The 72,089-nt window shown below is 44.2% G+C and overlaps 1 protein-coding gene across 1 annotated transcript; it reads right to left on the reverse strand.

The window, feature by feature from the left end:
• Nucleotides 1–6,571: 6,571 nt before the first annotated feature.
• Nucleotides 6,572–39,079, reverse strand: EIF4E3 (eukaryotic translation initiation factor 4E family member 3). Its single transcript, XM_060239548.1, has 7 exons — nucleotides 38,803–39,079; nucleotides 21,142–21,214; nucleotides 19,854–19,948; nucleotides 13,915–13,975; nucleotides 10,660–10,726; nucleotides 8,507–8,662; nucleotides 6,572–8,416 (listed from the first exon to the last, which is right to left on the reverse strand). The coding sequence occupies exons 1-7, from the start codon at nucleotides 38,991–38,993 to the stop codon at nucleotides 8,370–8,372; spliced, it is 690 nt and encodes a 229-aa protein (XP_060095531.1). The 5' UTR covers nucleotides 38,994–39,079; the 3' UTR covers nucleotides 6,572–8,369.
• Between the last annotated feature and the right edge of the window lie 33,010 nt (nucleotides 39,080–72,089).

Raw genomic sequence — 72,089 nt, forward strand, 5'->3', positions numbered from 1 at the left:
GAAGAAAGGCGGGCGAGCGAAGGAGCCCAGTCGGGGCACCGTCGCCACTTCCTTGGCGATTGACGAGGATATTACCACCATAGAAGAATCCAGCGAGGAGTCCTGGGATCAGGAGTCGGCGGGAAACAACAGCGACCTGCTTTAACCAGTGCCGCGAGGCAGGTCGATAAAACGCCGGCACTACTAACGGTGAGAGTTACCGGGGGGCTATTGTTCATGGCGGTCACCCTTTTGAACCCCAACTTGAAAAGATTTATGCACGCCCGGGCCCTAATTGACTCTGGGTGCACGAGGGACATCATCACCCCACGCTTAGTGGAAGCGCTAGGGTTAGCCACATCTCCCCTTCCTCACCCCATCCAGTTTGAACAAATGGACGGGTCACCCATGAGGGGGGAACCGTGCACCCAAGAGACCCAGGCCACACCTGTGGGGACCGAAGAACACTGGGGGGTAGAGACTTTTGTCATAGCCCCTTCCTGCTCCTTCGATGTGGTGGTGGGATCGGGATGGCTAGCAAGACACCAACCGGACATTCGATGGGCAGAGCAGATCGTGCGGTTCCCGGACTGGCGGTGTGAACACCACCACTGGAGACCCGAGTGGGGCCCGAAAGCACCCCCGCAGAACGAGAGACTTTGCCTCACCCTCGAGGAGATAGGATCGATCCCCAAAGAATACAGGGACTTAAAGAAAGCCTTTAGCGAGCGGGAGGCGGACGAACTCCCCCCACACCGCCCCACAGACTGTGCCATCGAACTCATCCCAGGGCAGACTCTACCAAAGGCAAAGTTGTATTCCATGGGTTGGGCAGAGAAAGCCGAGCTAAGAAAATTCATTGACAAAAATTTGAAACGGGGCTTTATTCGACTGGCCACGGCCCCCCATGCAGCCCCTGTACTATTCCGCAAGAAAAAGGACGGGGGGCTTAGACTTTGCACAGATTTTCGCGGGATAAACGGGATTTCTATGTCCAATGCTTACCCGATCCCGCTGATAAGGGACCTTTTGAACACAGTGGCCGAGGGCAAGATCTTCACTAAGCTCGATCTCAGAGACGCGTACTTTCACGTGCGGATTAAGGAAGGAGACGAGTGGAAGACTGCGTTCAACACCCCTATGGGACAGTTTGAGTATCTCGTGATGCCGTTCGGGCTCCAGGGAGCGCCGGGGGTTTTCATGAACTTTATAAATGAAGTGTTGAGATAGTTTCTGTTTAAGGGGGTGGTGGTGTACCTTGATGACATCATTATCTATTCAAAAGATCTTGAATCCCATGTGCCGCTCGTGCGAAAAGTATTGACTACCCTGTGTGAGACCAAATTGTATGCCAAACTGTCTAAATGCGAATTCCACAAGACGGAACTAGACTATCTGGGGTTCCGAGTGTCGGGGGAGGGACTTGCTATGGATCCGGCAAAAATCCAAGCCGTTCTAGATTGGGAACCACCCCGAACCCGACGGCAGTTACACTCTTTTCTCGGGTTCGCAAATTTCTACCGCGGATTCATTAAGGGGTTCGCCCGGGTGATGCTTCCCCTCACGGAGCTCCTAAAAACGAAGGGGAGGGGGGAAGCGGCAAAAAAACCCGGGGCGCGCTTGGTCTGGACACCGGAATGCCACCAGGCTTTCCAAGAGCTTAAGCAACTCTTCACCTCTGAACCGATACTGGCTCACCCCAATGAATTAAAACCCTTTGTGGTGCAATGCGACGCCTCCGACGTCGCCGTAGGAGCCATATTGATGCAGAGGAACGAAGAAGGGGAACTACGTCCCTGCGCCTATATCTCCCACAAATTCTCAAACGAACAAAGAAACTGGTCGGTGTGGGACAAAGAGGCTTTTGCTGTAATGTTTGCCTTGAAAACTTGGAGATCCTGGTTAGAAGGAGCCCGAGTCCCCTTTGAAATTTGGACCGACCACAAAAATTTGGAAGCACTCATGGGCCGCCGTAAACTAACGGCCAAACAAATCCGGTGGGCGGGATTCTTTGCAAAATTTGACTTCGTGCTGAAACACATCCCAGGCACTAAGAACTTCTTAGCTGACGCGCTATCGCGCATGCCCCAGCACGAGAGCCAACGGGAGGAAGTAATCGACTCGCTCATCCCCCCTTCAGCAGTCGTGGGAGGGGTCACTACCCGTTCAGGGAAAAAGACCGGGGCCCCAGAATTGCCACAAAAGGAACACTTTGCATCAGAGGCAGACTTAGAAGGAGCAGAGCGCCCCGAAGGGCTCGAGCAGGGGGAGGGTGGACTTTGGCTCCATAAAGGAAAAGTCTATGTGCCTAAGTCTATGAGAAAGGAGGTATTAGAACAGAGCCACTCCAACCGCCTGGCCGGTCACTTTGGGTATGTGAAAACTCTCCACCTCATCACCCGACAATTTTGGTGGCCAAAACTAAAAAGGGACGTTTCTGAATTCGTGCTAGCATGCCCCACGTGCATCATGTCCAAACGCAGGGGAGGAAAGCCCCCCGGCCACCTCGTCCCTCTCCCCACAGCCAATCGACCATGGGCCGTTGTGTCGATGGATTTCATAGTGGAACTCCAAGGGAAAACCGTGATACTGGTGGTGGTGGACACTTTTTCAAAGCAAGCTCACTTCATCCCCTGCAAGAAATTACCCACCGCTAAAAAGTTAGCCCAACTGTTCTTTAATCACGTGGTCCGCCTACACTCATTCCCCGAGAAGGTCATTAGTGACCGCGGGCCACAGTTCGTTGCCAACTTCTGGCGGGAGTTTTGCAAACTAGCTGGCATCGAACAAGGTCTTAGCTCAGCCTACCACCCGCAAACGGACGGACAGACAGAGAGAGTAAACGGGCTTCTCGAGCAATACCTGAGGTGTTACGTTAATTACCAACAAACCAATTGGGTGGAGCTCCTACCATTCGCAGAGTATGGATATAATAACAGCCTCCATAGCTCCACCAAAACCTCCCCTTTCCAAATAGTCAACGGCTACGAAGGGAAGCCTTTCCCAAACCTTCCCCTTCCGGCCGGACCAAAAGAGCCCACTTCTTGCCTCCAGTGGTGGGAGGGGATAAGGGAGGGGTGGAAAGTGATCCAAGAAAACCTGGAAGAAGCAAAAAGGGAGTATAAGCGGTACTTTGACAAAAAGCACGCCCCGCAGTGGGAAATGAAAGAGGGAGAGACAGTGTTCCTATCCACCAAAAACTTGCCCCTTCCACAAGGGTGCCGCAAGCTTGCCTTAAAGTATCTGGGGCCATTCAAAATAAAGAAAGTTATCAACAAAGTGACTGTGGAACTGGAGTTACCTAAATCCCTAAGTAAGATCCACCCTGTTTTTCATTGCAGCCTTCTTCGCAAGGATCCTGGAGCTACGCAATTCCATCCTCGCCCCCCGGAGCCGCCTCCGACATTAGTGAAGGGTCAGAGTCACCATGAGGTGCTAGATATTCTAGACTCAAAGATCCGAAGGGGGGTGCTGTACTATCTGATAAGGTGGAAGTATTTTCCCCCTAGCTGTGATGAATGGGTAAAAGCTACTGATGTATCTGTGCCGCAATTACTCAGAAAGTTTCACCTACTGTACCCACACAAGCCCAAGCCGAAGAGCTTAGGGGGGGCAGTATGTCAGAACTTGTAACTTTGATTTCTTTGCTTTAGCCAGACTGACTCCATGTTGTAACTTAGAAAGCTTGACAGCGGTCATTGACCCGGGCCTCTCTGCTATGCCAAGTATTTAGGGCAGTAAGGCAGGCGGCAGAGAGTCTCTGCTTAACATCCACAGGTGCCCTTTGAAGCCAGGCCGTTTGGCCTTCACAATAGGGGGGCATCCTCCTTTGCTGATAACGAAGGCTGGGAAGAAGAGACGACCGTGTGAATTATTGTTTTATTATGCTTTGCTGTGGGCATAAAATGTAACCAACTGCCCAGAATCGCCATTACTGTTATTTCGTTACTATAGTACTGTAGTTCATCTAATAAAGATCCTAACTTGCAACAAGTATTGGACTCTTTTGAAGTTCATCCAAGTTCTGACAGGGAGCCCCTCCTAGAAGCATGAGACTTTTGGGCAGGAAAATGTACTCTGGCTCTGGGGAGGAAGGGCTGGGAAGGAATCTTCTGGTCGCTGGTGTGGGACTGCACAGAAGACTGAAGAGGAACAACTGTTCTCAGTAACATTTGGTGGGAAGAGTGAGAGGCCGTTTGGAGCAAGAACCAGTTTGGTGTAGTGGTTAAGAGCAGTGGACTCTAATCTGGAGAACTGGGTTCAATTCCCCACTCCTCAACTTGAAGCCAGCTGGGTGACCTAGGGTCAGTCACAGTTCTCAGCCCCAAAAATAACCCTGGCAAAAGAACAAAAACAGTGCTTAATAATGTAATCAAACAACTCTGAAAATGTTGAACACAGTTCTTATTTTGTTTATACTACAACACAGTTGCTTTCCCTTTTTAATATATTAAAGTTACAGGCAGTTGATACAACTATATTATAAATTCACAGACTCAGTTTCAATTTCAAAACAGTAAATACAAAATTGCCATTCACATGAAACAAGAGAAAATAAATACAAGGTTCCACTCTGCGGAACTGAGTCTGTGAATTTATGTTATAGTTGAATCACTTGCCTGTAACTTTTATTAGAAAGGAAAGCAACTGTGTTGTTGTATAAACAAAATAAGAACAGTATTGAACATTTGCAGTTGTTTGATTACATTATTAAGCACAGTGTTTGTTCTTTTGCCTTGCTTATCTGTGCTTCTCACTTTGTGTCCCAAAAATAAACCTAGCTTGCCACAAAAAGAGCTCGAGTTTCAGACTGCCAGACAATCTTCAGATCTCCTAGCTATACTACACCTACTGCCATATGACAGCTATTATTGATGGGAACAGTAAAATGTTCAAGTACTACAACAATCCAGTTCTTCTGCTGAAACAAAGCTAGACTACTAGTAAGGGAGGAATACCAAAGTATACACCTAGATACTACTGGTGTCTGTGAGAACAATAGCCACAAACAATGTCTCGTTAGGAAGACCTTGGGAATTCATATAACTAATTTTTTGAATGCCCCTGTGTATGTCACCTTGATGTTTTCCTAACAATGTTTAACCAGCTAACAGATGTTTTGTATTCACCTACAGCAGATTCATGGCTTGGAAAACCAGGACTGGGTCAAGAAAAGTCCCCACAAATTCAAAGACAAAAGCTGTCTAAAATACCCTATGAAATAATATTCAAACTGAGGAATGAGCAAAACCATAAACTGTCAGTGCAATCCTAAACGCTGCTAATTTTAAATAAGGAACAGAAAATAAAATGGAAGAAAAAAACTACACATTTGGGGGTGGGGGTGGGGACACACACACAGGTTATGAGAAATATGACCTTTCTCTATAGCCTAACTCAAATGTTTCTTCAGATGAACTGTGTGCTGCAAAATTATGCTTAATTACTGCTGCAGAAGCCTCTTAATTAGGATGCCCCAGTGGACAGAGCTTTCATCCTTATTAAAAGGAATTTACAATTAAAAGGCATTGTGTTAACCATAATGCTGTTGTCTGGGGACCTCCAGAACTCTCCATGTAACTGCAGAGGCCCATCTCATCTCATTGGGAAGAAGCAATGAGAGAAGCAAAAGCTCTCTGTGTGCCTAGGGCAAGGGCAACAGTTACTGGAATGAAAGCAGCATGGTGCAAAAGCCCGTTGTGTAGAGCGGAACAGTTAGATTTGAGTCCAATAGCACCTTAGAGACCAACAAGAGCTTCAGAGTTGTGCTGTGGAAGTGCTGAAGCAAAAGACTGAATTGTCAAGCACACTAACACTAACAATCCAAAGCACATTTATTTAGAAGTCATCCCACTGATTTCCATGAGAATCCCTTCTGAGCAAAGGAGGAGGCGGAAGGGCATCTCGAGAGCATCTGACCATAAATCAAGTATTTCTAAAAGTTGCTGTGACAAGTTTCCTGTGAATATTCTGACTCTTCCGGAGTGCAACTGAATTAAAGCAAGGATGAGAACGAAAGATAAAGGCATTAAAAGTTACTGATTTGTCTGCACTTCTCAGCTCTGGGAGTTACCAAGCTAGGAACTGGAAGATGTCTCTTACGGAGGAGCTTGTACTATGCTAAGTAGCTGTTACTAGCTTGAGAATTTGGACTTTCAACTAATCCCCCAAGAATCTCTTGCCAAAAATAAAAGTACTTACAGAGTTCAAAATTTTAATCCTTTCTCATGCAATTAAGGGTGTTTAATGTGGTGAAAATGGTCCAAGAGCATGGTTACTATCTTATCTGGAAAGATCTATAGACAACAAGATCCTGTGTCTGTATCTGCATTCAAAATATCAAATCAGATCACCATTCTTTTTCATTTGATTCTTTCTCTTATTTGCTTCTTCAACCCTGATTCTGGAAACAGCTGGAGATATGCTGTGCTTTTACAGTGTATTTGGGAGCAAAACACCCGTAATGCAGTAAATGTCTATTATGTAAATGGTTGGTAGGACTGGGACCTAGAGAATACCCTCCACTTGAGCATTAAATTTTTTGAAAACAAGACTCAATGATCAATGCAATGACTAAACATATATATATATATGAGTTTATAAAACAGTTGTTTAATAATGCTTGTTAAATGCACAAGTTTTAATTCATAAATACGGATGAACTAGTACAAAAATTAAAAAGGGGGAAACTGATTTCTTTAGAAATGTATTAAATTCCGATGGCCGCCTCTCATATGATCAGATGGGTTGATATCAGTGCAGTCAGAACAATTTCCAAACACTAATGCTGATCTACTAATGCTGCCTTAGAGGGATGTGCCTTCCCTCCTACTTGGCAGCAACTTCTTGAGAAACTAAATAAATCTTTGGTGCTGTAATAAAACATATTGAAAGCTCCAGTAATTAATATGGGAAAGAAGGGGAAGAAAACCACACACAAAAGCTAATGTTGAAACTTCCACATTCATGCTGCAAAGTGTAACTGACTTGTTTCTCTACAGTTGGGGGGGGGGGCACAAGGTGCCATTATAGCCTGTAACTAGATCCAGTTGAACTGGTTACGTTTACAACAAAATGACTATGGATTTGATACTGACCTTAAATTGGTGCAGAACACATCTGATATGAAAACTGGACAGGAGGGCAGGTGCGGGGGGAGGGGGGAATGAAGGTCTGTTTTGCAAACGTATGCTAAAATGCGACTGTGAAACTTCCTATTTCAACCGAGAACACAGTGGAGTGTTCTTTTAAAAAAGAAAGCTTACATAATGCAAAATTATCCACCTTTTCCTACAGAAAGTTTACTCATTTAGTTAAATAGGTGTGTTGAAAGAAACAGCTTAAATTAAACACTGAAGAACCAGTGTGCTGCAATGAAGACAATGGCAGTGAGTGAAAGAGGGCTGCCACCAGGGGTGGAATTCTGCAGAAGCTCATTTACATATTAGGCCACACCCCCTGATGTAGCCAATCCGTGTAAGTTCTTGGAGGATTGGCTACATCAGGGGTGTGTGGCCTAATATGCAAATGAGTTTCTGCTAGAATCCCACCACTGGCTGCCACATTTGTGGGGGAAGCAAATCACAGTCACTTGATTGAGTCTGCTGGTGATGCGAAGTGTTCCCGTGGAGCCTGCCATCGGGCTTTAACCAGCCCAAGGATTGTTCAAGGGTTCCTGCCCCCCACAGCATTTAAAATGAAGTACCAACAGAAACCTAGTATCTCTTTATAGGCTCTCTCTCTCTGCTGAGTGATTATTAAAACTTATTATTATTTTGCAGCATGGTTATCATCAGTGCATAACCAGATGACCCTGAAATCAGTGCACTCAGCACAGCTACTGTGCAACCTCCCATTCATATCCAGTGAACTCTTCTTGTTGGATTTCTCCCATTCTATATTAGAAGTTAACACAGTGCAAATTTCCAATATCTCTCAGGACAATCTATGAGTAGATTTTAACATGACAGGAATGTCTCATAATAAGGCTCACAAAAAACCCGCCAAATCCATGGTTCAGTAAATACACCACGGTATGGGTCTCTAAGTACAGCAAGTCTAAGAAAAGCAGCGTCTCATGCCTGTGCATATTTGCATTTAAACTAAGTACAGTAAAGCTAATTAAAAACAAGAAAATCTTCCACCTAAAAAAAAAAATGCAGTAAGGTAATTTGAACAGTGATTTTTCTTTTGTTGTGAAGTCCAAAGAAACATCCTGATCAGCAACTGAGGCAGCAATTCTCTTTCCTTTTGAGCACCAGCGATTGCATGTGAATAGAAAGAGACCTAAAATAACCAGGGGACTGTGGTGCTTTTGCAAAATGTACTGTCCATCTTCTCACTGTGATGATCTTCACAAAAATAATTATTACAACACGAGTTCAGTACTGTTAATGTCTTCCACGTCCACCTTCAAAAGCATGATGCTCTTTGTGAGCTGGAAGACAAAAGCAATCTCAGTATTAAACCGCTGGCAAAATTGTACGGACAGCAAACTCCATGTACTCTGCACGCCAATACCACTTACGTTTATAAAAAACAGCCTTAAAAGATGTATGTGGCAGAAGTTCATAGATCTTTTCTAGAACTGTTGCTTCGCTTGCTAATGAGGCATTTACATTCCACACTTGAACAACATCTTCCCGGTCACGAACGCTGACACTAACCCCTATTACTTCATCACCTGTCAAGAGAAAAGAGTATCATTATTTTTAAAAAGTATCCTTAAGTTAGAAACAAGATTGGATGGTTTTACCCTCAAATCAAAGGTGAAGCAAGAACACTAAGCTTGAACATGAGTTTTGTTGAAAGAAAGTTAATGTATGTATTTTAGACACCACTGTAAAACTTCTACCAAGAAGTTATACAGTCAGTCTTATTTCTGCCAGAATTATTTTTGACAGGAATGTCAACCATTCATATGGAGATCTTAGAAATATATATTTCCAGTATGTTATAACAGTGGGATTTTATGTTTGCTTGCTCAAAACCAGCATGGTGTTTGAGATCTGGGAGACCAGAGCTCTTTAGTTTCACAAGCCTTTCCTAAGTGAAAACAACAGCAGCATGAATGTGATTTTTTACTATGGATGCCAGAAGTATTTTTTTTTTGCCACTGTGAAGGCTCTATAACTACATATATGTGCAAAGTGCAAAGGACACTGATTACTGTTTGATACAAAACTGGCCTTTGACTTACTATATGTGCAGAATTTAACACAAGGAGCATTTAGGAAGCATCTAGATTATTCTTTCTAATGGTAGCAAATAATAAATAGTCAGATCCCTGGTCTATAGAGATCAGTACTGTCTACTTTGTGTGACAGTGGCTCTGTAGGGTTTCGTATCACCTACTACCTGATCTGTTTAACTGAAGATACCATGGATTGAACCTGGGACCTTCTAAAGGCAAAGCTGGTGCTCGACCAATGCTCTCTCCCCAAGGGCTTGCTACTCAAGGAATCAATATGTCAAAGATGCATTAAGGACTGGTTGCCAAATCTGGCTTGGAAGATTTAGGGATGATGCCTAGGGAAGGCAGTTTGGGGAGGAGAGGAAGCTAATGTGATACCACAGACTCCACCCTACAAAGCTGCCATTTTCTCTAGAGGAACTAATCGCTGGACAAAATCTGAAAGAATGGACTATAGCTGAAGAGACATCTCAGTTGGACATAAGGGTGCCTAATTATTTTGATTTGCATTTGATGATGGTATTTGGCAAAACTTTTTTGTCACAGTGTTGTTTTTACAGTTAAGTACAACTGTTCTTTGGAGGCTCCGGTTATGAAGGCTGCCAAGCTGGCGTTTTTCCAACTGTACCAGGTTAGGCAATTGACTCCCTGCCTGTCTTGCCCTGACCTTGCCACAGTAATCCATGTAACGATCACTTCCAGGATAGATCTGTAATTTGCTCTATGCGAGCCTACCCTTGCACTTCCATGCAGAAGTTTCAACTGATCTAGAACACGGCTGCATGGGTCCTTACGGGGACCCCTTGTACGGCACATTTGCAACTTGTGCTGTGTGAGCTGCAATGGCTTCCAGTGGAGCACTGTATTATGTAAAATGTACTGTTTTTGACCTTTAAGGCCCTTAGCAGTCAGGGACCTCTTACCTTTGGAACTGCCTCTCTCAATATGTCCCTGAAAGAGCTTTAGGCTCTCAGACTACGAACCTTCTGGTTGTCCCTGGCCAAGAGAGATCTGGCTGTCCTCAACTGAGGCCAGGGCTTTTTCAACCATGGTCCCTGCCTAGTGGAACTCTCTGCCAGAGGACATCTGTACTCTGTGGGAATTACTGTCTTTTCCCAGAGCATGTAAGGCAGAGATATTCCACTAAACGTTTGATTGAAGGCAACAATCGAACAGTATATGACCTAATACTCCTACCTTCCCCCCATCCCCAACAGCCCCCTCCCCAGGTAGCTTCTGGGTATTATTTTTTTCTGCCATCTTGGAACATGCATTGTGCTTTTTTTTTTGGTATATTATTGTTATTTGAATTGCTGGTTTTAACTTGTATTAGTTTATTGTTCTAGTTTTGTTGTTCACCACCCTGAGCCCTGCATTCAGGGAAGGGTTGCCTATGAAATCCAATTTATAAATACATGCATAAATAAATGGTGCACGGTGCAGAACAAAAACAAACGGGGGCGGGGGGGGGGAAAGCAATTTCTTACCTCCGGCACAGCGGTCTGCAAACTGTTCCCCAATAGTTGCTAACAATAACTCTTTCCAAACTGCGGACTAACAAAACAGAACGTGTTTAGATTAGGTATGCAGCCTGCACTGTAGTACACTAACTGTGTTAACAAACACTGTGTTATTATAGTATGTGTCTTATTATAAACTTCACATTAATTGCAATTTGAACATCAAATCAACTGTGTATTTTTAATCTGAATATATCCAATGTTTGTTAAAAGCACACTATTATAAAATAGGCAAAGGTAATCTCCTCTGCCCTAGTCAACCCTTTCCTCCACAATTCTCCCAAAAAGGAAAGACTACAGAGCTCCTTTCTGCTTTATTTCTGTAGACAACTATTACAAGTCAAATTCCGAAAAGCATAAACTCACTACACTGGAAACAAAATAGATTTCAGGAGCAGCTCTAAACCCTGTCTCTGAACAATTTAGGAAATCAACTAATCCCCACAGTGAAAATATATTGGTGCTGTGCTGGTGTAAGCATCACATACTCTCAGCCTAACCTACTTCACAGAGTTGCTGTTGTGAGAATAATGTGGAGGGGGGGGACACAATGTTTTAGTTTGGTTTGCTTTGGTTCCCCCACTGGGGAGAAAAACCAGGTATAAAACTTAGAAATAAATAAATAAGCAAAAGTCAAAACCTGCAGCCAATCAGAGCTTCCCCAAGCCCTATATAAACCCTAGCCTGTAGCATGTGGCTACATTTCTTTTGCCCTATGTCATGTACACCTGGAACATATATGGAGGGAAATGAAGCCCTGGAGAAAGCGCCCTAGGTTCAAAGTGCCAAGGAAGAAAGGAAATGCTTCTGTAGTACATTTCTAACACTGTTCTGCTCAGAACCCTTGCAGTACTCCAGGGCATAAATAAATCAGGGATGGATCAGAAAGGCTCCAGGTGGCAGTAACTAGCCTTCTGTGTGTAGCATAAGGATGGTGTTTCAGAGACTTCTGACCAAAAGACAATCAGAAGCAGTGATCCATCCCAAGTGATTATATGGAGCTAAACTTTGGCTGTGCCTGGGACTCTTTACAGAGCTAACCCCATGCAGGGCTTAAACCAGGGACCATTGGTATAATATACCTGTGTTTTTTCTGTAGTCCTCCTTGTCCTGATTTATATGGTAGGTTTCACAGCCATGGCTGCTGGGGAATTCCTCACTCACTATGCTGTGTCTGTTGGTGGGCATACCCAGCTGGGTATGTGACAAAAAGACTGAGCTCAACTGTGTGAGTCGTGGGTTCTAGTCCAGCTTCTTCCTTCTGGTTTTTCTGGTTGGCAAAAGGTGAGTTTTGTATTCTTGACAACATTCGTAGTGGTTGGATTCAAACCCATACCTCTTGTTATGTTTCATGGTTGCTTTCCTCCAATGAGCTACAGAAGAGATATCAAGAATGCATTCTGGAAATGTGCACCTGGTGTCCTAGTGTCTGTTTCCTCCTCCCTTTGCAAATGCTCCTGATCGGAACCCCTGAATGGCAAAGGTCTTGGATGTCCTATCAGGGCTGCCTCTGCCAAGTGAGTTGTGGAGGCATAGGATTAATGGGGTCAGTGTGGCTTTCTTCCCTGGGGAAATGAAGTAGGCTTGCAGGAAGGATCCCAAATGGGCTTCTGATGTGTTTTTGCCTCAGGAATGAGGGCTGTATTCCCCTTATTCCCTTGTTGTCTTCTCTGTGTGGGTGGTGCTGCACAAGGCATATTTATTTATAGAATTCACTGTTACTTCCACAGCAGACTTTAAAAGGGTACTGGACAAATTTGCAAAGAATGTGTTAATCAATGGTTGCTAGCCTTGATAGCTAGATGTAAATTCCATATTCAGAGGTGGCATATCTCTTAATACCAGATTCTGGAGGATAACAATAAAGGGGGGGTGGGCTTTGGCTTGTGCCCCTGCCTGTGGACTTCTGGGATATTTGGTCAGTCTCTGTGGGAAACAGCATGTTGGATGAGATGGGCCACTGGTCTGATCCAGCAGGGCTCTTCTTGCATAATGAAGCTAAGAACATCAGTGCAGGTTGCAGTTACTTCCTATAACTTCCCAGGCTCAATACAACATATTAGTGATGATCTAAAAGGTATGGGCCCATTGTATGTAAGTGACTGCCACACTACATGATCTAGTATGACCATAATGAAGAACAGCAGCATGCTATTACCCATTACGCACCAAGTCTGTACTACAGTGCCAAGCAGAGGGCTATTTGGGGGGCTACCCACCAACTCTGTTAACTTCCTTTCCCCTAGAGATTCAACAAGGATAGGATTAAGATGAGGATATGATCACAGATAATTTGGGCTTTAGAATTATTATTTCCCCATGCAAGCCCTTTAAATAGGGCAGATTACTGATGCAAATCAATTAAGTAAGTCAGGCCTTCAAAGTAGCTATGATTAACTCTGTGCTGATGCGCTTAGTAACTGTAAAAAACAGCAAAAATGACAAAAGCAGCAAATCTCCCCCTCCATCTCCAAACAAACCCCAAAGTAGTTGTTTATTAAAAAAAACCAATTTAGGGGCTGTTAAGCATGAAATGACAACATGGACAGAAAGTGATGTCATTTTAAAACAATTCACCACAGAATGCCATTAAAGGTAAGAGTCTGAGCATCCTGTGCAGTCCTTGGCAAAATGAGTTTTCTTGCTTTTCTCAAAACAAAGGTTTGGATTTAAAGAAGCACAAGCAGAATAGATCTTTTTTTGCCTCTTCTGGATTGTGAAGACCCCCAGCACCCTCAAAGGTGCTCCTTGGGGCCCTGACTTGAACAGCCCAAGCAGATCTTGGAAGCTAAGAAGGTTGGCTCTGATGGATGGGAGACCTCGGAATACCAGGAGTTTGGGGCAGGCTTTATTCAGCTACCTCCCTGAATATCCTTCAGGTCTTCAGTAGGGGTCAGACACCAGAGATTACTATGACTTCCAGGCGCACATATGAAAACACACTTGCACATATAAATACAAAAATACCAAAAAAGAGAAGAAAAAAAAGCTACTCCTAAGGATCAGAAGACCTTTGGAAATGGGATAAGATGGGGTGGGGGGCTTACTGCTGTTGTGGAAGTGCCTTCTGCTTACTCAAGAAATACCTGGGATCCAACCATACTTCTGAAGAGTATACAGAGAGCTATATAAGGTTACATGGCTAAAAGTGTGTGTAACATGTAAAGAAACCAACACTCTTCCCACAATGCACAACATAATCTGAGTAGAAATACAGCATACCGTACTGTCTTTCGGGACTTTCATTTTCCACACACCTCCTTTGGCATTGCTTTCCTCTTCCCTGGTTTGTGAGCAGGGAGAAAGAATAATCATTATTCATGTGTTTATACTGGTAATATATACATCACCATAAGCTGCATATATTATTTTGTGCAAGTGAATAAAATGATACTAGGAATGCAATTCAGCATCCTAACGCTTAAGGCTTGGACCCTATGACATTGTTCCCCTTGTGCTTCTATTTGGTTGCTGCAAAAGATTTCTTCCACTGCAGTACTGACTTCCTCTGTTGCCAGGGCTTCCACATGCAAAAGATCAATACTCTTCACGGAGCCTTTTTGCACACAGAAGTGCTAGCCAGAGAGCCACAGGATCCAACCAAACCTCTCTTTTCAACTGGAAAAAAAGAAATTATTTACTTTTTTTTTTTAACCCTTGTGGTTCTGACACAAAGCTCACAAGTGGGTACCAAGGCCCAGTGAGCAAGCCTAAAGACAAGATTTTCAAGGTATAAACTTACAGGAGTCAAAGCTACCTTTGTCAGATGATGAAGGAAGCTCTGACTTTTGAAAAGCTTGTCCCCCAGGAAAAGCTACTGGTGCTACTGGACTCACATCTTGCTCTTCTACTCCTGACCAACATGGCTACCCACCTGAAGGCATCATTAAATCTCAGAAGTCTGCAGCAGGCTTCCCTGAGTAGGATTTTCAGTGTTAAAGGAACATTTGCCTCAGTGCACTCTGATGATACTACATAAACAATAACGAAATATTCTTCAACATGATGGAAATGCAAACAAATCAGTAGTTAAGAGAAGATGGGGGGAAATCACGTTGACTCCAATATCTAGTTATTGACAAAAGGATAGCGCTGGGGAGTTTTAGCAAGGGAAATCTCTGTGTCTGAGTGGCAGGAATCTGAAGGACAAAGTTGTGAGCTACTGCATTAAATTAGTTTGCTCTGGGGCCATTTTTTCCAGAGCTATGACAGAAATCTGTGAGCTGGAGGTTAAAAAATTGTGAGCTAGCTCACACTTAGAGGGAACACTGCTGAAGAGCTATTCTTGATAAATTTTTCAAAACCACTGGAGAACAGTTAAGCATGGGAGGAAGGCAAAGGGCAAGCCTGTTACTTCTTTCCCCTGTTTCTCCCACACCATTAAACAAACAAACAAACCCACAGTCTCCTGCCAGAGCAGGTTCAGAAATAAACGTCCAACCAGGGTCAAAGCTAAAGCCTCCTCTTTTAAATCCTCAGAAATGATATGAGTCAAAAGATGGCTCCCTTTCCCCCTGGGTGACCAGATCATATTACCACAGTGGCTGCCAACTGCTATGACAAGCTACAGGAGACTGAACAAAGTGTCATAACATTAGGCCTGTTTCAGAACTCTATATAAAGAAATTTACCACAGTCATAATTCCAAATTATTTTCAGACATTTTTTTTCTATCGGAATTTTTTTAAGTACAGGAAATAAAGGAAATATGAGGCAAAGTACAGAAGCACACACATGCAGGGGTGCTACAAATCTGTATGGCTGTAATTAATTAAAGATTATGGTTTCTTATATGGAGTATAGCACCTGAAGTAAAATCCTCTTACTTTTATCTAGATGAAAATGCAAATAAAACAAATTTCAAGGGCCCATGCTTAATGGAACAAAGCTGAAAGTATAATTTCTATTAAAAGCTTGGGAAACAGGGGAGGTGAGTTTACTATTTGTTGGGTGTGTGTGTGTGTGTCTAATCTTAAAAGAGCTACTGAACATTGTCTTGGATCTTTACTCTCCGGCTCCATGCCCTTACAGATCTATTCTCCTTAGCTACAACTTTTCTTTTGTTATCCTTGACCAAAAATTAACAAAGAATTAAAAGTTCAAAAGAAGTAAATGGACTACATTGTATATAACATGCAAATTAAATAAAGGTAGATATATGAATTGCACAATTTATTCCAAAAGCAGAACTCTAGAAGGGGAGGGGAGACTAAAATAGATCTCCAGATCCACTCTCTAGGTATAACATGGTCAGAACATACACATTTGTATCAGTCTTAGAAAATGGTATTTTCTTAAGACAAAAATATAGTAATGCCTAATATAATATCTTGCAAAGGCATGCAGCTGCATGTTAATGTGTAATCATAAGTAGCTCTTGTAGGAAAAATTTTATTTTATTCTGAAAATTTCTTTTCTCTAGACATTTGAATCTCTGGATCTCAGATGTGAGCACAATACGCTTGTGCAATTATGTTCTCCAGTTGGCAGAACTAATTATATTTCTACAAAATCAATACAATGACTTAAAAACCCTGCATTAGAACGGAACAATTATTTTATCGCGATATAAATTCTATTCCCACAACTCAACTTAGTAAAAACTTTTCCAGAAACTCATGTTTTAACATTTACTGAAACAAAAGTTTAAAAATAGTTCCTCCCCTGCTCCTAACCACAGATTCTGTAGTACTTTAAGCTATAAATCTGTATCAGAGCAGACTACAGTCTCCAAACAGACTTTCTCCTAAAGAACTGGATGTTTTTGAGAATGTTTTCTCTTTAATGGCAACAAAAGCAAGAACTTATTTTTAAAACTGAAAGTCTATAGGGTGGGTCTGAGCACTCAATTCCTCATTCCAGCAACAGCCTCCACACTTCCACTGGGGTCTTGCACTATGACCCTGCCTTAAGGAGCGGCTTTGGAGAGGATGCAGGGAAATTAGCAAAGTTCTGTTCTGTGAGTGGAGCTTTGCTCCTCTTCTTTGGATTTGAGCCTTATTTTAGGTTCAAAAGTGCAACCAGCAAATTCCACAACTGCAAGTACCAAACTATAATCCAAATATTAACCAGACTGGATGAATAAGAAAAGAAGGAGTGCTTGTATGAGAGATTGTAGTTTCTAGTAAAATAATAACTACAGAGCTGTGATGACATCCATGCTGCCCAGTTTCTGTGTCAAAATGCGAGTGCAGACTGCCTTTTCTTAAGGAGTCTTCAAAAGTAACATGCATCATTTTGAGGAAGAGTCTACAAAACATGGCTTCTTGGAAATAAAATTGTCAAATACAAAATGAACAGCTCTCTTTTCCATCTCACATCCTGAATGAACTTAAAGGTAAAGGTAGTCCCCCGTGCAAGCACCAGTCGTTTTCGACTCTGCGGTGACGTTGCTTTCACAGCGTTTTCACGGCAGACTTTTTATGGGGTGGTTTGCCATTACCTTCCCCAGTCATCTACACTTTCCCCCCAGCAAGCAGGGTACTCATTTTACCGACCTCGGAACGATGGAAGGCTGAGTCAACCTGGAACCACCTACCTGAACCCAACTTCTGCTGGAATCAAACTCAGGTCGTGAGCAGAGGGCTCCGACTGCAGTACTGCAGCTTTACCACTCTGCGCCACGGGGCTCTTGGTGAATGAACTTATGAGTTTATTATAGAAACTATATGATGGTGAGCAAAAGCAGTAAGAAAGAAAGAATCAACCCCTGGAAACTATTCCAGGAATTCAGAAGTGGCACAAGCCACTCTCCCTCCCATAAATACAACATGGATGTGGGTTGCGAGGCTCAACTCAATCCTAGGTCTGCCTACCTTTTGCGTCAGGATTTACCTATGCCATGCTGGGATATCATCCCATCACATAAGCACATGTAGGACTTGACACAAAAAGTAGATGGGGTTAGGCAGGGCTTTTTTTGTAGCAGGAACTCCTTTGCATATTAGGCCTCACCCCCCCCCCTAATGTAGCCAATCCTCCAAAAGCCTACAGGACTCTTCTTGCAGGGCCTACTGTAAGCTCTTAGGTGATTGGCTACATCAGGGGTGTGTGGCTTAACATGCAAAGGAGAGCCTGCTACAAAAAAGCCCTGGGGTTAGGTTAACCAGCTATTATGTGAAGATCTTCACACAAAAGCTGGATAGTCATCTGTTGGGCATGATCCAGCTTTGGATATCCTTCACTGATCAGGAGATTGGAATAGATGGCTTCTAAGGTTCCCTTTGACTCTAGGGATGCTGACTTCCATGGTGAGAGCAGGCTTAACACATTTACCAGAAAATCCTGGTGCAATTCTCAGCTAAATAACTTCCCAAGCCTTGCCGGATGTGGCCAATTCTGCCCCTTCCACACATACAGACTATAATCTTTTTAAAAGAATTCTTATAAACAAGTGGTCTTCCCCATTTCTTGAACAGCAAACATAAGGATTTTTATGAATGTGTCATTTATATATAATGCTTATTATTCATTATTAATATCCTATTATTCATGTATATCGCACATGGAGGATGGGAAGGCTGCATGGTATGACCCAATCTCACCAGATCTCAGAAGCTAAGCAAGGTCAGTACTTGGACAGGAGACCACTAAGGAAGTCTCTAAAAAGAAAGGCAATGGCAAATCACCTTGGCTTCTCACTTGCTTTGAAAACCCCTTGCCGGGGACACCATAAGTCAGCTGCAACTTGACAGCACTGTACACACTCATAGCACATGTAATGTACAACACGATCTACAACAATATTTGGCTTGTTAATTGCACTGGCTCTTTATCATCTGTCATGAGATTGGTCCAATTGTATCTGGCATAAGAATAGGCTTTACTTGTGACAAGAACATACTATGAAAGATTAGGCCAGTGTGGGCATTTCTTAGTTTTCAACAGTGGCATCATTGGAAGACCATATTTCTCAGACTATACGACAATTGAAGTTTCCTGCAGGATTGCAGTATTTGATAAGGCACACTAAGATCACATGATGAATACTGATGTAAAAGAACTTGTTACTGCCTCACCTGTGGCAAGTAATACTGCACTATTTTGCGTGGAGAAAAAAGAAAACAAAAGTGTTACTCGCTCAGTCTAAATGTTTGCTGTTGTGTCATTTAATTTTTTAAAAACTGTGCCTGCATTTACTCAGAGTGCATTTATTATAGAACCAAACACCATTACAGATAGGCTTGACAGAACTCATTTGGGGATTCTGACTGATAAATCAGATTATTTTGCTAGTTTTTACACTTGTTGAAAGGTCCAGAAGACTTTAATTCTTTAATGACATAAGCAGTTGAACTTATGTAGTAAAATAAGCAGTGAAAAGTTAGCTTTTTAGTAGAACACAAGTTGTCATCATCACTTTTCAAAGTAAATGAAAGATCTATCCAAATGTGCATGCTCTACTTGTTGTCGCTGTTTTCTTTTATTGTACTGTTCTTGTAAATTCACTGGCCAATATCCAAAGAGTTACTTTAGGCACATCCAGGGGTGGAATTCTAGCAGGAGCTCCTTTGAATATTAGGCCACACCCCCTGATGTAGCCAATCCTCCAAGAGCTTACAAGGCTCTTTTTTGTAAGCTCTTGGAGCATTGGCTACATCAGGGGTATGTGGCCTATTATGCAAAGGAGATCCTGCTAGAATTCCACCCCGGGTACATCTAAGATGTTGCAAATTCCTCATATGATTTTAACTTCGCAAACCCAAAAATCTTACCACAAGCTACTTTTCAAAACTGCACTGCAACATGAGGGCCCAGGAATACTACGCCAGGACTCTGGATCTAAAGTTTCCCATTGACTGACTGGAAACAATTAAACAGTTTTGTTGGAAACTGGCCTTTGTTGCTGTTACAACACCCAGCAGTCAATTCTGATCATCAAAGACATTTTACTCAGATTGATCCAAGTCTGCAAAGCCTTCTTCCAGTCAAACATATGCAATGGACAAGATCTTACCATATAACATAGATCTTATTGCCTAGGCAAATACGGACACTTGGAAAGTTGAAATGGCACTGAATTCCATGCAAGGATCATTATATGTATTCTAGTATTTACTGAACATAGTATTAAAAATGAAAGCTGTGGTGCCTCCTTTTATTTCAAAAAGTGACACTCAGCACTCAAAGCTGGTTATAATTAGATGTGCAAATATGCTTACCACAACGGCCGTCTTTCTCCACGCATTAAATGATAACTACATCTCAGAGGCAGGCTTGTCACAGCAGGAATATTATTATAAACACTCCAGAAAATCTAAAGAGAATGATAATGGTTTTATAAATCCACATATAACAGAGAAGAGAACAAATTTTTCCTTTCTTGGTTTGAGACATGACCCTGGAAATGTCTTGTGCACCAGCTCTTTTAAAATGAGCAGCTACCGCACAAGGCATTAGAACTATGCCTCAGTGTGTTCCTGTTCTTAAACAAAGTTCTGAAATGGTAAAAAAGATAGTAACTAGCTTGTAAGAAACCTTCTGAAATCAAATGTAGCATTTTCAGTGTCCTCACACGTGAGGGAAACCTGTGAGTTTTAACAAAACTTCTCCTTAGTGCCTTTTTTGACTTTAGGTCCATCCTACCTAAAAACCTTTAGGTCCATCCTACCTAAATACAGGTTGCATTAAGGAGATATAACATTCATGTATCTCTGTAGACTGTCCTGGATGCCTCTCAGTTTAGCAGATGGCAGCGCAGCCTCATTTTCGATACTATAACTTAGTTTTCAGACTTTTTAAATTACAGAAATTTACAATTACACAGAAGAGAAAAATCCACACTGTATATGAAACATTAATCCTGCTAAACAGGTCCATATATTCTGATATTACCATCTCCAAGTTTGTATTTAACTCGAAAGCTGGCTCTCAGACTCTGATAGTGGAAGGAGAGTGCAGCCTACTTTTCAGTTATAAGAGGAAATACAAGGTCCCCTTCAAGAGGACTTTTTTTGTAGCATGAACTCCTTTGCATATTAGGCTACACACCCTTGATGTAGCCAATCCTCCTGGAGCTTACAGTAGGCCCTGTAAGAAGAGCCCTGTAAGCTCTTAGAGGATATGCTATATCAGGGGTGTGTGGCCTAATATGCAAAAGAGTTCCTGCTACAAAAAAGCCCTGCTTTTTTGTATATGCTGACACAAGAAGACAGAAAGAAATAAGTGAGCCTCAGAATTTAAAAATGCTAAAACCAGTTATGTTCCAATTCAGAGAGTGTATGTTGATCCTAGAAACAAGGTTCTGAGACATCAATCAGTGTTGGCCTCAACAATGACAGGCTGGTTTTATGTATCTTTTATGCAGTTTGTCTGTCAGTGTTCAGAAGAGTAAGCAATATGAATTCTGTGAAAGAATCTATTTAATTTTTAACTTTAGGTAAGATCTGGGAACACTGTGACTTTAACTTGAAACAAGTTATTCTAATTTGCAACATCTTAATTTTTTACCTGCACAGTTTGTACTGTATAGATCTTCTTTAAATTTGATGCACATTCAGCCGCTGTTGTACCAGGAAGAGATCTTTTTAAAAAAAGGAGGAGGAGGAAAATATTAATTAAATATGAAGTATGTACTTATCAAATACTTTAAATTGCATATACACACATGGACATATATCACACACACACAATTTTGAATATAAAAACAAAGCGCATGAAAACTAGGAAATCATTTCTAGTTATTTAAAAGAGCTTTAAATATTTAAAAGAGCTTCAAATATTAAGATGTAAAAGAGGGTTGCCATGCTCACTCTATGCAAATTGATTAATAATGTTAAAGTGGCAAAGTAAACATTTGACTAAACAGGCATATGACTATCCTTTCCTGGTGCCAAAGGATGTCACAGATTTGATGATTACTGGTTTTATTCAAAGCTATTTGACTAATACATTCTTTGGGAGCAGCTGGAAAGGAACAATATAATTCAAACATTTTTATTGGTTTTAGTTTATACAGCTATGAAGGCTGAAATCTGACATATAGGCTGCTTAAATCTGATTTAATTCAGTTGGATTTAAGCAGCCAGCAGTAAACAAGACTGCAGGTGAATGTGAAACAAGTAATTGTGAGAGAAATGGTGTATCTTCAAGTTGGTTTTGTCCACAGCAGCTCTTTTATGCAAATTAATTAACAATCATAAAAGATGGTTTGACTTCATTAATATTTTATCAGAGCAACAAAATGTCCATGTTTCCTGTTCAAGGATTACAAAACGTTCTTGTCATGCAAACATTTTAAATAATTTCGCTATTAATTTTAGACATAAACCACTAGATGGCAACATACTACAAATCTAGCATGACCCCACATAATGACTTAAATCAAACAAGTACTCATTGGATAAGGAAGGCTAGTTTAATCAGTAGTACGATATTTTTTTTATTTCAAGAGAATATTTGTTTTATTTATAGAAATGCTGAAACATGGAAAGCCTCAAACCATATGCATTTTTTTTTCTGCACTGACACGCTGTTCAATCTCAACCACACATATAGCCGTAAATGCTTTTTTCATAGATGAAGTTCATGGTAAAAGATAGCCATGGTTATCTCCAAATAAACTATGCCAGTCTATGTGCATGATTCACTTACAGACCTCCCCATAAGTATTTTGGACAACAGAGAGACACTGACCCTGGTGCAAATGTTATCTGCTTGATATTTAAAATTAATCTTCACAAAGACTACAACTGGCAGGCAGCACATCAAGATGGACTTCCCACTATGATCAGTAGAAGGGATACCGTACTGGATTTGGATTTAGTTCTTGCTCAGCCAGCATGGTGTAGTTGGTTAAGAGTGGTGGACTCTAATCTGGAGAACCAGGTTTTATTCCCCCCTCCTCCACAGGAAACCAGCTGGGTGACCTTGGGCCAGTCTCAGTTCTCTCAGGACTCTCTCAGTCCCACCTACCTCACAGGGTGCCTGTTGTGGTGACGCCGCTTTTAGACTCCTTAGGGCAGACAAAAGCAGAGTTAAAAACCTACTTTTCTTCTTGAGAGCCAGAGTGATGTAGCAGTTAGAGTGTCAGACTAGGAGCTGGGAGACTCAAGTTTGAATCCATCCTGCCATGAAGGCTGCTGTGTGACCTTGGGTCAGTCACACACTCTCAGTCTAACCCACCTCACAGGGTTGTTGTGAGGATAAAACAGAGGTGGAAAGAACAATGTAAGCTGTGTTGGGAGAAAGGCGGTGTATAAATGGAGTAAACAAATAAAGCTAGCGAATCGCAAAGGTCAATAAGCATGCTTTTTACAGCTCAGCTGCCGTCCCCCAGGCTGTAAAATGAGAACACTGTTGCTGTAAGAATAAAGAAGATAAAAATGTTAAAGACATCATAAATGTTCTACAGCAGTGAATAATGCTGGTGCAAGTGACTCTCTTTGCATCTTCAAAAAGAGTCATATCCTCAGGCTCCGTAGACGATATTATCTTTCTTATCAGAACCGCCAAGACAAATGTTTATTTGAGCTATTTATCTACTACTAACAGCAACTTCATCATTTCCATACCGACACAAACTGTAGAGATAATGCCTGTCTTCAAACTCTGCAAAGATTCTGCATATTCTCTTTTTGAAATATCTGTGACACTGGTATGAGTTACATTGCTACAAAATAACACATTTGTAAGAGCAGCCAGGGAAAGGAGACCTGGATTTAGTGTCCCCCTCCCAAATAGGTGTTGAGCAATGTCAACATTGCTAGGCATGCACAACCCAATGCTGCACACAGTTCTTTGGACTGGGGTTCTTATTTTTAATTCTTTATTTATGTAGTGGTAAAATATCCAATATATTTATTTGTGGGTGGCGTAAAGCTCTGAACTATTAAACTGTTTTTTTAAAATATGAGTAGAAGAGGCTTATTTTCAGTAATCTGTCTCATACAATACATGCAGGGAACAGAGCACTGCTGAATCATCATAGAGATAAATCTATGGTCCAGCGTCCCTTCCAGGTAAGAGAGCAGGGAACACATGCATAATAAAAGACAATGTGTTTTTAATATTTAACAATCTAAGTGTCACTACTCAAAGCAGTTATCACAGAAGATGGTATAGGCATACTATTTCAGATAATCCGCTTTTACCAACCCAAAAAATTATTGTTAGGCTTATGAGAATCAAAGGATACTGATGAAAATGTCACACTGACAACTAAAGTTTTTAGTTCTTCACTAATTATCTGGACCAACAAGTGGAAAAAAGTATAATTAAGTTTTATGAAATAGATCACAATATGAAAGTCAATCTGGTGAAGTGGTCAGTGTGTGGGACTAGAGTTTGAGAGACCCAAATTCAGATTTCTACTCAGTCATGAGGCTCAGTAGGTGACTTTTTTAACTTACCTAATAAGGTTGTTCTAAAATGGGGAGGGGAGAACGACACAATTCAGCCTGTGCTCCTTGGCAGAAAGGCAGGATATAAATGGACTAGGCAGATAGAACCTCACTCTTACATCTAACATTATTGGAAAAAAGTAGCAAGATAATAAAGCCAGTGATAATCTGGGGACAGTGAAGGGGACTGAGTCATTCTATCGCCCAGACAGAACATATGGAATTCTTAAACTGTTTCATAAGAATGACATACTGCCACATCTCAGCTGGATACACATGGCACAGAAATACAGTTAAGAATAGTTTTATATGGGTCAGTTTAGTGGCTTATCTAGCCATCATTAGCCTGACTCAAAAAGACTCTACTTTCAAAATGCTTCAGAGCAAGAAGTTTTGAATTTGACCATACTGATCTTCAGTAAATATTTTTTTAAAAATAAAAAACACCTAAGTCTCCCCATATTTAAATACACAAAGTAAACTCCTTCATTTAACAATCTTCACACTTGTTCTCAGCCTTGATTGATAATGTCATAGAATCACAGAGTTGGAAGGGACCTTGTCAGAATCCACCTCTGACCCTTCTAGTCTTCAGGCACCTGGCCTAGAAAATTCTTTTCCAGGAGCGTTTGACATCATTTAAGCTTGCTTTACTGGATGTTTTTTGTTCTCTTCTGAGCCTTTGCTGATTATAACATGATAATTTTTTTTAGCTGACTGATTTACCGTAAGTTGTTTTTATTCTTAGTAAGAGATAAGCATTTAACACTGCAATTCTAAACATTGTTATATCCTTCTAAATAAACCCATTGACCATAGCAGGGGTGGCTAAACTTGCTTAATGTAAGAGCCACACAGAATAAACATCAGGTGCTTGAGAGCCACAAGACATGAACATCAGATGTTTGAGAGTAGGCAGGCAGGAAGGAAACAGATGGAGAGGGAGGGAGGGAAAGCTGGAAAGAAAGCAACTTTAACTTTAAATGCATTCTTCAAGCTGTCAGCTGACTTGGCTTGGAAGAGTAACTTAAAGAGAGAAATGCCTTCTCCAACCCAGCTGACAGGGCAGTGGGAGCTTCAAGAGCTGCACAATATCTATGAAAGAGCCACATGTGGCTCCCGAGTCAAAGTTTGGCCACCCCTGGACTATAGCTTGGATCCAATGACTTAAGGTTTTTTTTTTTAATTTTACTTCCTCTGATGGAAAAAAGATGTTCTGTATCTAACAGAGGAAGCAGAAGAAGCCAATGAATCTAACCTGGATCTCCTTCAAATGATGAGATGAAAATCACAATGGATGCACTGTACAACCAATATCATAGAATCAGAGAATCACAGAACCATGAAGTTGGAAGTGGCCATACAGGACATCTAGTCCAACCCCCTGCTCAATGCAGAATCAACCCAGAGCATCCCTGAACGTGTCTCTTCTCTCCCCACCTCTTAGAGTAGTGGCCCGAAATACACTGAGGCATAACTAGCTTAATTCTATTCAGAGCAGATAAAAAGGGGTTTGCCTGCTGCACAAAAACCCATAACTACACCATATCACTGGAATTCAGACATTTGCTGCCTCTGTTGATGGAAGCTCTCTTGTGTCATCATGGCTAGTAGCCATTGATTCTCTCCTCCATGAGTTTGTCTAACCCCTTTTGAAACCATCTATGCTTGTGGCCATCATTACTTCCACTGTCAGTCAATTCCACAGGTTAATTACTTGTTGAGTAAAATAGTATTTCCTTTTGTTTGTCCTGAACCTATATCCCAGCAAATTCATTGGGTGTCCCTAAGTAGGGATGGGCATAATCCAGTTCATGAGCCAAAATTCAGGCTGAACTTGGGCCAGTTTGGAGTCCAGGAACTGATGTTCAGGAAAGGCTCCTTCCCTGTACATTTACTGGATTTTGGCCAGTTAGGTTGCTTGGGCCAGCCACTTAACCAGTTGGTTTTGCACACACATACAAAGGGGGGGGGGGGAAGCAAAACCAAAGGTTTAAATGGCTGTGAGCTGTGAGCCATTTAACCCCTTGGTTTTGCCCTTCCCCTGAAGTGGTCCGGAGCAAAAGTGAATTGTTAAATGGCTGCCAGTAGTCTGCTGATGAACTGTTCCTGGGCCATCCCGACCTGCTTTCTCCTGACCATGGAGAAAGGGGAAAATCCAGGGAAGGAGCATCACTTCCAGGGTGGATCCTGCCTCCCTTTCTCCCGGCTTGCTCCAGCTGCGAGAAAAGGGGAACTGAAGTTGCTGGACCAGCTAGGTTCAGGTGGAGCATATTTAGGTTGGTTCAGGGTTCAGTTTGTGGGCCACCCCAAACTGCCCTTTTTAGGTTCATACCCACCTCTACCCCGAGGGCAAGGAATGCTCTCTCTATCCATTTTCTTTCCCTTCTGCATTAATTTATAAACTAACGTCATGTCCTCCAACCAGCTGCCTTTTTTCCTCAAATGAAAACTCCCGGGTTCTCCAGACATTCCTCATAGAAAAGGTCCTCCAACCCCTTAATCTTCTTGGTTGCCCTCTCCTGTAATTTCCCAGCCCTTTATGATAACCCAACACATTTCAAGAGATATGAACAACACGTTATCTGATGGTCCATCATGTTTCAGGGGACTATCATTTTCTGTATCTGGATATGTCAACTGCAGATTTATCATTAACTTTAGAGGTCTGGAATAAAGTCCACCACTTGGCATGGATGAACACTCCTAACCTCAATAGGAATGTCTAACAAATTGAAATATTACACTTTCAAAGGAACTTACTAAGAAGCAGAAAGTGGAAGAGAGCAGGCAGAGACTCATGTCAGCAGAAGACATTTGTCAATATACTGTAACACCTCAAATGCTTAGAGGAAAAATTTAATGATACTAGCATAGTTCTCTGTGAATCTATCTTAAGAATTCCACAGTGAAAAGTTCTGTTGAAAGCTTAAAATAATATTAAATTATTTCACCACAACTTTACTGTTCAAATATTACAACATTTCACTGCAAGTTCAGTGTCCAGAATCACTGATACCAGAGTGGTATGTCTGGGCCAAGTTTTGTGGTATGATTCCTATTTATTTTCTCTCTTGTAAGTAGCTAATGCAGTTATGCTGCATGAATTCCCATCATGTTGGTTGCCAACTAATCAGGCTGAACTCAACCAAATGCCTGGCGGAACATGCCCTGTGGAAAGGTCGTAATTCCTGCAGGATGTTCTCTAGTACCAGGGCCTAGTTCAGGAAAGACACAAGAAGATTCTTAGTTCCAGAGCGTAATGCTCCTCTGGGGGCATATTGAGAGAAGCCATCCTGAAGGTATGATAGTCACTGTCTGCTAAGAACCTTAAAGGTCGAAAACTTAATCCAGTTGAATATGTGCCATACCAGGGGTCCCTGTAATGACCCATGTGGCTGCATTCTGGATCAGTTGAAGTTTCCAGGTCAAGAACAAGGGTAGGCCCATCTAGAGCAAATTACAGTAGTACTTGGCGATTATTGTTGGATGGATTACCATGGCAAGGTCAGGGCAAGACAGATAGAGAGTACAGTTTATACACTCACTGGAAAAGACAATAATGCTAGGAAAAGTTGAAGGTAGTGGGAAAAGAGGAAAACCCAGCACAAAATGGACTGACTCACTAAAGGAAGCCATGGCCCTCAATTTGCAAGATCTGTGCAAGGCTGTTAATGATAGGATGTTTTGGAGGTAATTAATTCATAGGGCTGCCACAAGTCAGAAGTGACTTGACAGCACTTAACACACACACAGAAAAACATGCACACAGTATAAAATGTATTTTTAAAGAACATTTTTTTAAAAAAGTAATAATAATGGTAGGATGCCAGTATGTTGCAATTACTGTAGGCAAGAGACAGTGGCATTTTCCAGACTGCAGCCACCTTTGGGAGGTTTTTTAGCAGTTCTGATGATCATGCTACCAGTGCGATCAGTTCACACTTACATGTGGGGTTCTTTCATTTTTCTTCATCACAGTTCCATCTATTCACATCCTCACTGAGGACTGATTTTCTGCTCCTCCCCCTTCCTTTTTTACGTATGCGCTGAAGTGTTGCAGCATTTCAGCAATCTCAAGGGGGCTGCACAAACCCCATTAAAGTACATTTCCTGCCCATAACATTACAACTGAGGGTCCTTCCTGGTGTATGTGTCTCACCGCTTACTGGTTACCTTGTTTCCTGCATTTGAGAAGTCTTTCTGATTGGTTCTCCACAAAAATTCTGAATTCCTTTACCTGACTTGCATCAGGCACACAGCTCCAGTGGCATACCTACAGTATCTGACAGCCAGAGCAAATAATTTTTTAACATCCCCCTTCCTGTGTATGATAAAATTGTCCAGTTCAGTGTTCAAGTGGGCTTATTCCCAATGAACTCAATGGGGCTTACACTCGAGTAAACATGCATGGAAAAGGGCACTTCCAGGACAAACCTGCCCTGGTCTCTGTTACCTGTACTCTTTCTTGGGGACAGGCTCCATGAAATTCCCCTCCTCCAACTATGCCTGGAGTGGTGGCTGCTCTCCCAAGAGAAGCTCTGTGTTTGTGCACACAAATCCTCACCCCCTTGGATGAGTCTTTGGCCAACAATATTCTTTCATGTTCCCATGAGGGCCAAGAGCTACGGGCTTTTGACACAAGATAGTCCTGCTGAACACCCTGAAATCTGCTGCCACCAATGCATGCGTAAAATACACCAGGCTGCTGGTTTTGGGCCTTCCAAAGGGACTGACCACTTGTTTCAATGCAGGCACCTTCCAGAACTGAAACGTTTTAGCGCTGGCATGCAAATATTTTTTTAAAGTTCATTGCACAAACCCTCCCTTTCTGGGTGGCAGCAATCCATGAGGCAGGAGAAAAATGTTCAGATTCCGAGCAAGAGGCTAACCTGCAAATTCATTCTGCAATGGTGAAAAAAACGATAGGAAAAACTAGTTTAGGAAAGAACAGGAAAAAAAGAGAGGAATGACTTGGACAGCGTGGGGATGTTAATGAAGCTGTCTGGACACAAGAAACCCCCCCCAGTAACATCAGGGGAATGAAAATGGAACATTAAGGCAATCAGGAAAATGGCAAACTGAACTGGGAAACCCAGGTTCAGATTATTACCAGCCCTGAAAGAAACCCAGGATTCAAACTGCCTTAAAAGCTATATGGTTATCTGGCATGTTTTAATCCCAGCTGTGCAAAAAGGTTTGCACCCCTTAAAAGCCACCTAGTTTTTCTAGGAGAGAAATTTGAAGATTACCTTAGGCCCTCCCCTCCCTCCTTTAGCACACTTAAGTAGGCCTGCTGCATTAGCCATCTTCACATTTTCACTGAATGTATGAAAGGGAAACACATGGACCATCCTGGACGTCCCTTCCAACTCTATGATTCTATGACCCCCACTAGAATTACACAAGTTCAGCTGAAGTCTGGAACATACAACAGTGACAGGGCATGTATGGAAACCATGAAGTTGTATCTTGGCTCAATTCAAACTTTCAGCTGAATGCATGGAGGTTGGGATGGGAATATGTAGTGCTGTGATTTATGTCTGAAAAGGACTACTGTCTCTGCTTTTTTCTGCCATACATCAACATTTGATATTTAAAAGGCGGTAGGTTTACATCCTACCACCATTTGACCTTGTCTCTGGATTCAAATTCTGCCTCTACCATAAAGTTACTGTGCAGCATCAGACAAGTCCTCCTGCTTCCAGCTGCAATCCCCAATCTGTAAACTGGGAATTCACAGCAATCCCCTTTTAATAGCCCAAAGCAATCAAAGGGTTTGCCATGGCACCTTCTTCCCCCAATTCTGTTGTTTTCTTCAGCTGTTCTTCCTCTATGATCCCTTTTTAACATGTCTTGTTTCCTTATCTTCCTTCCTTCTGATTTTCTTTGTTTCCTTCTTTTCCATTCCATCCCCTTTTTACTATTATACTCTTTCTTTCCCTCTCTGCAGCATGTGGACCTCTAAAAGTCAATGGAAACTGCTTTAGTTTAAGTTCATGCCTAGCTCATGAAATTTCTAAGCTATACACTTTGCATTCAGAAAGCAAACATAAAGGGACGGAACATGAAACGATTGAAAGATTAACACCCATTGTTAGTTGGGTGACAGGCAGTGAAGTCCTAAGAACACTTTCCTGAGAGTAAGCTCAGTTGAACAGACCTGAGTAGGAGTCCAAGTAGACCTACTTAGGATTTAAGAAACTTAAGATGGATTGTCCAGCAAATTGTTCTACCCCAAGCAAATAATAAAACCAAATTGGAGAAGCCTTGCATATACACACTGACACCTACAGGCACAGGTGACTTGCAGCTAAGGTATTTAAATTAATTCTATTTTTTGTATTTGGCAGTGAAAGAGGGTGAACAGCATGCTTTTCTCTCTCACCTAGAAGCCAGACTTAATTATATGGTTGCCACTGGTGACAGGGTTACTGCAATTTTGTATCCCTTGGGGGTTGGTTGTAGTAACAGATTGTGAGGATAATGTTCTCCAAATCTGGCCACAGGTGTTGTTTTTCTTCTTGTTTTGTTTTTAATTGTTGTTACTTAACATGTTCTATGGGAGAGCTGAAATGTTCTGAAATAAGCTCTGGCTCAACTATTGATGACGTTCACTGGGCAAGTGAATTTCACACTGGCTTGTTAGCCCTTTCTCTGTTTGATCTTACTTCAAAGGATGGCTTTGAGAATAAATTAAATGCTAGATTACTACAAATTCTGTTCTTTAAAGAGACTGTGGGACAAAAATCTAAATAAAGATGTAATAAATAATCTAAAAGTTAACTACCCTTTTCATTGTCCTGAGATAGGTATGTGATAGGGCTTTTTTCTGTAGAAAAGGCCCAACAGGAACTTATTTGCATATAAGGCCACACCCCTGATATTACCATTGTTTTGCACAGCACTTTTAAAAAAGAAAAGGCCCAGCAGGAGCTTATTTGCATATTAGGCCACACCCCCTGGCACTAAGCCAGGCGGAACAGCGTTCCTACTCAAAAAAAGCCCTGGTGATAGGTGAATGTATATCTTAACATGTTTTCCCATCACACCAATCAACCTATTGCCGTGAAGGGGTTCAGCAACAGGAAACCGAAACACACTTTTTATATCTTTGAAAAGATAATCCATCTTCTACATGTGGAATGTCCCCCTGCTAACATCGGTCCCAGTGTATAAAAGAGGGGAAATGCTTGCATTTATGGCCAAACAAAGCTTTTAGGGTGAAAATGGTAATAAGTTGAGTGGTTATGATTAACAGTACCCCCCATTACCACTGGGACTTTTGGGAGGACAGCTACTTGCCCATATGCTGAAAAAAATTCCCCTAGTACTGACCTGGATAGCTCAGGCAAGCCCGATCTCATCAAATCTTGGAAGTTAAGCAGGGTTGACCTCTGGCAAGTGCTTCAATAGGAGACCTTCAAATACCAGGAGTCAGGGGCAGGCTTTATTCTGCCACCCACCCTGAATATCCTCCGGGCCCCCAGTAGGGGTCACTATGACTTCCAGGTGCACACACACTCACACATATAAATATAACCCCCCCCCCCCCAAAGAAGAAATTTTCCCTAGTGGACACTACTGGTCAAATGCTTTTTCTGAAAAAGAGACACCTAGTCCAAGAAATGCACATACACTACTAACAGATATTGAGCCTGATAGTAATGAAAATTAAGAATTGTATTAGTTTGCATAAATAAGACTTCACATCAATGACAAGTCACTATAGTTTTACCTTAAGTGCAGGTCTGCAAAGCCACAGACAAAAGTTTTAGAAAACCTCTCATTTATGCCTCTGAACAATCAGGTATGGAATCTGTTAGAAACTAGAGATTGTCAGCTTTGTTTTTTTCCTTCAGCCTGTCAATATGCCACAAATGGTTATGAATGGGTTAATAAAAATTTCTGTGGACTAGTAATTTTGTGGACTAATATGAAAAGCTTCAATATATTACAAGTTAAAGTCTCACACTATCCCCCCCTCCAAAAAAAGAGTGGATTGTGGGTGGATTGTGATGTTTATAAATCCTTTGAGCAGGCAAAGTCAAAAGTGGGCTTACAGTGCTGGAATCCTTCCCCCTATACCTATACCATGCAGACATGGCAACCATTACATGTAGCAAAGTTACTCTCTGAAGGGGGGTTTAGATGTGTTAGACCAGAGGTGTCGAACATGCAGTTCGGGGACTGAATCAGGCCCCCAAGCAACTGGCTGTCATCTGCTTTCTTCTCCCTCTCTCTTGCTTCCTTCTGCATAACAGCTTGCTTTGCAGGGCTTGCTCAACTGCACAGGAGCTACAGAGCAAAACCTCAATTTTCTCCATTGGCTGAGGCTCCTCCCTTGGGGAGGAATAGCTTGCTTTGTCAGGCTCTCTCAATTGCACAGCAGAGCTACTGAGCCAAACATCTCTTCCTCTGTTGGCTGAGGCTCCCCCCCCCAATTCCCCTGGAGAAGGAAGGAAAGAGCCAAAGCTTCCTTTGCCCAGTTCCCTGGATCCCATGGGAGAAATACAAAGAAAGAATCCTTAAGAACAATGAATTCTAACATTTTAAGCACGTTTTAAGTTTATATATATATATGTGTGTGTGTGTGTGTGTGTGTGTATCTGTGTGTGTGTGTTCTTCATAAAATTTATATCTCTGCTACCTGATCTTAAATAGGCACACATATGGCCTGGCCCAACATGGCATATTCTGGTCCAACAAGGTCTCATTTATGTCAGATCTGGCCCTCATAACAAATGACACCCCTGTGTTAGACTTTAACTCTCTCTAAACAATTTCCAATAACTAGCTGGACTTTAGAAACAGAACAAGAGATTACTGAAAGGCAATTCTAGCACACACTATGACAGTTACTGCAAAGTTAACTCCAGAGTGATCCTAACACCTTAAGAATGGTGTTGATTAATTACTTTTCTCGATTAATGACTGTACCAGTAACTATGTAATTTTTTACATAACTATCAACTCAAAGGGCAGCAACACCTACCCCCTGGGGCACACCTGGAAAGCAGTATTTTATTTTTAGTCAGAATATAGTAAAGAAAAGGCTAAATGGATGTTTTAAAGTAAAAGCTATAGTGTTAGAAAATAATGAACAGCTATTTAAAAACCACACTGCTTCTGCTGACATTTATAGTGCTGTCCACATTGCCACATGACATCATTTTGCCACACAATGTAGACAAAGGGTTCCACGGGAAGTCACCATGACTGCTCTGTGTTCCTTCCCTTCAATATACTCTACTCTAACTATTTCACACAACCTGGATAGCCCAGGCTAGCCTGACCTCTTCAAATCTTGGCAGCTAAGCAGGGTGGTCTTGGCTAGGCCCTGACCTTGATAGCCCAGGCTAACCCAATCTCAGAAGCTAAGCAGGGTCTCTTGCCTTAAAAACAAGTCCACCTCACCACTGAGTAGCGCATAACGCTAAAAGAACTAGAACTTCTGTCCGCCAGACAATCTTAGGATCTCCTGGCTATTCTACACAATGCCATATAATTATTATTCACACAACATAGAGGCAAAATTTTCTGCAGTCACTTATAAGCAAAGTTACATCCTTCTAAGTCTACTGAAGTCAATAGGCATAGAATCATGTAACCATGCTTAGAATAGCTGGGTTAGTGTGCAGCAGATTCCAGTCAAGTAGCACTTTTGAGGCCAACAAGATTTTGTGGGGTATGAGCTTCCAAGTAGCTGTTCGTCAGCTACTCAAGATGTGCTTAGGATGGCAGTAGCACAACCAAAACTTTATGCATACTATTGACACATATGCTCATTTACAGGCTTACTGTAAGAACTGACATTAGCTGAACCTCATTATCATCAGCCTCCTGAGTCCTATTTCCTGAGTTTATAATCTGTACATCTCACAATAGTATATACATGAAAGTATTTCTGTTTCTATGAATTTACGATTTTCTATCTAAACCATGCAACTATTGGTAAGAGTTTGTTCTCTGCATTTTGCTCCATCTTGTGAAGGTTCCTCTTACAACACACACAGCTATAGATGGTTAGCATTCAGTCTATTTCACAACTGTCTAGTTAAGGCAAGCATTATTTCTCAATGATCATGTTTATTTTTAAACATTAGAACTGATCATGGTTGGAACCATGGAACCATGGAGAATCCATCAGCTTCCTTCAAAGGTTGGCTCCTACAACTGTGTACAAGTATTGGAAAGCATTTTCCTTCAGTACAAGAAACCTTTCTTCAGCAAAAGTGGGAAGGAGTTATAGGATTCAACCCTACAGTTCCAAGTTCCTTATGCCACTACAGCTTAATTTCTTTATAGCCATCTGAGACAATCATTACAGGTATAAGAAATGGGAACCTTTCCCATCATTTTGACACTGAGGAAACTCCCAACAGTAGAGAAAAGCTGTGTGTTTCCTGACTTGGTTTTAAACTTAACAGAGGTATCTGACTGGACATTGCTCAAAGTAAAATGCTGGATTAAATTACCTTTGGTCTGATGATCCTGTTATATTTGCACATTCCTTAATGTGAACTACTGGAATTGCTGCAAAATTCGGCCATGTCTACCTATTAAAACTTTTTAAAAACCCTATTCCATCCTGAAAACTAACCAGCTTTCAGTTAGATTTGAAAGCCAGGAGGGGGAACTGGCTCATGATTCTTACCCTTACTTATTCACACTTCCAATTATTAAAACAATTCAAATTACTTGAGGAGAGTTAAGCTGCCCCAAGCAGTCCTCAGGATAATGGTCGTAATAATAAGGTAAGTTTTCTGACGGAAAAGAATCTCCTTTAGATTTTTTTTGTTTGTTTAAAAATGGAACTAGGAGTTAAATCAAGCTATGGATGGAAAGGCTAATAGGCTCATAGTAGACTGTTCCAGTACAGTGGTACTCAAACTAGACACAAGTCTCCACTTTTTGTACCTAGTACTGACAGCTGAAACATATGATTTTCATTGACAAAAGCCCCACCCACTCCAGTTTGTGAAGGCCAAATGTAGTGAAGCCTGTGCCACTGAAATACAAGGCCTGGAAAATCTAAACAGCTCCATGGCTATAATCACCACACAATGTAGCATGAAATAGGAGCTCTGAATTTGATAGCAGCTATGGAAATTGAACATGTGCTCTTGCTTGTTAAAAAAAGGAGCAAGTTTCTAGCTCTTCTGTTATGAGGGTTTTAAAAAAAACAAAACAGTTTTTGCCAAATGCTTAGGCAGTGAGAGGGGCAAACATTTTAGTTTCTTTCCCAGCTCACTACTCTAAAACATTTTACTCCAGCAAACTGGAAAAAAAAGAATAATGTATACAAATTAAGTACATTTCCCCATTTTATATCATCTCCTGTCGTATAGTACAAAACAGGTTTTCCTGGATGGAACTCAGAAGCAGGTGGAAATAAAAATCTATGGCTTTGTGTTAGGAAACCCAGATGTCTCTAGTGATGTTCATAAAAGACGTTATTTTGGAGATTTTAGAAATTTTAGAGATGTGTTCCATTTTTGTAATCTGCCCTGAGCATGTTCGTGGGGTAAAGTGGAATAAAAATCCAATAAACAAACAAACAAACAAACAAATAGGATTCCATGCTAAAGTCCTAACCATGATATTGGAAGCACCATTTCATCAGCTAACAGAGATGTCATGGCTTCCTTTGCCCCTTGTTGAGCTTCCTGAAGCCTTCTCGCAGTTTTTCAGAACTATTTTTTTCATGCAGATACCTCTAACTGTGGGGATATTTTCTTGTTTCTATTATCTGCTTGGTAATTTAGGATTACAATGCAGATGGGTTGATGCAAGAAGTATACTGCCTCTGATTAGGAGGAGCTAGCCTAAATCATCTTACTTTTCACTCTTACGATTTACTGGAGTCTTTGTCCTGCAACAAGCTGTCAAGCATGTAGCAAAACACTTGATACAAGATGACTAACCTACAATTCAGATGTGACTGAGATTAACTTTGTTTACAGTGAGGCAGGAGAGTGGCAGCTCCGTGTGTCTCAACATAAAATGAGGGGCAGATGTAAACACAGAACCCTTTCCCCTGAACACAGTTTTTTTCCCAAGCACCTTTTTCCTTATCCAGGGTCCAGTGACCTCAGATGGGTGAGTCAGTGAGAGCGGATATAGGAAGTTATGTAGTACACGCTGAACTGCCCCACATCTGGTTTGGCCTCAGCATTTCAATTTTGCTAAATCTTTTGGCCCTCAGCATTTCAGTTTTGCTAAATCTTTTGTAAGGAAAGGTGGTAATCGAATGAAACTAACTTTAACAACATTTTGGGCCCCAGCTAGCTGATCAGTGGAGGATGTTTATGCCTCAAGGACTCATTCCTTTCTCGGATTACAAAGTCAGATCCATAAATGAAAACAAGCCTTCCACCTATTATGAGCCTGGACTGGGCAGGACAGATCATGGAGTTATAAAAAGTGAGGATAAAGAATTCAACAGTTAAAAATAGAACAAGAAGAAAGATCCTCAGTTTGACTCTGGAAAGCCCAAAGGAGTGAGTCCGGATGGAATGTGACAGATATTGGGAAGAAGACCACATGGTTTTAAAAGTTGCTGAAAAATAAACAGTAGGTGAGATTTTAGAGTTGTGTTCCATCTTCATAGCAAAGCACTTTTTTGTATTTGTATGTAGGATTTAAAAACACACCATATCATTGCTACATTTTGAAAGCCACCCCAGCAGCCTTGTATAGAAAGGGAAGATAGATATTTCTTTTTAAAAAAGGAAAAATAAATAATTTATTTCTTTAATCTAGATTAACTACCACACAGTTCTTCCATAAGAAAAATTAGAATCCCCATACCATCTAGAAGTATGCACTGAAATATGATGACTGAGTGCAATCCTAAAAAGAGCTTATACCCTTCTAAACCCACTAACTTCAATGAAGTTAGAAGAGCTTAACTCTGTTCAGGACAAAGCAGGAGTCAAGTGTCACCTTTAAGACCAACAAACTTTTATTCAGAATGTAAGCTTTCGTGTGCATGCACACTTCTTCAGACAAGGAATGAGGTACAGTAAGCAGAGTTACATATAGCTGGTGGGGTTTGGAATGCAAAGTGGTACAAAGTTAAAATCCAGTAGCAGAATAGTAAAATTAACAAATTCAGAAAAACTTTGATCTCGGTTGCATTGGCACGGGAAACCAATAAAATAGTTACATGTCAGAATGTGAGAATGTCTGTTAATTATTCTATTGCTAATAAGCCTGGGCCAAAATGAAGTTTTCTGAATTTGCTAATTTTGCTATTCTGCTATTGGATTTTAACTTTGTACCACTTTGCATTCGAAACCCCATCAGCTAATTGTAAGTCTGCTTACTGTACCTCATTCCTCATCTGAAGAAGTGTGCATGCACACGAAAGCTTACATTCTGAATAAAAGTTTGTTGGTCTTAAAGGTGATACTTGACTCCTGCTTTATTCTACTGCTTCAGACCAACATGACTCCCCACCTGGATCTGTTCAGGATGATACTGTGAGGACAGTTAAAGCATTCTTAGGCACAATGCCAAACAAATACACTTCCTTGGTTTGCTTTTAGGCCAAAAATAGTGTGTGTGAAAACAACCTATTTTCTCAGCCTAGGGATCTTATATCTTAGAGACAAAGCTTCCAAAGAGCAACTAAATATCTTCAGAGATAGTTAAATAAATAAGAAAGGCCCATCCAGTCCAACACTCTGTGTCACACAATGGCCAAAAAACCCAAGTGCCATCAGGAGGTCCACCAGTGGGGCCAGGACACTAGAGGCCCTGCCACTGTGTCCCCCCAAGCACCAAGAATACAGAGCATCACTACCCCAGACAGAGAGTTCCAAGGATAAGCTGTGGCTAATAGCCACTAATGGACCTCTGCTTCATATGCTTATTCATTCCCCTCTTGAAGCTGTCTATGCTTGCAGCCACCACCAACTCCTGTGGCAGTGAATTCCATGTGTTAATAACCCTTTGGGTGAAGAAGTACTTCCTTTTATCATAATCTTCTTTACGGTAAAGTTAATGACAAAGAAGCTCAGTGCAACAGATGATGCTAAATTTTAGTAATTGTGGGTCATTTCAATAATCATTCTTTTCCCAGCAGAGATAAACCATTCATTGGTAACAACAGCCTCCCCCTCCCCCCTCGGGGGGGGGGAGCTAGACCGGTTGAATTTCTACCTACCAAGCAAGGCACAAGATCACTTCTACAGGTGGGGGAGACTCAGCACATATTTAGAGGCACGGCTAGTTTACACGTTGAGTCCCACCACTGGCGTCCTAAAGGCTGAGCCCCACCACTGAAAACAGACGCCAGGACTAAACGTTCTTCTCAAATTAAGGCTTGTAAATAGGAAGGGAAGATGGCCTTATGCAGAAAGAAACTGAAAGGGGGCTGGTGGTGGAGGAAGCGGAACACCGAAGCAAAAGGCAAAATGAGGGAGACTTGAGTATTGGAGAGGGAGGCCGAATAGGCGAGGACAATGCGGGAGAAGCGAAGGGCTGCTGCGGGGTGGAGGAGCCAATGAAGCGGGACTCCGATATCTCCCTCTCGCCTCTCTTGACAGAACAGTGAATTGGCAGTCAGCGTGGGGGAAGGGCTGAGCAGAAGAGCCCGGCTGGACAAAGAAAGGCCAATCTCGCTTTCCTCCCCCTGCCGGGCCGGCCTAAGAGGGGTAGCTTCCAACTTCAGCTCCCCCAGGCCTGCGTCCCACCGCAGCCGGGCCAAGCCGAGCCGGTGCTGCCTGCGCTCTCCTTCCCCATCCGGTCTCCCCGCACTCACTTGTCGAGCCAGAAGGTCCAAGGCGAGTGAAGCGGAATCCCGCCCGACTCGGGCTCCAGGCCACTCAGCCGCTGGGGGTCGAGCTCGGCCTCGTCGTCCTCCTCCTCCTCCTGCTGCTGGTGGTGATGGCGAGGCGGCGGGTGCGGGGGCTCAGGCGGGCCCGGCTGCCTCTCGGGGGGGCTCAGCGCCATTGCCCTGCGCTTCCTTCGGCCCAGGCTGAGTCAGCGCCGCCTCAGTGAACGAAAGCCCGCCCGCCCTCTCGCTCTTTTTCCCAGAGCTGCATGCACCGCCGGCGGGCAGCAGGGGGCCCTGCCTGGCCGCCGCGACTCGACCACAGGGAACTGTTTCAGGCAGGCGCGCACCAGAGGCCGCCAGTCGTCCTCACGAATTGTCTCCCAGAAACGTGTTTTAAAGCAAACGGGAAAGGGCAAAGTGCTGTTTAGTCCCAGTACTTTTCAGCCTGAAAAACTCTCCAGGAGATGCCAGCCTCCAGGTGAAGCCTAGGAGTCCCCCCCCTTCCCCGGAATTACACCTTATCTCCAGACTACAGCGATCAGTTGTCTTGGAGAAAATGGATACTTTAGAGGGGAGACTTTATGGCATTGTGCCCCACAGAGGTCCCTCCCCTCTCCAGGCCCCATCCCCAAATCTCCAAGAGTTTCCCAACCTAGAGCTGGCAACCATACCTACCCCATTCCCTCGCCAGTGGCCAAGGGCATGTGGTAACCCTGCATCGCACTTTGGTCACTGAGAAGACAAGACTCACTGGAAAGAGAATAATGCCAGGAAAAGAAGATGAGATGGATAGACTCAAATGACAAAAGCACAGTTCTCAGTTTGCAGGCCTTGAGCCAGGTTCTTAACCACTTGACGTTTTGGAGGCCTCAGGCCATTAATTCATGGGATCACCCAGGCCTCGGATTCAGTGGAAGTTCACAGGAGCACAGCTCTTGAACCTTTCTGACAGTTCCATCTCCTCCTTCCCACCTTGTCCATTGAATAGCAGGTGCAGCTGCATAACAATTTGTGGATGAGCTCCACCATCTTTTTTCCTACAAAACGAATAAGTGGGAAGTGACTTGATGGCAGTTACACACACAATTTAAGTACTTTTCAGCGGGTGTAGTGGTTAGAATGTCTGATTAGGATTTAGGAGATTGGGTTCAAATCCCCACTCTGCCATGGAAGCTCACTGGATAATCTTGCATCAATCCTTCTCTCGGTCTAACCTACCTCTTAGGGTTGTTGTGAGGATAAATGGAGGCGGGGGGAATGATATAGGCTGCCCTGAACTCCCAGGAGGGTGAAATGCACCATACAAGTAGATGCTGTGTCCAGGACTTCTTGAACTGGGCCTGGTGAGACCCATGTTCAAATCTCTATTCAGCATGGAGCTCACTGAGTGATCTTGAGTGAGATGGCTCTACAGTACATATCAATTCCTGTGTGCAGAAGGCATCCAGTCTCAAATTATTGCTACAGCACAATAGAGGCACGTGGAAGCAGATATGGTCAGTCTAATTTATGGCACAGGTTGAGAGAAAAAACTATTCAGGTCCCTGTTAATGTACAAAGGGCCTGTGGGAGGGACTGCCTGCAGATCCACCCTCCAGGCATCCCAGCAGATCCTGCTGCTTCAGACCAACATGGCTACCCATCTCAATCAAAGGAAGTTTAACAACTTGCCTCATCTGTCAGAGCCTGTATAGTGTTGAAGCTTCCTGGGTGAGCTTGGGCCAGTTACATCAGCCTAACCCAACACACCGGGTTTGTTGTTGGACAGAATGGAGGACAGACGAACAATGTGAGCTACTTTAGGTCCATGTTGGGGAGAAGGGCAGCACAGAGAGGGAGTGGGGGATATTCCATCTCAAAACAAAAGGAATTTAAGTACCCTGACCTGCCTAGTATCTAAGAGACCCAGGTTTAAATTCCCACTCTGCAACAGAAGCTTGGGCTCCTAAGTCTAACATACCTCACAGGGATGTTGTTGTGAGGGGAAAAATGAGAAGAGGACCATAATTTAAGCTGCTTTTCTCCACTGAGGAGGAAAGTGAGGTATAAATGAAGTTGCTATTTGCAAAGGATGAGACAGTTTGCTGGCTAAAAGCCCGGAAAGTAGGGGCATCGCAGACAGGATGGAAAATATTCCCTCCTTTACAAGACAAAGCGGACTTAAGAACTTCCCTGAGCTATAAGAGCCAATTTGGATAGAATGCATGACTAGGATCAAGGACACCCAGGTTTGAAACCCCAATTTGCCATGGATGGTTGCTGGGTTAACTTAGGTCACTCACACATATCCAATCCTACCTCATACATTTTTTTTAAGGATTAATTGGAGGGTGGGAGATATCAACTACTTTGATGTTTGCTATATGTTGTGTCTTGCAATTCAGTCCCTGAATTCACAACACAGCGCGTGCACGTGCGCACAAAGGTGACCAGTGGGAGACTGCAGGTCACCGGATGTAAGGACGTAAATACCCTCCGCCTATGAAGATATGTGGTGGGAATTTAACTGGCCAGGATTGGACCTGGCCAGATAAGAGGGTTGTTCTGTGAGATGTATATAATCGGGGACCCGGTCTCGCCAGGTTCTTTTTGTGATGTACTTGCCAATAAAGCATGTTGCCTTCTACAAGTCTTGTAACTCAGTACATTACACTGGCAACGAAGGTGGGATCCTAGCCAGGTAGTTTCCCCATCGGGAAATCGCCGACCTGGCTGGAGATGAAGAAGGCATGCAGCCCAGAGAGGCAGAAGCGCCCTCCGCCACTATGGCAACCCCGAGTGGAATGATGGGCCACATCGCAGAGTTTGACCCTGCCAAACCCAAAAGGTGGGAGACCTATGCAGGTGGGAGAGATTGCTGCCGTCTACCTGGCCGCTCTCTGCCAAATCGCGGGAAACTGCCGCTTCGACAAGCTGGAGGAAGCCCTGAGGGATCGATTTGTCTGGGGCCTCTGGGACGAAAGGCTACAGCAAAAACTTTTTGCAAAGGAAGAGCTGACCCTCCAACTCACCTTCAATGACGCCACCGCATTCGAGAGAGCCACCAAGGCTCACTCCAGCCCTCAAGCAGAAGCCGTCCACCAGGAGGAGACGGCATCGGGTGACCCCGAGGAGGAAGGGGCACACCAGCTCCGCCGCCAACCAGGAAATGGGCAGAAATCTTTCACCCGGCCACGAGCTACAGAGAGGCCCGCCAGCACAAAGTGTGCCAGCTGTGGAGACCCACACGAGCGACGGGACCGCCCCTATCGCAACGTTGACTGTAGGAACTGCGGAAAAGTGGGCCACATCGTGCGCGCTTTCAGGGCCAAGACCCACCGCAGGTGCCAATCCACTCACCATGACTCAATCGATGCTCACATGACCGCATCAGCCAGCATCCAGGTAATGAATTTGCCCCTAACCACCCTGGATAAGGTCAAGGTGTCTGTCCAAATCGAGGGTGCTCCCTACCTCCATAATCGGGATCCTCCATCTCCTTGGGATCCTCCATCTCCATAATCTCAGAGGAGTCCCTAAGAAAACTCTGCCCCCACGGCAGGCCCCGGTTGCAGCCTGCTGATTTCATCCTGCGAGACTTCCAGAAAAACCCTGTACGGATTCTGGGATGGGCCACTGTGAGGGTAGAGTTCAAGAACTTTAAGGGTGTACTGGACATACTCGTGGTCAAGCACCAGCTCACCACATTATTGAGGATGGCGTGGTTTAGACCTCTGGGCATACAAACACACAATTTTGAAAACGCAGCAGATACAAACGCACAATTTTGAAAATGTGTACCAGGAATTCCCAGAGGTATTTGATGGGTCCCTGGGGTGCTACAAGGGGCCTCCCATCATTTTACAGCTCGACCCCCAAGTGAGACCAATAAGGCTGAAGGCCAGGTGAGTTCCGTTCGCTCTAAAACCAAAAATAGAAGCAGAGCTGGACCACCTCGTGGCCCAGGGAGTACTAGAACCGGTATCCTACGTGGCATGGGAGACCCCCATAGTCACTCCCATGAAGCCAAATGGGGACGTGCGTATATGCGCAGACTATAAATGCACAATAAATAAAGTGCTCCAGGACAACCCATACCCCGTTCCAGTGGTCATCCACGTTCTCGCATCCTTAGCCGGCTCTAAGGTTTTTGAGAAGCTGGACCTGGCGCAAGCATACCAGCAGCTCCCAGTGGATGCCGAGACAGCTGAGGCTCAAACAATAGTGACACACAGGGGAGCTTTCAGGTTGCGGCAATTGCAATTTGGGGTTAGTGTGGCTCTGGGACTCTTTCAGAGCATAATGGACTCTCTCCTTAAAGGGATTCCTGGAGTACAATCTTTTTTTGATGACATTTTGATCGCTGCCCCGGACGCCGAGGAGTTCAGCTGCCGTCTGCGAGAGGTACTCCACCGCTTTCAGATGGCAGGACTTAAGGTGAAGTGGGAGAAGTGCTCTCTCGGGGTACCGAGGGTGGAGTTCTTGGGGTTCACAGTGGATGCCGCGGGAATACACCCAATGGCAGACAAGACCAGGGCGATAGTCCACGTCCTGGCCCCCACATGCAAGGTGGAGCTGCAAGTTTCATGGGACTCTTGAACTTTTATCATTCCTTCTTGCCCCACAAAGCCACCCTTGTAGAACCCCTACATAGGCTCCTCGTTAAACACGCCCTGTGGGTCTGGGGGGAAAAGCAGGCCGCCGCTTTGCAGGCGGTCAAGGACATCCTGGTTTTCAATGCGGTGCTCTACCATTTTGATGAGTCCCTTCCAGTGATTCTAGCCTGCAATGCTTCCCTGTACGGGGTGGCACCATCCTGGGGCACCAACTTGCAGACCCGAGGGAAGTCCCCATGGCCTATTACTCTCAGACCCTGACCCCCGCGGAGCAAAACTATGCCCAAATAGACAAGGAGGCGTTGGCAATCATGGCGGGCGTGTACAAATTCAACGACTATCTCTATGGCAGGCGTTTCACGATTGCCACAGACCACAAGCTGCTGCTGGGCCTCCTCACCCCAGACTGCCAGATGCTGCAAATCCTGTCACAGCACATCCTGAGGTGGAACCAATTCCTCAACTTGTACATGTATAAGCTAGTCCACCTCCCCGGTAAAGCAATGGGACATGCAGACACCCTCAGCCGCCTTCTGCTGCCCTCGATGGACCCCGACCCAGCCCCTGCCCATCATGTGATGCTACTGGAGACTCTACTGGAGAGACCACATCCTCGCACGCATTTTCAACTGAGTGGGAAGGGGGTGGCCCATGGGCAAACTGGACGCTGATTTCAGGGCATTTGCATCCCGCCAGGAAGAACTGTCCATACACAAAGGGTGCATTCTCTGGGGTAGTTCTCTGGGGTGCATTCTCTGGGGTGGTTCCCCCTCCCCACTTTGGAAGCAAGTGCTCGAAGCCTTGCACGAGATGCACCCAGGGATAGTGCATATGAGGGCCCTGGCACGTAGTTATGTACGGTGGCTGGGGAAGGACGAAGAGATAGAGGGGTGGGTTAGAAGGTGCCTACTCTGCCAAGAGTCCCGGCCAGATTGCCCAATGCCCCCATCCACCACTGGGAGTCCAATTGTGTGCCGTGGTCCCGGCTACACCTAGACTTCGTGGGGCCATACCAGGGCCAAATATTCCTTATCCTGGTGGACGCCTACACGAAGTGGTTGGAGGTGATTCCCGAAGCTTCTACCTCCACTGCGGCCACAGTCAGAGCCCTACAAAGGGCCTTTTGCTCCCACGGGATTCCTGAGACCTTAGTCATGGACAACGGGTCCACTTTTACCTCCTGGGACTTCCAGGAGTTCCTGAATAGGTACCTCATCCGGCACATACAGTCCGCTGCCTTCCATCCAGCTACCAATGGCCAAGCAGAGCGCATGGTGCACACCACCAAGGAGGCCCTGAGTTGCATGGTACAGGGGGATTGGGAGCACTGCCTGGCAGCCTTCCTATCTGGGAACCGAATCACCCCCAACCCAGTCACCGGTTTAAGCCCTGCAGAGCTGCTTATGGGGAAGAAGTTGACCACTAGGCTAGACAGGTTGCATCCAGACCAGGCCCCGGACCTCTGCAGCTCCCCTGAGACAAGAGAAGCCACTAGGGGGTTCTTTCCAGGGGATCCGGTCTACGCAAAGAACTTTGCAAGCGGGTGGGAGTGGTTACCAGCCGGGTGTTGCGGGTCACTGGGTCCCGCTCATATGAGGTCTTGTCAGAGGGGGGCCAGATCCTTAGGAGGCACATTGATCAGCTGCACCGCCGCACCTTGTCAGAAGAACAGGCAGAGACCGGGGGAGCAGTTAGCGGGGTAATAGCAGCAGCGCCACCCGAAGCCACCCAGCCAGTGAAGGCTCTGGGGGCAGAGGAGCCTAGCAGTGACTGGAGCAACCCCTCCCCCGTGGGGGTGCAAGGAGAGGCCCCGGAGCAGCTGCAGGCACCGGACAGCACTCTTTTGGCTTCACCCCACAACAAGGAACCAGCGGCCCCCAAAGCCACAGCAGCTGCTCCAGTTCCCCAGATAAAACCTAGGAGGTCAAGTAGGAAACAAAGGGTACCGGCTTACTTGAAAGAATATGTTTCTTGAACTGGGGGGGGGAGGAGTGTTGTGTCTTGCAATTCGGTCCCTGAATTCACAACACAGCGCGTGTGTGCAGAGGTGACCAGTGGGAGACCGCAGGTCACTGGAAGTAAGGATGTAAATACCCTCCGCCTATGAAGATCTGTGGTGCGAATTTAACTGGCCAGGATTGGACCTGGCCAGGTAAGAGGGTTGTTCCGGGAGATGTATATAATCGAGGACCCGGCCTCACCATGTTCTTTTTGTGATGCACTCGCCAATAAAGCATGTTGCCTTCTACAAGTCTAATAACTCAGTACATTACACTATAAATCTAATTTTGCCTGTAGCTGGCAAAAAAAGGAAGGTTGCTGTTGTGTTAGCCAAAATGCCCTCAAAACGAGGTTGGGGAATTAGTTAGGTGGGCACCTGGTTCACTAGGAATCTTTTACCAATGTATACAAGAATACACGTCCAGAAAAGTGATGCTTAAATATTTGGGACTCTAATTTACTGAAATCAATTACAACGTATTGAGAAAAATATAGTCTTCCATACAAGATTAAAACACATATACAATCATACATACACACACAGTTCTAAGAAATATAGATAGATGGATAGGGGAACATAAAGGGTAGACACACAGGGTAATATTACCTATCGCAGTCTTCAAGGAAGGCTCCAATGGTGACAAAAGAGGACAGGGGAAATGGACCCAAAACTGTGGCCAGAATTGGGGATGGATCTAGACAGCGGAACTGGGATACTGTTAAATGCACACCTGTGGGTAGCTAGTCCACAGGTTATAAGGACTCTCTTGAGCCCTCAGGGGATGGGAGGTATCAGGGAGGAGAAAGGGGAGGCTCTGCAATGACCATGAAGGCTGGACATTTGCAGAGCCAATAGCGAGTCCCTTGGTGGCACCTAATTGGGTGCCTGCTTTTGACCAATGAACTTCGCCTTGGTCCTGTGTACCTGAAAACTTCCAGATTGCAACAGGGTCTGGGGCGGCTCCAAGGTGTCAGTCGGGGAGAAGAATGGAAATGGCTAGATACTTAAGATTAAATGGGCTTATTTGGGAAGGTGACAATAGGGAATCAAATATTGACCTAGGTATCCCCGGTGTAGACAAAAGACTTGGTTGGGACAGGAGATGTTCTTCCTCTTTTCCCATCATCTTCTGGGCAGGAGCCTTTGTCTAGGGTTTTGCCAGACAATCAGGAACAACAGTTGAGCTGTTAATCCATTCATGGGGCAGATGGGTTGCTTGCGGGCTAAGGGTGACATAGGGTGTGTACGTGAGCCTTCCACTATGAGGGAATGAAGTCCAGCCTGGCAGGAAGATGGCTACGAATGGTGTTAGCGTTACACGGTGGATTCCATGTTCAGCGCTGCATAACCGGTCGCCTGGATAGCTCCGTGGCGGCGCAGCTTCTTCCGTTCCATGGCTGGCCCATGCAGTGATGGGGAAACGTCCGTCCGTGTGTTAGCAAGCACTCTGTACTGGGTTAGAATGCTTGCATAACTTGTGGCTGCTTGTACACATAAGTCCCTTTAGGTTCCTGGATAGTTTTGCCCACACTCTCTGGCCAGACGTGTGCGAGCTCACTTCTCCAGGCGCCCTGGCAACCATGCTGGTGACTATGATGTTCGGGAAAAAGGGGGCTTTTCCTCACAGTTGCTTCAGTGGGTACAGTTGCTAACCTCCAGATGGAGTTCTTCAGAGGTTACAACTGAAACCCAGGCAACAGAGATCAGTTCATCTGCAGAAAATGTCCACTTTGGAAGGTGGACTCTATGGTCTCGTATCCCATCGGAGTCCCTCCCCTCCCCACACCCTGCGCTTCCCAGGCTCCACCCCCCAAAAAATCTCCAGGTATTTCCCAATCCACAGCTGAAAACCCTAGCAGGTGTTGTTGCAACTCTTGGCAGGAGACAGAACTGTTTATTTAGTATTCAAACTGCCATTAAATATTGTGAACACAGGAAGCTATGGGGGTTGACAAGTCAAGGGAGCAGAGGCAGGTCCCTAGTTAGTAATAAAATGCTCTGACAGTACACAGAGTAGGACAAACCATTTCCTGCATGCCAGAAGCCATCTACAAAGCTGTGTTTCCTCATACATCACACTGAATCAAGGTCAAAATATGTGTTAAAAGTATGACTCTACATTTGGTAGGAAGCAACAAAACACAATAGAAATTCCATCACATAAATGGTAAATTATAATTACTTCCCAACTGAATAAACTCTTGAGCACTGGTGGCATTTTACAAGTTTTTAAAATTTATTTACTTGTCTTCAAACAGAAGGCAGAAGATAATGGCCATATCAAACAGTCTTCCTTTCTGCCTCCTGTTGTGTGGTGATTTCTGTGAGACTTCTGTGCTTTGCCTAGCATGCAAAGCCATACTTTTCATATTGTATACAGGCAAAATAACTAGCTTTGTTACATTATTACATGTTTGCAGTGCAGTAAAAAAGGACAATGAAATCCTGAGTTGAAAAATTATTTTGTTTGTCCTCTAAAATGTTGCTGTACTGGTACAATTTGGTAATGCTGTTACAATTGGGCAGGGGTGGAATTCTAGCAGGAGCTCCTTTGCATATTAGGCCACACACCCCTGATATAGCCAATCCTCCAAGAGCTTACAAAAAAAAAAGCCTTGTAAGTTCTTGGAGGATTGGCTATATCAGGGGTGTGTGGCCTGATATGCAAAGGAGCTCCTGCTAGAATTCCACCCCTGCAATTTGGTAATGCTGCCTGTTGCGTAGTATGCTTTAGACTGTGATTTTGGGGGGGAGGAAGTGGCCCTGGTGCTTGCACTTTATTTCCCTTGGAGGCAAGAGTAGACTGAATGACTTAAGTTTATTTTTTCAGCTGATACTCTGATATATTCTGATGCTCTGCATAATTTCTGTTGCACTTTGAGGGTACAAAATCTGTTCGCTGTGGTTTAAAATAGATATATATCTATTTATCACCTGTGTCTATGGTGCCCGTTTATTCTGAGCCACAGCCTATCTGAGGAATCTGTGAGAAATGAACTCTTGCATTTAATCCACATAGCCAATGTAAGGGAATCAATGTAGGTGCGCTACACATTGCTGTTATTTGAATGAAAACTTTAAAGGACTTTGAAACCAACTGCTGTGTCCTCTGACCAGGTGAGGAGTAGCTCTGGGTTTCTATTGCTTTTTGACTCATAGTCCTACAGCAACTTGTCTTGCAGGGTCTTTTTTCAGTTTCATTCTTCCACATTAATCTATTTTTCTTAGACTCAGTACAGTCCATTTCTACAACCAATATTACTTAAAAAGTTCTAGTCCTTTAAATTCTGCCTTAACTGTATAATAATGAAATTCAGTGTACCCACAACAGTTTCACCAGCGCTGCTCCTTCCCGCCCTGTGGGTTTTTCTTTTGATGGCAAATGGATTTGTTAAGTAATCTGGGTTAAAGTAGTTGTAGTATTTGATATTTTTCTGTGGTTTTTGACATTTTAAGCCACCTAGAGTCAAGAAAAGAGGGTTAAAAGTGCCCAAATAAAGGAAGTCTCTGGTGCAAGTTTCATAGTTGCAAATTTCATATTATTATTATTTATTTGATTTAATGCTATGAATTCCTTAACTGGCCAGTCAAACCACTGACAATACAAGTATAATAACAGAGCTACTGTGAAAATTGCAGTACAATTATGTATGTGATGTACTTTGCACTTTCTAACATATTATATAATAAAATACATTATATAATAATTACAACATAATGCTAAATATTATTATTGGTAATAAGCCCAAAGTTCCAAAACAGAGTAATAGCAATAGAAAAAAAATAACTGCAACTGCAGACACTATTGCAATTTTGTAATTGTACCACCAACCCCAGCATTATACCCAGACCATTCCCATAGCAACTATGGCTATTGAGAATTACAGTGACAAGGAATCAGTCTTCTCCTTTGTACTTCTGAACCACAAGAAAGCTTGTTCAGCTCAGCTGGACAACTACAGCTGCTAAACATGCAATTACATTGCCATAGGTCCCTTACGCAAAGCAGGATCCATACCGTAGCATCTCTGTATTGTGCCAGTATCAAGGGAGCTTATATCTGTTTCTAATTGGCTCTTTCGTGTATGACAGAGGCTAGGAGTCCGCTTGCGGAGAGGGCGGGATATAAATGTAAAGTAATAAATAAATAAATAGGATTGCTCTGTAAGTTTGGTGGAGAATCAGGTCCAGAACAATGTGTTGGACCTTACTCTGGGTCAGAACAAAGACTTCTTGCAGCAAATTTTACCCATGAGAGGTTGTTATGGTTACTTGTTAAACAGCAGATGTTTTACCATACTGGTGACTCACTAATTGGGGGAATACAATCTTTGAAGCTAATTATTGATGGAGAAAAACCATGCATTCATGACTCACTAACTGCACAAGCACAGTTAGTTGAAAGGCACCGGTACAGATCTGACTTACATATTATGGTAGTCAAAAGCAAAGTCAAAACACAAGGAGGAATGAAAACAAAAGGTCCATCTTAATCCGTGCTGTTATGATCATGATACAAGTTTAGACTAACAAAATAACCTTTAAAATTAGGATAGTATTGCTGCATTCCAGAATTTTAGTTTTGGCAAGAGTTTTCTCATTGAGGAAGGATCTCATATCATCCGAGCTGTTCAGTATAGGTTGTCATGGGAACAGAATGAGTTTCAGTGATAATGGGCACATATGGGGTGCTGTATGCTGTGTCTAATAGGTTATTTGAGCATTCTAATTGCAGGGGTGTATGAATACTAATCTCTTACATAACTTCAGCACTTGTTTAATAGATTTCCACCTATTGTTATAAGAGGTGAACTGAGTTCTACAAGTATTGAATTTTTGAACCAGAGTGCCCAAATCTGAATTACTGGCCAGTTCTAATAACCACATAATGGAGGTGTATACTGCATAACTGTTTTGCCACTTTATTCTTTTGAGGGTGTCCCAATGTAACACTAACTAAAGGGACACGTAGTAGAGGCAGTGTAGTAGTAAGCCATTGAACTAGGACTGTGGAAACTGTGTCCAAATCCCAGCTCAGAACCAAATTAGATGTGAAAGAACCCCCAAGTCCACCATGGTGATGCCACTTCCATTTTAGGGATAAAATTCCCTGTGCTTACAAATGCTACAGGAGCCCCATGGTGTGGTAGTAAGTTGCAGCCAGTGCTGGATTAAACCCTGTGGAGGCACCTAGGCAGTCAAAATCTTGGGAGGCCCCTTGTGAATTATCTCGGAGCACCTGTCCTGCCACCCATGGTATCTGCTGCAGTCTGCAGGCACCTTCTCAAAAGCCTCTTTGACAAAGCTGCAGGGAGGAGGCAGAGAGAGACAAACTTGGCAACAATGCCAGCAGCAGCCACACCTAGAATTGCCAATCCCCAGGTCCCAGCGGGGGTTCTCCCACTTTCCCAGGCTCCTTTCTGCCCCCAGTCAGCTAGCTGGCGGGGGGGGGGGGGAAGCCCCGCCCCCACAGCCACCATGTGACTGTCCACCTCCAGAGGCTTCAGTCTCTGATTGAAAGGCTTCCTCTTGGGATGGTGTGTCTGTGTTACTTTGAAGAAGTTGGCAGCAACTTGTGAGTAGAAATGCCAATCTTTTGCTTCAGAGTTGCCAGAAACAAGGGGGGGAGGGAATGTCGATGCGCCTCTGTTTAGTGAGGGTGGTCTTAAGTGACGCAAAGAATGAAGGCTTGCACACAGCAGTGATAAAACCACTATATACAATTTATTTACACCTCCACTCTCCAAACTGACAGAATGCTCCGCTGCAACTCCACCATACATAACCCACACACAGTAAAGTGTCTTTGTACATTTATACAATCCATCCACCCAGGTAACCAATCAGCTTGCTGCTGAGTCATGCTGACATTGTCCAGGCTGATGCAATCTGGCAACCAGCTACCTTCTGTCACTTAGATGATCTACCTGGCAGATCAGTTACTTTCACTTTCCCAGCATGTGCTTAGAAACTGCTTAGCTTTCATAATATTAACAGGGAAATGTCTGCTGGGCACTTCATTATTCCCTATATAGAGATCGATTTTCATAGGGTATAATGGGGAATTGATCTGGAGGTATCGGGGGCTCTGGGGGGCTGTTTTTTGAGATAGAGGCACCAAATTTTCAGTATAGCATCTAGTGCTTCTCCCCAAAATACCCACCAAGTTTCAAAATGATTGGACCAGGGGGTCCAATTCTATGAGCCCCAAAAGAAGGTGCCCCTATCCTTCATTATTTCCAATGGAAGGAAGGCATTTTAAAAGGTGTGCTGTCCCTTTAAATGTGATGGCCAAAACTCCCTTGGAGTTCAATTATGCTTGTCACACCCTTGCTCCTGGCTCCGCCCCCAATGTCTCCTGGCTGTACCCCAATGTCCCCAGATATTTCTTGAATTGGACTTGGCAACCCTAGCCACACCTGACAAGTTGAGCAAAGAGCGATTCAGTTGCCGGCTGTGCGTGCAGGCTGGGAGGGATGCAAGCAGGGGGAAAACTGGGGGAGAAAGTTGGCCTGGGGCCCCTAAAGGCGTGGGGGCCCATAGGCCAGTGCCTACTTGGCCTAATTGTTAAACTGGCCCTGGCTGCAGCACTGCAGTCCAAGCTCTGCTCATGACCTGAGTTTGATCCCAGCAGAAGCTGGGTTCAGGTATCTGGCTTCCATCCTTCTGAGTTCAGTAAAATGGGTACCCAGCTTGCTGGGGGTAAAATGTAGATGACTGGGGAAGGCAATAAAATGTAGATGACTGGGAAAGGTAACAAACAGTCCGCCAAGAAACTGTCATGATATGATGTCACACCCTGTCACTAACAACTTGGTGCTTGCACAGGGGACTACATTTACGTTTACCTTTGCAAATGCTACAGGGGGCTGATCTTGATTGGGACTATGGGGGATGCTTGTTCCCTCCACCAGTGTGCTGCTTTAAGAGCACAGATGCTGGGGGGATGGGATCTTGAAAACACAGTGGGAAGGAACAGGAGCCCCTTCTCCTCCCATGCCATAGTCCTGATCTGGATTAGGGTTTCCAGGTCTGTGTTGGAAAATAACTGGAGACTTTGGGGGTGGATCTAGGGGAGGGCAGGGTTTGGAGAGCCAGAAACAGAAAGAGCAATTAACATGCGTTGATTCAAGTTGTTAAATGTTGCACTGAGGCTCCAGGATAAAACACTTTGGGCATTTTCGCACTGACCTTAATCGGCAGCGACGTCCCTCTTCACCGCGCAGGATCTGCACGGATTTCGCACCAATTGCTGCGGAGCACCCGGAAGAGCCGCAAAGTCCCGCGGCTTTTGTGGTGCAAACGGAAACCGCCAAAAACCAGTTTCCATTTGCGCCGCAAAAGCCGTGGGACTTTGCGGCTCTTCCGGGTGCTCCGCAGCAATTGGTACGAAATCCGTGCAGATCTTGCGCGGTGAAGAGGGACGTTGCTGCCGATTAAGGTCAGTGCGAAAACGCCCTGAGAGAAAAAGGCTGATGAAGGTCTGAAACCGTGAGGAATCCTGGGCTGCGGTCCCTTATTCTCTCAGAGACAAGCTGTGCTGGAGATTTGAGAACTCTACTCACGTTGCTGAACATGAGAACAGCAGGAAGGCAATTGCCTCTGAGGAACTGTACCTTATTATCTTCATAGAGCAGACAGTTTGGGGGAGTGAAAAGAACTCTTTTTCCAGCTGCATTTGTATTAAGAGCGTTTATGAATTTAGTATCAGGAGTGGTTCATAAGTTACTAATGATGACAATTGCTATGCATGTATTTTGATAAATGTAGGTTGCATATACACTATAACACACATGTTAGACCTGGTCTTCGTGGCGGGAGTTTTACTGGACGATATTGCTACTATAGCAGTGCCATGGTCGGATCACTATGCCCTCAAGGCTCATGTGGATGTGTCACCCCAAGCCTGTTTAGGCGGAGAGCGTATTTTAGCTCGCCCGCGGAGCCTGATGGACCCGGAACGGTTCCTAACGGCTCTACGGGATTCCTGGCCCACTGGCGACTCCCTGGATGACCTAGTAGAGTCCTGGAATGATGGACTCTCTAGGGCCATTGAGGAGGTCGCACCTAGGCACCCTCTGCGCCCCCGTTTGAAGCCGACGCCTTGGTTTAACCAGGGGCTGCGGCAACAAAAACATGGACTCAGACGACTAGAGAGACAATGGCGGCGTACTCGAGACGAAGTGATCCGAACATCCTATAGAGAGAGTTTGAAATCCTATGAGATGGCAATCAAAGCCGCAAAGAAAACATACTTTGCGACTAAGATTGTGTCCGCAACTTCGCACCCGGCACAATTGTTTGATATAATTCGGAGTCTTACGACGCTGCCACAAGGCAGACCAAATTCTATTGATTTGGAGATTGGCTGTGAGGTTTTTGCGAAATTTTTTGCAGACAAGATCGCGTCACTCCGCCTCGACCCCCCGGCCATGTTTGAGGCAGCTAGTGAAACCGAGGCTCCGGGCCTGTCTTCGGATCGTGTTCTGGATGGCTTCGGTCCTCTCAGCCTGGAGGAAGTTGACAGGATTCTCTTATCTGCACGCCCAACAACCTGTAATTTGGACCCTTGCCCGTCCTGGCTTATTAAATCTTGCCAGAGGGAGCTTAGATATCCTGTACGGGATATCATAAATAGATCCCTGATGGAAGGGCATTTTCCAACGCCGCTCAAAGAGGCAGTGGTCCGCCCCCTCTTGAAAAAAACAACCCTAGACCCGGCCCAATTGGCGCATTACCAGCCGGTCTCAAACTTGCCCTTTTTGGGCAAGCTTATCGAGAGGGCAGTGGCGATGCAGTTACAGACCTTCCTGGAGGACGCTTCCGTCCTCGACCCACTCCAGTCCGGTTTTCGCCCGGGCCATGGGACGGAGACGGTGTTGGTCGCCCTGGTAAATGACCTTCAACAGCATTTGGATCGGGGTGGCTCAGCGGTGCTGATGTTGTTGGACCTGTCGGCTGTGTTTGACACGGTCGACCATCGGTTACTGACCTGCCGCCTCGCCGACGCGGGGATTCAGGGGTTGGCTTTACAGTGGCTTTCCTCTTTCCTCGAAGGTCGGGGACAAAGGGTCATGATTGGGGGTGAGCTATCCCGGAGGCGCACGCTTGATTGCGGAGTGCCTCAGGGGGCGGTTCTCTCCCCGATGTTATTTAACATCTATATGCGTCCCCTTGCCCAGATCGCCCGAAGGTATGGGCTGGGCTGCCACCAGTATGCTGATGACACCCAGCTCTATCTGCTTATGGACGGCCGACCGGTCTCCGCCCCAGAAAATCTAGACCGGGCGTTACAGGAAGTGGCTGGGTGGCTCAGACCGAGCGGGCTGAGGCTAAATCCAGCGAAGACAGAGGTCCTTTGCTTGGGTCGTCGGGGTCCGGGGAGGGAAATCCCCCTACCAGCTTTTGACGGTGCGCCGCTGATAGCAGCGAACAGGGTCAAAAGCCTGGGGGTACTATTGGAGTCCTCCTTAAAGATGGAGGCTCAGATAGCAGCCACTGCCAAGTCCGCATTTTTTCATCTTAGGCGGGCAAGGCAGTTGGCCCCCTTCCTGGAGCGCGACGATCTAGCAACAGTGATCCATGCCACGGTCACCTCGAGGTTGGACTACTGCAATGCTCTCTACATGGGGCTGCCTTTGTGCCGAACTCGAAAGCTGCAGCTAGTGCAGAATGCCACGGCTCAGCTGCTGTTAGGACTCCCAAGAAGGGAGCACATCCAGCCCGGGCTCCGGGATCTGCACTGGCTGCCAATAACTTACCGAGTCCGGTACAAGGTGCTGGTTATTACCTTTAAAGCCCTATATGGCCTAGGACCTGCCTACCTGAAGAACCGTCTCTCCCCACATGTTCCCCAGCGAGTACTGAGATCGGGAATTCAAAACCTCCTTGTTATCCCCGGGCCAAAAGCCCGTTTAAAATCTACCAGGGACCGGGCCTTTTCTGTTATGGCCCCTTCCTGGTGGAACCAGCTGCCGGAAGAGGTGAGGGCTCTGCGGTACCTTGCTCAGTTCCGCAGGGCATGTAAGACAACCCTCTTCCCGCTGGCCTATAACTAGCTGACACAAGAAACTAATTGTGATTTTACTAGATTTCTGCTGTCCTTAATGTTTTAAATGTTTCAAATGTTTTAATTATTTTAACTGTTTATATGCTTAAACCTTATTTATGTGAGATTCTATGTTGTAAGCCGCCCTGAGCCACTTGCTGGGAAGGGCGGGATATAAATCATAAAATAAATAAATAAATAAATATTGTGTAAAAGTGCTATAGTTATTCTGGTGTTTTTTGACTTTATTATTCTCTTACATCAGAACCTGTTGATATTTATTGTTTTCTCCAGGGGAGCTGATCTCTGCCAACTGGAGATCAGTTGTAAAAGCATGAGATCTCCAGGTCCCACCTGGAGGCTGGCAACCCTAACAGGATTGGGTCCCTGTGCCTTTTGAAAATAGGGAATTTCATCCCTAAAAAGATGGGAGCATCCCTGTGCTGGACTTGAGGACACAGTCATATCTAGTTGGCTCATAGAGTCAAACTACATATTATATTTTTTGTGGGTCTCTACACAAGACCCAGTTGACAGATAAGGACAGAACTCCCAGGTTTGCAGGACCCTGAGTTGGGCTGAGACCATGGCACATGGGAAGAGGGAGCCATGGTTCTGATGAGCCACCACATGTATGGGAACTGAGGCACAGGAATGGAGTTCCCAAACCTCATATGTGGACCAGACATTGGGGAGAGTTAAGACTAAGCCTTCAGCCATAAAGCTGAGCAAGTGACTTTCAATAGTAATTCTGCCTCATGTAGCCTGCTCACAGGGGTACTCCAGGAATAAGATAAAGGTCACCCATTACTTGTTGGTGGAATGCTGAAAGATAGACTGGTTTATCTCTTTCCCCAGCCATGAAACTAAGCATCATACAATCCTACTTGAGGTTTTATAGAAACAACCATCCATCAGCACTGTAATAGTCCAAAAATCTTAATTCAAAGAAGTACAATTTACTTAACTACTTAATGTTCAGAATTATTGCAGACAAGAACATTCTAGTTTTTCTTCACTGGACTTGGGTGCGTGCAGGGAAATAACCAGTTAGCTGGACTATATGAGTTATGTGAACTGTAAGATATAACTTGCCTATTAAATGTTGCCTATTAAACATATAGGCGTACTTTCTGTACTATTTTAGTTGTCATGGGTCGCGGTCACACTCACCATTAAATCCATCCCTAACCCTTCACTATTATACCCCGCAGCTTTTTGACAATAAATTTCCTGATCAGACATCCCTCCATCCTTCAGTTCTAAGCAGCATTGGTCCCGTCGTTGGTTGATCAGAGGTCTCAACCGGACCTCATTTTTTGAGATGGCATTCCACACTTGCACAAGCGCAGTACCGTGGGATATCGTGCTTGGCTTTTCTTTTTAAAAGGTGCCAGAAAAGGTGGGCGATCTGCCCCCCCACCCCATTTAAACACCCGGAAAGGAAGGGGAAGCCCAGGAGTTCTCTTTGCTGTCTCTCCGCCTGGCGGGGAGATGGCAAAGGTGGGTCATCTTCCTCCCCTGGCAGGGAGACAGCAAAGGTGGGCGATCTGCCTCCTGCCCCATTTAGGAAAGGTCCCCTGTGCAAGCACCAGTCATTTTCGACTCTGGGGTGATGCTGCTTTCACAAAGTTTTCATGGCAGACCTTTTACAGGGTGGTTTGCCATTGCCTTCCCCAGTCATTACACTTCCCCCCCCCCCCCGCAAGCTGGGTACATATTTTACCGACTTCGGAATGTTGGAAGGCTAAGTCAACAATTGCTGGCGCAATGATATCATTTTGAGTGGGCTCTCGTAGGGAAGTATATGTGCGCTTGCGACGAGTCGGCTACAATGGAGCGTTCAAACATAGAAAGTACGTGCAGGAGTCGTCAGAAGCATTCTTATTCCAGATTTAATGTACTATCAAAAAAGTCCACGTCTCAGTCATGGCAGTTCGGGACACGAACGAGCCAATGACCATTGCCAGATGCTGATGTTTGGACAACCGCATAAAATCCGACATGCATCTGGCTTTCATCCATGCCCATCTCGTCAGTTTATGTGCATCTGACCTCGGCCATGGATCCACATTGATATTAGTTTAGAATTGTTACATGTGTGTTAGTTTTAACACCAAGGTAAGACATCAGAGAAAGGTCTGGCATATTTGAGGTTTAAATTTACAGAAAATGGAGGCACTTTTAACCTAAGGACAAGAATATTACTTGCCTCAGTGACTACATCATGTTTTGCATTTCTTATGTCTCCACATTACCACAATCACACAAAAATGCATTAAGGTTCTTCAATCTTCAGCATTTTTGTCATTTTTTACCACATTTCAGTCTGTCATTTGTGGCCCTACTGGTAATACCTTTTGTTCTCTGTATGCTAGAACTTTCCACTATTTTGGTAAATTTGCCAACTCCTGGATTAGAAAATGCCTGGGTTAGAAAATTCCTGGAGATGGATTTGAGGGTAAAGGTGGGGTTTGGAGAAGGGAGGGATATGGGGTATGATGTCATACAGCCTGCCCTCCAAAGCTGCCATTTCCTCCAGGGGACCTGATCTCTGGCATCTGGAGATGAGCTGTAATTGTAGGAGATCTCCAGGTCCCACCTGGAGCTTGACAACCCTAATTTAACTTTGTCTTAATAAAGTTGAATATGCATAAACATGCTCAATTGTGTGCACTTTAAAAAGTTTGATGGGGAGTACTGAATATAAAGAGCGCATGTGGAAGGCTGGAGAAGAGATTAAGAAGACACCAGTTTCTGAAATCATGGTATGAACATAGGAAGTTGCTGCATATGGAGTCAGAGACTGGGTCTGTCGTAGAACAGCTAGATTTGAATGCCACTAGACTCAAATCTAGTTGATTTATCAAGCTCAGCATTGTCTGCTTGAACTGGCAGCAGCTGAGGTCTCAGGTAGGTATCTTTTTTCACATCAATCAATACCTGGTCCTTTTAATTGTAGATAGTGCCAGGGATTTAACCTGAGATCCGCTGTAGTCAAAGCAGGTGCTCAACCATGGAGCCACAGCCGTTCTCCAGATTATAATTTCTGCTAAATATAGGAATGTGCACAGGTTTAAAAAGTGTATTGGTGTTAGTGTTACAGGTCAGCTGTTCACAGTTTGGTGGCAGCTCTTTGCTCTAGTCAACCAGGGATGAGACTGATCCTAAATTCTTTATTCAAGAAACAGCCTGGTCTTGGGTGGGCTCATACATACATAATTCTGCGCACTCAGCCTGAAGAAGAAACTGAGATTTGAAAAAAGCTGCATGCAAAATAAAGTTTGGACTATTCTGTGAAGCGCCCTGGCATTGTGGCTGGCCTAATTTTTATCATCTTGGTGCACAGCAAAGTACAAAGAGCACTTAGTATACCATCGTGCAAAGCCAATTCACTAGACCAGGGTTTCCCAAACTCCCCCCACCCCCTTGGCCCAGTTATTTTTACACTTCTCCTTCGTGGCCCACTAAAATTCAGGGGTGGAGCCAGGAGACTTTGGGGGTGGAGCAAGGACACAGGAAATGATGTCATTTCCTGTGGTGTCACTTCCAGGTCAAGGGTCAAGTGATTGTCACTTCTGAGGCACATTGAACCAAAACCCCGTCTCTTCCTGTGATGTCACTTCCAAACTGCTGATGAGGATGGGAGTGAGACTACATTCCCATTGGTAAGTGGGCTCTTCCTGCCTCCCCTGGCAGCCCACCAACTGAAATGAGGCTTCTTCGGGCCACAAGCACTGCAGGCTCCATGTAGCCACCCCAATGAGCATGGCAAAGCAGGGCATCTCTTGGGTGCTGTAGGCAGAGTTGCTCTTTCCCCCCTCCCACCCTGAGCTGTCAATTCTCTGCTGTCCTCAATGGCCCTGTCAGTTTCCCACCCTTCCTCCTCTAGCTACAATACCACAGCCTATCTGGGCCATGGACATCACCAATTCTGCACTTTCCTTCATGGTCTCCCACCCTTCCTCCTTCTGCTGCAACCCTGCAGCCTCGTTGGGCCATCAGTGCCTCTGGAGAAGGGTGGAGGCCAAGCAGGAAGACAAACAGGCTCCAGCGGGCCACCAGTCTATCCTATGAGCCCATAAGAAAGAATGGAGTCCATTCTGTCCAATGAGCCCATAAGAAAGAATGGAGCAGTTTATCCTATGAGCCCATAAGAAAGAATGCAGTCCAGTCTATCCTGTGAGCTCATAAGGTAGAACAGAGGGATTGTGCCGCTTCTGTGGTGTGACGACAGAGAAGGGATTTAAATTTTAAACCCCTTTGCCGTTGCACCTCAGAGGTGGCACAATCCTTCCCTTCTAACCTATGGGCTCACACTCAGCCCCTTTGCATGGAGGCCTTCCTGCAACACAACCCCCCCCCTGCCAGGAAGCCCAGCGGGGCCAGATCCCCCAGTTTACAGGGAGGCCTTCTCTTGAGGAGGCCTTCTTGCAAACTCCACACCTCGCTGGACCACCGGCAGCACAGGGAAGCCTTCCTGCAAACCACCCCCCCCAACCTGCTGGACAGGGAAGCCCAGCAGGGCCAGATCACACAGTTCACAGGGAGGCCTTCTCTTGAGGAGACCTTGCTGCACCCCCCCCCACCTCCCTGCCATGCTGGGAAGCCCTCGCCTGGAAGCCCAGCAGGGCCAGATCCCCCAGTTTGCAGGGAGGCCTTCTCTTGAGGAGGCATTCCTGCAAACCACCCCCCCACCACCACCTCTCTGCTGGGCAGGGAAGCCCAGCAGGGCCAGATCCCACAGTTCACAGGGAGGCCTTCTCTTGAGGAGACATTGCTGCAAAAAACCAAACAAACCCACCTCTCTGCCGTGCTGGGAAGCCCAGAGGGGCCAGATCCCCCAGTTTACAAAGAGGCCTTCTCTTGAGGAGGCCTTCCTGCAACCCTCCCACCTCTCTGCTGCCAGATCCCCCCGTTTACAGGGAGGCCTTCTCTTGAGGAGGCCTTCCTGCAAACTCCACACCTCGCTGGACCACCGGCAGCACAGGGAAGCCCAGTGGGCTGATGCCCAGTTTGCATGGAGGACCCAGCCCCTCCCCCCCAAGCCTTTTCCACCCTGCACTTTCCTTAACTTCGGGGGGAGAGTTCTGTGGGAAAAGAGGAACCTGCACCCAACCATCCATATATAAGCAGCTGGACCAGCAATGGCAGTGCTCTGACCTAGTGCCTGAACAAGCCCCACCCTCTAAAAAAACCCCGAGGCTTCAGCCACTCCCTCACACAGATAGACTTGGGGAAGTTCCTTGGTATTCCCTGTTGGGGAGGGCAAAGGACAGTTCAGCCGGAAGAGGCTCCTGGGGGTGGGGCTACCTAGGGCTTCTTCTGCAGACCAGTAAGAAATGCCCGAGGGACCGAGACCGGGTCCCAACCCACCAAATGGGAAATGCTGCACTAGACATTATATAAACTATTATATAAAGTGGACATTAGAGGGAGCCTCCATATTTTATGGAAACGAAATAGAGATTCCTCACTTTGCTTGGTTTCCATCAATATTTTTCAAGCTACTGGAACAAGGATATTTTTGGATATTTTGGATATTTGTGGTCAGATCCAATTCTGACATTTACCTTAGGAAAGCTCAGGTCACAATAAACCAGCAGTCTAGTAACAGTAGTCTATTATCATATAAACTGGTTTTCATGTGTCCTTTCAGTGAATTCTAGAGTTCCTTCATGTGAGATATGTTAGTTAAGCTATGCCATATGTAGATTGTGCCATGTTCTATTTACCTTGTCCTTACCTGTTTCACTCGGTCAGGTTGGGAAGCTGAAAGGAAATCAGTAACTTGGTTTTGTCTGCCTATGGCCATCCTGTGAGAAATACCTGCATATGCAAGCTTCAGGGCCTTGGTGACATTAGCATCAACAGCATCAGTCCCCTTACACCTATCTGCATAATAACTGGAACTCCTGTCACTAGCTGGTAAGTAGCTATTGTCCATGCCGTCTAGCCAAATCAACAGACTGCCTGTGACTGAGCCTCATCCCAGATGTACCGTTTCATAAATTTGAGGTCCCTACTGCAGCTCTGGGGAAACCTCAAAGTCTACACCAATGTTATTCAGAGGGAAAGTCCAACATTATAAAAAGGGGGGGGGCAAGCACCTTGAGCTCTGATGGATTGTAACCTATTATTCACTATTTGCAAACAGATGTCCCATCACGTGCTGTCTTTTTAATTTGTGATGGAGAATTGCTTGCCATGTGTTAGAATCAATATATTAGTGATCTGTTCCTGCATACATCCAACATATTTTTCCAGCTCTGAGTATGCTAAGTATGAGTAACTAACTGTACACTTTATTAATTGCAAGACAGAAAATGCTCACCTCTTAAGGCAAGGGATTTTTCATTTGAGAAGAATAATAGTGTTACAGCAAAGTAGCAGTAGAGCTTCTAAGTACTGTGAGCTCCTTATAACTAGACTAAGAAGATTACTATGTCTTTGTATCTCCACAAGCTCATTAACTGCTGGCCATAGTTGTTAGGTGTACAGGCAATGTGATTGTAGTTTAAAGCAAGGCAGGATGGTTTCACACTAGCTATTTAGTATGGAATTATTTTTTCACTTTCACACTAGCTATTTAGTACGGAATTATTTTTTCACTTCATTTTCAGAGACCACTCAGACAATGTTGTAGTCAATGTATTGCATTTAAGAGTTTTCTGTATTCATTCCCCAAACCTGATTTGTGGTGATTTTGTAAACTTAGAACACAGCTGTAGCACCATGTGGATAACTGAAGTGTTATTGCAGCTTCTGAGGGTTACTATTACTTTAAAATGGTCATCCCTTCCTTCCTCCTTCTCCTTTAATTGATTTACTGTCAGTCACCAGGCTCTCTTGGGAGGATTCATAAATCAATTCTAACTTCTTGCTCCTTGTGCACAATTAAATACATTTTTTTACTTTTTACTCAATTGAAGATGCTGCTTGGTTTTATAACATTTGATTATTATTTTGTAGTCATGCTATTACGATAATAAACAATAACATAAAATGATGAGCAGTGACTATGAATGGCTCCAAAGCAAAAAGTAGCATATAACAACATCTATCACCATCCCAGAGGAACAGGAACCAATAGGGGTCACTGCTCAGTAGTAGAGCATTTGCTTGGCATGCAGAAGGTTCCAGGTTCAATCCCCAGCATCTCCAGCTAAAAAGATCAGACACTAGGTAATATGGAAGACCTCAGCCCGAGACCCTGGAGAGCCACTTCCAGTCTAAGCAGGCAATAGTGACATGAATGGACCAATGTCTGATTCAGTATAAGGCAACTTCATGTGTGTTATGTGGTCGCTAAACTTGTATGTGTTCAAATAGCTATGAAAGAAATGGGGCTGCAAAATAATACTTCCTGTGCAATCAGGCCTCATTTTGGGCAGGAGCTCACAGGAACAGAGCTCTGGAACATCTACATTTTATTGTGCTCCTTCTTTCTTACCCCGCCCCCCATACTTGCTTCTGGGCTCCATTGTTCAAACCTCCTGTAGAATTTTGCTGATCTATAAGATTTGACAAACTTTCTCATATTTTTCCCCACACAAAATGGGGAAATAACCAAAACATATAAAGCAGACAGATGGAAATCTTCATCATATCACTGTGGCCACATAGGAGAAAGTAATTTAAAAGTATGATGGAAGTAAGGTTTTGTTATGACCATTATCATTCCAGAAGCATTTTAAAGGATATACTGAGTTGATATAATTTAGTGCACTTTCCGGTGATGTCAGGGGTGTGTGGCATATGCAAATGAGATGTGCTAATGAGCTCCAGCGCCTCTTTTTCTACAAAATGACTCATGTGTGCAATAATTAATTAGGCCAAAAACAAAGGGAAATTTGCAAGCAGCAGGATCAGGTTTCTTTCTGAGCAGACACATTATAGGACCTTGATGTGGGGCTGAATTTTTACGGGGAATATAATGCTGTGGGGAAACACCATTTCAACCCTTCTTGCAATAGAATGTGAGAAACTGATCCTTTAGCAGTGCAAAAATACCATAGTGTATGTTGAACCATCCCCACAGCTTCTTCTTTGCTATTTAAAGAAATCAGTGTAGGAATCAAGCAGTTTTGCACCAGTGGGGAAAAAGTCATTCCAGAGAACACTGGTTAATCATCATGAAGATTTAAGAAGAGTAGTGGATAGGGAAGTTAAGGTAAGGTCTTGTGAAATACAAACTGAAGCTGAGAAGACAATTTGTATCAGAACATACCCAAGGCAGCTATGGCTCAATTAATTTGTAACTTGTATGTAATACCTACTGAAAGGTCAAACTACATGCATCATAAGATACAAGTTGCTTGTGTGTAGAGCAGTGACAATGGTAGCAAAGGTGATTTTAATCAATGCCAGACTAATTATTCAATAGTAATGAATTTTTCAAGCATGACTAGGGGTTGACAACTTGGCAGAAACAACATACAAGTAGTATAATCATGGAAATGGCTCCAAACTGCAAGAGTTGACTTAGTTTATGATGTCATTTGTATGTTTTAAGAACTTACCTGTCTTGAATGGGTGGGGGGGAATTAGTCTTGTGTCAAAAATGGGTTACAATTACCATTCAATGGAAGCAAATAGCTAAGTACTGTGTGAGTGGTTGAGTAACAGTGCACTCCTAAACAGAGTTACTTCCTTCAAAGTTCATTTACTTCAATGGACGTAGAACAGTTTAACTGTTTAGGATTGCACTGTAAATCATGCTGTTAGATCCAAATTCAAATCTGAACAAAAAAGGATACTTGTCACAGCCTGCCATTCTGGGTGGCTTGGTCTGCTGTGAGTTGGAAAGCAACCATCTATTATGAGGTAAACTTAATGTCCCATATTTTCACTGTTGGGTGCAAATAGCCCCCTGTCAGGCATTTGTAAAAATCAGAGTATAGGGTTAGAAGTGTGACAAATGTCAGCTATGTAAGTGGTGTGGTGGTACCTTAATCATTTGGCAGTGCACTTAAGTCCTTTTCAGTTATTACAATTTATGTTTGTAAGTTCTATGTTAGAGGAGCTCACACTATGAACAATTGTTTCTGTACAAGCAGTTGCCATCTTGTATGAGTAGGGCAATGTGCATATGTTTCTGCTTCAGGGCTTGCAAACTGAAACCCTGATATATCAGTCAGAGTATGCATTCACACATATCAAAGCAGGGCCATGATATGACCTATTCACAAAAAATGGCACCCATGTGTATAGAGATGATAATATGTGGTATGAGCTACTCTAATACGTAAATGGCCCACAAAAATTGCGACTGAAAGGGCTTTTGATTCCTCTTTTTTGAGGAGCAACATGTAATAATACCTCAGTTCAGACTTCTTTCCTAGTAATTATGGTGTCTTAGTGAGGTGAAGCATCAATTTGCCCACACAGGGTTAAACTATAAGACCAAGTATAACTTCTGCCCAGTGGATATCAGTCATAGGACACACCTGTGCCTATTAATATCAGAATTAAAGTCATGTGCATTTAACTAATGGAAGAGACTCTGCAAAGATCTCAAGAGTGGAGTAAACTGATGGGGGGGCGGGTTTTTTTGTCAGCTTGTGGGGGCAAGAAGTATATCTTGGTACACCCCTCCACATTTTTTACTTCCTGCTGGAGTCTTCAAGGAGCTGATGCCCAGGATTTATGCCTGGTAACTTGCTGGAGGCAGGGCCATGCTATTCTGAGGCCTGAGGTAATGTGAATTTGTTTTTAGCTTAGTGAAGTCAGGTTTTTTTTGTTTTATATTTGGCTTGTCTGCCTTTATGTTTGTTGGCTTACTGTATTTGTTTATTTTAGAATAAAATTAAAACATTTTCATATAAAAAGTAACCTGGTTGTACGTGAATGGCAAAGGGCCTTAACTAGGTTTCTTTGGTCTAAAAAAAAGTCTAGAATCAAGTTCTCTTTAATGGCTAAATCTATGAAGCTGGGAAGACTAGGTCTCCACAATTTAGAAAAATATTACCTAGCAGCAAATTTGAAGAATATCATTTTATCTGCATCTCCTCATACAAATAAAGCTTGGGTAGAGATAGAGCAAACTTTTAAAAAATTGGTTCATCTTCATGAAGCAATTTGGAATTTGCCTGGCAATAGGCATATGAGTGTATTTAACCTTTAAATTAGCATTATGGGAAAGATATGTAAAGTTCTTAGTATCTAATGTCTCTCTTTTAGATGACTTTCTTGGCCAAAGTTGGTTCCCCCTGGTAGATGCATGGAAGACTTCAAAATTTGGAGAGATAATGCACTCTACCACCTGTGTGATGTTAGCTCCAAAGGAACTCTATACACAAATCAGCAATTGGAACTTAAATTAAATGTAAACCTTCCCTGGATCTAATAGCATCAACTTTATTATGCTTCACATGGGAATGAAATTATTACACAACTTAACAAAATGCTAACATCTTTTGAAGAATTGCGACCAAAAGACAAGAGGTTTAATAAAAGTCATAAATAATCTTTTAAATCAACAATCATGGGATCAAATCATTCACTACCCGACAAAGCGCCTGGCATAAGGACTGTGGTATTACCGTTGATACAGCTGACTGGCATAAGATTTGGTCTTCTTATTTGTATACCACTAACGCATTACATCTTAAACTAAAAAAACTCAAGCTTTATGCTAGATGGTATCTCACCCTGAAACAGTTGTCAAACTCAACAAGTAACTCTAGATCAGGGGTCCTCAACCTTTTTAAATAGGGGGCCAGTTCACTGTCCCTCAGACTGTTGGAGGGCCGGACTGCCGTTACTGTACAAGGCCGCGGGCCGTCAGTTCTCCGTCTTCTGCATCTCTCTCCCTTCCCCACACCACACACCCTGGCCTGGGAACTCACCTCACCTCAGTATCACCTCACACTCTGTCTCCGCCGCCTCAGCCCAGTGCCGGAAGTGTGCATTGCTAACGCAAGTTTAGGTCGAACGTCACTTCCGGTCTGATTTTGCCATAACCCGGCGGGCCGCATAAATGTCCTCAGCGGGCCGCATCTGGCCCGCGGGCCGCATCTGGCCCGCGGGCCGTAGGTTGAGGACCCCTGCTCTAGATGATGGAAAGGTACGCTGGTACTTCCAAACACTGTTGGTGGGACTGTCCCAAGGTAGCTGAATGCTGGACTTTCATTTTAAAAGTAATGGGTAAGATTCTGGGGCAGCCCATTCCATCTATAGCAGAATCAGTCCTTTTAAATTATTGTCCTACGCTGAACATGTCTAAATATAAAACAGACTTGGCTGCTCTTTTACTGATAGCAGCAAAAACACTCCTTGTTCAACACTGGAAATCTGGTACTACACCCACAATACACCAGTGGTTTACTAAAATTTGGGATATAGCTGCTGTGGATAAAATAGCCACTCAGTTAGGGATTGCTGAAATGCCAAGTGTGAAAAATGATTTTGTTGAATGTTGGTGTCCTTTTTTTGACTATGTTACAGGGAACCCAAGAAAGCGGTGTGACCTTCCTAAGAAATATATGTAACTGTTGTTGTTGTTGTTCAGTCGCATAGTTGAGTCTGACTCTTGCAACCCCATGACTGAAGATAAAAGAAGAAGGGAACGGCAAGTAATGAGATGGCTAGACAGTGTTATTGATGCAACGAACATGAATTTGAGCGAACTTAGGAGGATTGTGGAAGATAGAGGGGCCTGGCATGATGTAATCAGGGCTAGGGCTGGGACTGGGAGGGAGGGGAAGGAGGCGGGGAGAAGATAGCGATTGGGGCTTGGAAGGGAGATCGGGGCTGGGACTGGGAGGGAGGGGAAGGAGGTGGGGAGAAGGTGGCGATTGGGGCTTGGAAGGGAGGGAGGGAAACTGGGAAAGAGGCCAGGAGAAGCTGGTGATCCGGGCAGAAGCAGCCCCCACCTCCCCGCTAGTTAAAGGGCCCGATGATTAGCTGTTTCGCAGGCTCTTTAACTAGCAAGAGGGGCTGGGGCTGTTTTAATGGTGGGGAAGGGAGGGTGGTGGCAAGGGGCAGGCAAGGAAGAGCTTCCCTTTCCTCCTTTCCTCTCCCTGTTGCTTTCCCTGCCACCACCCTCCCTTCCTTCCCCACCATTAAAATAGTGCGCAGGGCTGGAAGCAAAAGCAGCCCCAGCCCCTGTGCTAGTTAATGGGCGTGTGAAACAGCTGATCAGGGGCTCTTTAACTCCAGCAGGAGGCTGGAACTGCTTCTGCCCTGGCCTGCCAAATGCACATGAGGCCAGTGGCAGCCCCCAGAACCATGGCAGAGGCTGCATGGGGCCTCCAGTCAGGGGGCCTCACCCAGAAGTCAGGGGGCTGTGCCCCCACAGGCCTCCTCGTAGCTACAGGCCTGCGGCCCTGTGCGATCTAATGCAGTTCTGCAGGCAGAGATGTTCCATCAGGTTTTTGATTGAGGACAGTGATGGTTTCCATCATAAACTAGCACCCTCTCTTGTTTTTCTGCTTCATCCTCACCACCCCTCCCCCCATCCATGAAGTGATTGGCAGTCTGAAATGGAAATAAGTAATAATTATTGCCATCTGTTTTTTAAGTGTTATGGTTTTATTGTAACTGATTTGTTCTAACAATGTTGTACATTGCCCAGAGCCCTACAGTGCCAAGGATTGGGTAATCCACAAATCTAATTAATTACATCCTTCTAAGTCCCTTAAAGTCAAGGGGCTTAGAAGTCTTTTTAGAATTGATCTGCTGAGTTATACATATTCCAAATTCCATTGAGATGAACTGTACTACTATTAAAACAGCCCAAACACATGGTTACCCTCCAAAGTGTCATCTGTGAGTGCATTCCACAGGGTAGGGGCCACAACTGAGAAAGCCTTTCCCTTGATGACAGGTAACCAAACCATCCTGGGGCCAAGAGGCCCCTAGATAATGTCCAAAGCCATTGAGGGCCAGTTTGCTGTAGTGGTTAAGTGTGTGGACTCTTATCTGGGAGAACTGGATTTCATTCCCCGCTCCTCCACTTGCACCTGCTGGAATGGCCTTGGGTTAGCCATAGCTCTGGCAGAGGTTGTCCTTGAAAGGACAGCTGCTGTGAGAGCCCTCTCAGCCCCACCCACCTCACAGGGTATCTGTTGTGGGGGAAGAAGATATAGGAGATTGTAAGCCTTCTGAGTCTCTGATTCAGAGAGAAGGGCAGGGTATAAATCTGCAATTCTTCTTCTTCTTCTTTAAAGGGAGCACAAGGGGTTGTAATGGAGAGGCAGTCCAGTACGTATGAGTGTCCCAGACCATCAAGGGCTTTAAAGGTTAACACCAACACCTTTAATTGGGTCTAAAGACTAATTGATTACCAGTGTAGCTGCCACAGAATTGGAGTAATATGAACTGGCCAAGATGTTCCAGTCAGCAACTTGGCAGCTGCATTCTTGATTATCTGCAGTTTCTGAAGCATTTTCAAGGGTAGAGTGAATTGCAGAAGTCTAATCTGGAGGTGACCATTGCATAGATCAATGTAGCAAGGTCTGACCCAGACAAATAAGGAGCCAGCTGGTGGACCTGATTTAGGTGGGAAAAAGCTGACTGTGCTACCATGGACACTTATTTATCCAATGAGTGCAGAATCCAACCAAACACTTTGAAAAGGCTCTTTACAGAGTCTACAACTGTCAACTGGACACCATTGAGTCTCAGGAGTGACCTTCCAGATAGCATTTCAGTCTTTCCCAGCCACATGACCTCCATTTTGGATGGAATCAACTTCAGACAGCTCCCCGCAACAACTGGACTACTTGTCAGGCTCTGTAAGGTTTAAGAATATTAACTGCAACATACTAACCATATGTACTTCTGATACTAACCCATATATCTTTACTGCTATGTAGTCTCTATGCATATCAAAGAGACAGCCATTAATGTGTACACATTGTGGATGCTCCGTTAAAAGATAGCTTGGCCGCAAGGCAACTTCTCAGGGGAAAGAGATAAGCTGAAGCCTGTGTGAAAGTTTGCACCTCCAACTCCTTGATGTCTTGGGAAAGGGAGCTTTTGTTTAGAATTGCTTTGATGTAGAATCTCTTAAGAGTGACCCATGCCTAGGCATCGGAATTAGTCTCAATCTTTGTATCCAGCTATGAGTTTCCAATAAAATGTCATTTTGTTTCAAATGAACATTGCCTTGAGATTCCATCGCCTGACACTACTGCATCCAGGTACTAGGATAATGCTGAGAGCCCTGCTGTCAGCTGCTTATCCAGCAGGAGGAAGAGCTGAGTATTATCAGCATATTGAGGAAGAAGAGAAGAGACTGGATTTATATTCCACCCTTCACCTGGAGTCTCAGAGCAGCTTACAATCTCCTTTCCCTTCCCCTTCCCACAACGGACATTCTGTGAGGTAGGTGGAGCTAAGAGAGCTCTCTCTAGAACTGCTCTTGAGAGAACAATGAGAGAACTTATGACTGACTCAAGGTCACATCGGCAGCTGCATGTGGAGGAATGGGGAATCAAACCCAGTTCTCCCAGTTTAGAGTCCATGCTCCTAACCACTACTCCAAACTGGCTCCCAAGTTGATGGCACCCAACTCAAAACCTCCTGACTATTTCAGCAAGAGGGTGCATATCTATGTTAAATAACACTAGAGTGAGGATCAAATCCTGTGGGATCTTTCAATTCAGGTCTCATTGGAAAGTTCTCTCCTCCACAATAGCGACTCTCTGAGAGCATCCTTGGAGAAATGACGAGAATTAAAGGAAGTGCTGCTTACCCCCAAGGAAGCAAGGCAGTCAATCAAGACCGAGTGGTCAACTGTATCAAAGGCTGCTGTTTGATCCAGAAAAATCAACAGGGCTGGCGTGCCTTTATCCAGATGTAAATGGAAATAATCAACAAAGCAGCCAGCTCTGTCTTGGTCCCAAAGGCAGGCCTGAAGCATGAGGCAGGGTCCAGGGCAGATGTCTCATCCCAGAAAACCTGGAGCTGCTCAGTCACTGCTTGCTTAATTACCTCCGCTAGAAAAGGTAGATTAGACACTGGGAGGTAATTGGCCAGCTCCTTTTTATCTAAGGGTTTTCCCCTCCCAGATCTTAGATTAATTTGCACAGGCAAAACATCCACTGAACGATGATGGCAGACTCCACTGTCTCTAGTGTACTATTTCTCACAAAAAATGACACAGAACTGCTTCCCCATGTCAAGATAGCCACTCGCCAAGCTAAAGTGCTTCAGGGGGTAGCTCTTATACATGCAAACCATTAGCTAAAAAGCCATGGTGATGTTCACAATTGTCATTTCAGTGTCAGTGGACTCTTTGCAGAATGAAAAGCAGCCCCAAAAATGCCCATTGGTCAGATGAAGTTCTTATTACTTACACAACATTCAACGAATACCAAAGTGGCATAATTTGTTGCTTCACAGCAGCATTACTAGACCAAAGGGTTATACCAAATGTATGGAATGCAAAAACTTCCATCTGGCATACCTTGGCCAGGCAGTCTCAGGAGCAATAAGTCAAAGGCTCACACTGAACAATGCAATGCTTGCCAGATGATACATCCAGCCTCTCCGTTTCTTCTGTGTCCTGTTGTCACAGGGGAGGTGTTCCACAAAAGAAGTCTCTAAAGAGCAGCATGCTGCCTGTGGTGCAGACACATCCAGTTTAACAAAAGATAGTGATGAAACTGAATACCAGTATATTCTCTCCTCATCTTCCTTTTCTTCTGTCACTCTACTGAACAAGCCTTTTAGGAATTCCTCCCCCCTTTTTGTGATGCCTAGGAATGTAACAATTTTCAAAAAGCAAGTGGAGCACATGGTGGCATTCACAGTCACAGTACTCTGTCTGGTTGTTTCCAGTCAAAATAATCTCCCACTCAATTATGGAGAAGAATGGAGAAAGCCAACCCTGACTCACAGTCAGATGGAGAAAAGAACATGTTCTGTATGTGGAGATGGATTGGAGGCAGATTGAAACACAAAACATCCCCCCCCCCCCCATTCCAGCACTTCCTTTAAGTTTGGACTTCAGAAGGAACTCACACATTAAACATATTGGTCATTTTCTAAGGCCAGATTGAAGTCCTTCTAAAGGAAAGACACATCAGATTATTTCAATGCTGGGTTATATGAACATATGAAGCTGCCTTCTACTGAATCAGACCCTCGGTCCATCAAAGTCAGTATTGTCTACTCAGACTGGCAGCGGCTCTCCAGGGTCTCAAGCTGAGGTTTTTCAATTTGCCTGGACACTTATTAGTTAGAGATGCCAGGGATTGAACCTGGAACCTTCTGCTTACCAAGCAGATGTTCTACCACTGAGCCACTGTCCCTCCACAAATAAGCAGGCTAGTACATGGAAGCCATGGCAGAACTGGAATCATATAGGCAGGTGGAGTGCTAGGGCAGATTTATAGGACTCAAGATAGTTGTAAGCCTGCGTAAAGGTTTGTCAGCTGGGCAAGGGACAGGAAGAACAAAACCTGAAGGCAGTAGTCGAGAAACTGCTGTGAGGTAGAAAGCCTAGTCACAACAACCAGTATCAAGAATAGAGAGAGTTGAAACAGATGATGCAGGAAACACAGAGCAAACTCCTAATCTCCTGTTGCTACTTGGGCATTGGTGTAGGTCTAACCTGCAGGTACTGATGATGACAAAATTACTGTTCCATCAGCCTATTGGTTCTGAACAGCTGACC

Source organism: Heteronotia binoei, chromosome 5, assembly GCF_032191835.1.
Source record: "Heteronotia binoei isolate CCM8104 ecotype False Entrance Well chromosome 5, APGP_CSIRO_Hbin_v1, whole genome shotgun sequence".
Classification (NCBI taxonomy): domain Eukaryota; kingdom Metazoa; phylum Chordata; class Lepidosauria; order Squamata; family Gekkonidae; genus Heteronotia; species Heteronotia binoei.

What these genes read in the sequence shown, in the direction of transcription:
- EIF4E3 (XM_060239548.1), bottom strand. Translation starts at nt 38,993, where the DNA reads ATGGCGCTGAGCCCCCCCGAGAGGCAGCCGGGCCCGCCTGAGCCCCCG. An exon ending in TGGACCTTCTGGCTCGACAA is followed by an intron (nt 21,215 to 38,802) that starts GTGAGTGCGGGG and finishes TTTTTTAAAAAG; the next exon opens with ATCTCTTCCTGGTACAACAG. An exon ending in TAAGGCTGTTTTTTATAAAC is followed by an intron (nt 8,417 to 8,506) that starts GTAAGTGGTATT and finishes TTTGTCTTCCAG; the next exon opens with CTCACAAAGAGCATCATGCT.